The 72,089-nt window shown below is 37.4% G+C and overlaps 2 protein-coding genes and 1 pseudogene across 2 annotated transcripts; 1 reads left to right on the top strand and 2 right to left on the bottom strand.

Moving 5' to 3' along the window:
- Positions 1 to 22,053: 22,053 nt before the first annotated feature.
- Positions 22,054 to 30,423, bottom strand: Aadac (arylacetamide deacetylase). Its single transcript, NM_023383.1, has 5 exons — positions 30,270 to 30,423; positions 26,178 to 26,400; positions 24,875 to 24,944; positions 23,701 to 23,872; positions 22,054 to 22,728 (listed from the first exon to the last, which is right to left on the bottom strand). The coding sequence occupies exons 1-5, from the start codon at positions 30,402 to 30,404 to the stop codon at positions 22,132 to 22,134; spliced, it is 1,197 nt and encodes a 398-aa protein (NP_075872.1). The 5' UTR covers positions 30,405 to 30,423; the 3' UTR covers positions 22,054 to 22,131.
- A 6,367-nt stretch (positions 30,424 to 36,790) lies between these two features.
- Aadacl2 (arylacetamide deacetylase like 2) lies at positions 36,791 to 55,468 on the bottom strand. The gene is made up of 5 exons (NM_001128091.1): positions 55,096 to 55,468; positions 51,519 to 51,741; positions 44,767 to 44,836; positions 42,997 to 43,168; positions 36,791 to 37,542 (listed from the first exon to the last, which is right to left on the bottom strand). Exons 1-5 carry the CDS (start codon positions 55,231 to 55,233, stop codon positions 36,940 to 36,942), a joined length of 1,206 nt encoding a protein of 401 aa, NP_001121563.1. The 5' UTR covers positions 55,234 to 55,468; the 3' UTR covers positions 36,791 to 36,939.
- On the top strand, positions 41,342 to 41,856 carry Gm18427 (predicted gene, 18427; annotated as a pseudogene).
- Positions 55,469 to 72,089: the final 16,621 nt, after the last annotated feature.

Here is a 72,089-nt window from a genome sequence, read left to right as displayed (position 1 = left end):
TTGTGTTTCTGGCCTTCTGTGTGATTTTGTCTGACCAGTGCAACCTCCATAGTGTATTTATTTTAAATCTGGTAGGTCAAAAACCTGAGTTTGGGTTAGTTGTCTTCATTAGCGCCCAGTTTACTTAATTGATTTGTTTCATCATCTCAACATCAACTTTATTTTTTTATGTTTTCTTTTTTAATAAATATTTTTAATTGGATATTTTATTTATTTACATTTCGAGTGTTATCCCCTTTCCCAGTTTTCCCTCTCAAACCCCCTATCCCATCCCCCCTTACCCTGCTTCTATGAGGGTGCTCCCCCACCCACCCACCCACCCACTCCTGCCTCATTGCCCTACCATTCCTCTACACTGAGGCATCAAGCCTTCACAGGACCAAGGGTTTCCCCACCCATTGATGCCAGATAAGATCCCTTCATCTCCTTCAGTCCTTCCCCTAACTCTTCCATTGGGGTCCCTGTGCTCAGTCTGATGATTGTCATCTGTATTGGTCAGGATCTGCCAGAGCCTCTCAGGAGACAGCAGTATCAGGTTCCTGTCAGCAAGCACTTCTTGACATCAGCAATAGTGTCTGAGTTTAGTGTTGGTATATATGATGGATCCCCAAGTGGGGCAGTCTCTGGGTGGCCTTTGCTTCAGTCTCTGCTCCACTCTTTTCCCCTGTATTTCCTTTAGACAGGAGCAATTCTCAGTTAAAATTTTGGAGATGGGTGGGTGACCCCATCCCTCAACTGGGAGCCTTGCCTAACCTCTGGATATGGTCTCTACAGGTTCCCCCTTCCCTTTGTGGGGTTTTTCAGTTAATGTCATCCCTGGGAGGATCCTGTGAGGGTCTTTCTTTTCTGGCATCTGGGACTCTCTGGTTGCTTCCCCCAGTTCTCTACCACCCACACCCCTCATTGCTACACACCTCTGTTCAATTTTCTGACCCTCTGTACACCCCCTCCATCTCCTCCCATACTGAATTCTTCCATCTTTCCCTCCCCTACCTTTTTGTGATTGTCTTGTCACAGCTTTATTGCAACTGGCTTGTACTTAGAAATAAGTCTTGCACCAAGATTCTTTCATGTTGCTGTTTTCCCAAATCTTCTGCCAGAAAATTTTTTATTGGATATTTTCTTTATTTACATTTCAAATGATTTTCCCTTTCCAGGTTTCCCCTTCGGAAGCCCCCATCCTATCCTCCCTCGCCCTGCCTCCATGAGGGTGCTGCTCCACCTACCCACTCACTCCTGTCTTCCCTTTTCCTTGTATTTCCCTACACTGGGGCATCGAACACCCTCCAGCCCAAGAGCCTCTCCTTCCACTAATGTCCAACAAGGCCATCCTCTGCCACATATGAGGCCGGAGCCATGGTCCCTCCATGTGTATTCTTTGGTTGGTGGTCCAGACCCCAGGAGCTTTAGGGGTTTTGGCTGGTTGACACTGTTGCTCCATCCGTAGGGCTGCAAACCCCCTCAGCTCCTTCAGTCTCTTCTCCAACTCTTCCATCGGGAAACCCACACTTAGTCCAATGGTTGTCTGTGAGCATCTGCCTTTGTATTTGTCAGGCTCTGGCAAAGCTTCGCAGGAGACAGCTTTATCAGGCTTCTGTTAGCAAGCACTTCCCGGCATCCACAATAGCGACTGGGTTTGGTGGCTGTATGTAGGATGGATGCCCAGGTGGGGCAGTCTCTGGTTGGCCTTTCCTCCAGTCTCTGCTCCATACTTTGTCTCCATATTTCCTCCTGTGAGTATTTTTTTCACCCTTCTAAGAAACACTGAAACATCCACATTGTGGTCTTCCTTCTTCTTGGGCTTCAAAAGGTCTGTGAATTCCCTCTTTTCCCTGCCCCCGCTTCTCTTCCTTCCAAGTCCCTCCTACCCTCTACTTCCCTTGATTATTTTGTTCCCCCTTCTAAGTAGGACTGATATTTTCTTACAGGACCTTTTGTTTCCATTAAGTCTACTTCCTTAATATTTATTGTTAACATTCCTTGTTTGGCACTGTGAAAGTCATGAGAGCTTGGTATTTTTTACGTTTTGCTTTTTCTAAAGGAGCTGAAGGGGTCTGCAACCCTATAGGTGGAACAACAATATGAACTAACCAGCAACCCCCAGAGCTCATGTCTCTAGCTGCATATGTAGCAGAAGATGGCCTAATCAGCCATCATTGGGAAGAGAGGCCCCTAGGTCTTGTAAACTTTACATGCCCCAGTACAGGGGATCACCAGGGCCAAGAAGTAGGAGTAGGTGGGTAGGGGAGCAGAGCAGGGGGAGGATATAGGGAACTTTCTGGATAGCATTTGAAATGTAATTAAGGAAAATATCTAATAAAATAAAATAAAGGAAATGGAAAACAAAAGTTCACGACATCCCTTCTTCCTGGAGCACTATAGATTGTCATCAGGTGCAAATCCCAGCATCACATGGGTTTTCTGGAGTTTGATATCTTCTCCACCAACGTAGCTGCCGTTTCACTACGTGCACTTTGAGTACCATCTTACTTGGCTCATTTTATGTTTTGAATGGCTGTAATTGCTGATAGCTCAAAACACAGAGGAAAAAAGGAATTTTTTTCTGTTGTGCAATATGGTGCATTCTGCTGGTAACTTTAACTTACCAAGGGAAAATAGTGTGAAATAAATAGCAAATGCTGAAAGTAATTTGAGGTTTCTCAATTTTGAAGCAGCAGGCTATCAAAATACCTTTGAGAACCACAAAGTCCCAGAAATGAGTATTAAGAAACTCCTTGTTAGAACTCAAAATGTCTGCAAGGTCAGTGCAGCGCTTATACGGTGCTCGTCCAAACCATCCCCAATTCAGATGTAACCTTAGAAGGTCACAGTTATGAAAGCAACTGATACAGACACTTAAGTGTGGGAACTGTAGTCATAAAAGAGACCAACACATGTCACTAAGTAATTCACCAGGCCTTTCACTATTATTTTATAGATGAGAAAACTGAGTTCCAACAGTTGATAGGATAATCAAATTGTTTGGGATAACCAAAGCTTTGTAGGCCGAAGCTCCTCCTAAGATGAAAGAAAATGGTGTTTGGGTGTGTGAAGTGGTTCAGGGTGTACCTGCAGGTGCACATCGCATAGTTTGTATCCTTTGGTTTCCCTTGGCTTTTGATTTTGAAGCTACTTACTACCTGTGTGTGTATATATATATATATATATATATATATATATATATATATATATATATTTATAAGGGCTTGTTATTATTGTATACACACACACACACACAATATCTATATTATGGCTTGTTAGTTCAGTAGTTTTATGGGAGACCTAAGAGTGGTCTCTAACCCTTGGGAGTCTTTTCCTCCAGTTAGGTTGCTTTGTCTAGGCTTGTTATGATGGCTTTTGCCTAGTCTTGTATCTTGTTTTGTTCTGTTTGGCTTTTTACTGAAGAGGAAACAGGTTGAGTGGATTTAGTGCAAGGAGAGGGATCAGAGAGAAGCAAGGAGGAATGGAAGGAGGGTAGCCTGTTGGTTGGGATATATTGTATGAGAGAAGATTCTATTTTCAAAAAAAGATTTTAAAGAAAAAAGGCTATTGTTATAGTGAATCTTCTGACATGACTCAATGCTGATGCAAAAAACTCTACTCTCAGCTTTCAGCGCATATGAAACACTTTATGATGGAGCTATGAGTGCCCATGTTCTGGGAACAGGGATCCAGGTTATCTGGAATTCCATGTTCCAAAATAGTAGCAGTTTCATAGTAATAGAAAAAAATGAAATATAAATCAATATACTTTAAAAGCATGTTACAGTAAATGGGGGAAATCTCTAGTATGGGTCTCAAATGTAAGCTAATGGCATTCTTTGCTCTTGGATTTGAAGACACTTGTGATCCATTAACACACTGTAGTTGCTTCACCTGCCAAGCACAGGATGGTAGGTGAAACATGTTAAGTGGGAAGTGAATGACTACTAAGGCTAAAGATATCTCAAGATAATTGGACTCTGTGTCTGAAACCCTCCAACTCCCCACAATCACAGTAGTTCCAATCAGTTAAACCTGTAGACTTTTAATATAGCGGTAGATATATGCCCCCCACGCCACCCCAGCAGCTTCTGTTCACATTGAGAAGATGACACCCTAATTATGTATAATGTTTGTGTTCATTATTTTATTTATCTCATTTAAGAAGTCATTTAACCCACCCAAACTCAGAAGGCTGAAAATCTATGGTACCACTTAAAAGAAAATATTAACAGCATATGCTGTAACTCACAAGAGGAGAGTATATACTGAAGAAGGTAAAATGAAACATGAATAAGAAAAACTAGGTCAAAGATAATATTGACTAATGATAATGTAGCTTAGAGACTGCCTGTTTAAACAGTCAAAGTTTAAAAATCAAAGAACTCTCGTCATAGTTAGCTATTTGTTATCAAAATATGTCACAAGGCAGTTATCACTGTACAGTTTTTACAACCCATAAATATGACCATTTAAAAATAAATCTAGCCAGGTCTGACACTGTCTGCTGGAGCCTAAATCTGTCTTGCAGTATTGATTACAATACACTATGGTGGCTGTATAATTTGCCTCTTGCTCCCTGAGATAAAAATAACTCAGTTGACAGGTATTTTTTCCTCAGAAAATCATAAATCATAAATGTTTTCTAAAACCATTCATGGTACATTAAACAAATGCAAAAGGACACCTGGGAAAGGACACCTGGGACAGGACACCTGGGAAAGAACACCTGCCAGGCTGCACCATGTGGCAGTTCTTGCAAATGCCTCAGTATTCTGATTTCTGTAAATAGACTAAAGGAACAGTTTTAAACTCTACAGAGCATAATTAATGTTGAGGATTTGTGGTCTTTCCTCTATGTTGTTTTATCTACTGTTGTGCTTGTTCAGCTCATGCCTAGGCAGCCATGTTAGTGAGCCTTTAGGCATGTAGCCCTGAAGGTACTAGAGCTACCAGTAACTAAGGAGGGGTGATGGGGATAGAATTAGTTTCCTCCAGGGAAGAGTGAGCTAAAGGTCAGCTTTGAAAACATATGTACAAGTATCATTATACAGATTGAGCAGGCTATATTTTGGGACACCCGCACCCACACACATACACACACATACACAATTTGTAAGAGCTAATGAAAACTTGGCCCCGAATTTGAAAGAGAGAAAGAAATGTATATAAATATGAAAGGACTTGGAAAGAGAAAAGAGAAATGATGTTCTTCTAATCACAAAAAGTAAAAGAAACAATAAAGAGAAAAGAGGAAGACAAAAAGCTACACTCAAGTCTACCTGCCTTTTTTTCTTATTAGGAGCTAAAGAACATTTGTGAATAGAGGAAGTTGTATTGGCACCAGTTTGTGTTCATTATTTTATTTATCTCATTTAAGATAAATCTTACATCTTAAGATGTAAGAATTATATAAATCTCCATGCAGAGGACATTTGGAGATATTTATAATTTGAAATATTTTCTCAAATGAGCAAATGTTTCAATATTCATATTGAAACACACAAACATAGAATTATTAGGTATGTATTCTAAGACTAACTGCATTTCAGCTTACGTTGGGCAACAGCCTTTGGGGACCACAAGGGGGCAGAAGAAGTGAACTAATTCTCTAAATAATATACAGTCTCATAGAATGTCTTTCTTTATATAAATTTATTTACTTTCTAGGAATAGGAAACGTGTTCAAGGCCCTGGTAAAAGTTTTGATTATAATGACATAACAGTATAAAATGTAAAACGCCAGATCTTCTGGTTTCTAATACTTTAATGCAGAGTATATGACTAGATATAGTATATTCCACCAAAAGAAAGTGGAAGAAAACTGTGAATTGAGGTCTAGTGAAAAATAAGCAAATGAACAAATAGGATTAAGACAAATATATAAGTATATTATACCACCAATGCCACATTCAAAATTAAAAAAATAAATAAATCCTCTGTTAAAGTAATTAAGTCTAGATTCTGTACTGTCTTGGGGCTGTGGGAAAATGAAACCCACTGGGCTTCTGTGCTTATAGGGGCTTGGATTAGGTAGGTTTTAGTTTTCTTTTCCTTTTGTTTTGTTTTAAAATCCCCTCCCCAAAAGAAATAAACACCCATTGGAGACTAAGAACTATGCGTATAGGATGCTCACAAAAAGTGGTTTCCTACGCATCGGTCCTCACCTGTCCACAGTCTCGCCTTCTCTGAAAGGAGCACTGGAACTACTCTACAAGATTTCTATAAAGTCTTCCATTAATATGACCTCGGAGGGCGGGGAGCGTGTTGCACTGTGTATAGGCCATATACTTGAGTGTTTTATTTCAAACTCTTGGCAGAAAGCTTTGTCTTTCTTGCTAAAGATTCCCTAGGATAGGGGTGTATCATCAGAGGCTTGGCAAAACTCAGCATCTCAAAACCATTAACTCCCCCTAGAAGCAGGTCATGTTTTGAATTATGACAAGTTAACATGAGGGAAAACAAGTGAAAGCAATCTACTAGTGACTCTTCACATAAAGGACATTTAAGCACATCCCATCTCTGTCCCCTAAAATTACAGCAGTTTTCTTCACTGGAAATTATTCCTTTTTTTTTTTCTTAATGTGAACTTTACAGCATCATTGAGCTCTCTGATGAAATAGCTAGAGTCTTAAATAGTATACACTCTTCTAAAACCTTCAGGGTTCCTGAGATCAGAAAGAAAAGTAAAACAGGAAAAACCATTCTATAAAATCTATTGCAGAAAATGACTTTTGGCAGAGTAGCAGATAGATAAGTTAAAAATAGATGGGCCACTTTGTTGTTTCGGGGTCTTTAATTTTTTCTTAATTCCCACTGTATAGAAATTCATTGAGATGTGTAGAATTTAGGTCTGGTTTCTATTGCTGTAGCTTTTTTTCTTGGATTTTCATTTTCAAGTTCTTTATATAAAAGCCTTATAACCTTTATTATAAAGATCTTGCAAGTAAATAATGACATTAAAACTAACCAGAACCAGTGTGTATAATAAAGTTTTAATACATTTTTTCAAACATAAAAAAATAATAATTGCTTTTCAGATTCTTGTACATGAACCTGTGTTATGTTCCTAAATGGTGGCAGGCAGAGGCACAAGCGCCTAATACTCAAGCTTGTTGGTGGCTGATTTCTTAGTGCTGGAGCAAGACTTAGAGTTGTATGCCCATGAGGATATCCCTCCTCCTATGCCACAATACACTTACTATGTATTTCTGACTTTTCTAGTATGTAAGACCTAAAACTGAAAATTACAGCACTAAAATTTCTGTGAGATCTAAAAGATACCTCTGTATCCAAATCTGGTTACCATTACACAGAGCAAAGGCCAGAGAGGCAACTGAGGGCCCCACACAAATGTACATTTTAGGTTAGGCTTGGCAGTTGGCTATGGTTCAGGTGGGCTAGACCTATGGAAATTCACAAGACTGAACAAGCACACAGGATGTGCAATTAGGCTAATCCTGGAATTTAGATATGCCATGAGTGAGCTAGATACAAGTAATCTCAGTAGGTTGAGCTGGTGCATAAGATAGGTGACTAGGGCCAAGCAGAGTTTGTATTTCAGACTGATATGAAAGATGTACAGTCAGTGCCAATCCTGTATATTGGGAATAGTACATAAAGAGTTTAACAATCTTGGCTGATGTGTAGGATGTGCAGTGTTGGCTGGCTCTGGATGACACATATGGCACAAATAGTCTAGGCTCAGGCAGACTTCTATTTTTATTTGTTTACATTTCACTTGGGATTTAATTACCACACTCTTTACATTGCTGACATTCTTTTTCATGTTCTTTTTAAACTGTTGATTATGTTTATGATTGTACTTTTAAACTCATATCCTGAGGTTTGTCTGGGTAGTTATTCCTGGAGAACATGTCTACAGGACTCAATTGAGGGGCATCATATTGTTTTAGCCATTCACTTTGATTTTGGTTTTGTTGAGTGCTCTGGTCTTGTAGACTTTTTCATTGTGTGTCTGATACAAGATATTATGCCGCTTTGTTGAGTGAAAGTTTGGCTCTGTTTTTGCTATTGCTCAAGCATGGTTGATTTTAGATAAAGTATGAAGAGCTTGTATGTCAGTCCTCCAGAGTTTCCAAATTGAGTTTTTGATTGGAGTGTTGGATGTGATTCTAGCTCAGTGGCAACCAAGAAAGGGCGTGAATGTGAGACTCCTCCCTGGGTCTGCCTGGGCAAGTACACAATACCTGGGTATTGTGTCACAGTTTCTTTAATGAAAACTTTCCATCTCATAGGAAAGCTCATAAAACACAAAATGTTAAAGGGGAGATCAACATTGTATTTTAAGACAGGCTGTTTTCGGGGAGGTAAAACAACAGAATTCCTGAGGTTAAATAAAACATCCCATCCTAAAGAGAAACTCCCTAAGCTTAGGATCTCTCCCTCCCACCCATGAGTAAGCAATAAGGAGTCACTGTGAGAGAAGTCTGAGTTGACTGAGAGCAGTTGAGAGCAGTAGAACAGGTTGGAAGAGGCAAGATTAGCTACTTTTCCTGAAACCCCAGGTCAGCTGAGTTACTTGGAAAGAATGCTTTGCATGCTGGGGTGCCTGTAGGTTTCAGAAAGCTTTAGGTTCCCAACCTTAGTCCACTCACTGTCAACCACACTGGGGTAGGCTCCAGTGATGTAACTGCCCTTGTGGCATTTCTACTTTTGCAAGGAACCTCTCACCTATGTTCCTGTAAGCAGCTCTTAAAAATATTCGTTGGTTCACAAAGGAAGTTGAATTTTATCATGTGTGTACACTGCCTTACCTTTGGTTCCCTATCTGGAGTGAGTAGACATTTGTTTACATCTCCCTAGGAATAGTGTCACATCTGGTCAGAACTAGAAGGGTAAAGAAGTGTTCATCAGGGACCACAGGCAGTCACTTCTCTGGACTACAATCTGCATGGACTACGTTAGGTTTTCTGGGAGTATGAAAACTTTAAAAGAAGATGAGTGTCCAGGTCACTAATTAACCAGGCTGGGGTGGTTAGCATACCCTGAGCTAAGCCTGGGACTATGTATACATTCAATAAATGAAGTAATTTTCTTAGTAGAAAGAATGACAAGATCATCTGAGAGTAGTGGGTAGATAACCAGAGCACATCATAGCTCACCTATATTTGTCTAGTTCTTGTGGTCTTTCTCAAATTAACTGTGATATAAAATATTTCAATTAGTACATTTTTACAGTTTATTACAACAAGCTCTGTTTTAGAAAAACATAATGTGTGTTAGCTCTACCTTTCTTGCAATTCATTTTTCAAGATTTTATTCTAGTACTTATTTTGTATGGAACATAACATAAAGGGTTTTGTTGTTGTTTATTTATTTTAGTTAATATGTTGTTTACTAATATACATGTTTAAAGAATTGATTTGACTAGAATTTCTTCCTATCTTTCCCCTTAAACTTTTGTAATTAAGGAATAGTTAAAATTGGGCGGAAAATTGTTCAGTATAAACCACTTGTTTAGTACTTGCAAGTTCTTGAGTTCAATCTCTAGTACACACACACACACACACACACACACACACACACAGAGAGAGAGAGAGAGAGAGAGAGAGAGAGAGAGAGAGAGAGAGAGAGAGAGAACGCAAATAAACTTCAACATTCCAAGGCAAGTTTTACAGGCAGAGGGATGTAACTAGAAAATATCATCCTGAGTAAAGTAACTCAGACTTGAAAGGACATGCATGGTATATTCTCACTAATAAGTAGATATTAGCCTAAAAACTACAGAACACCTAGACTTTAATCTGCAGAACTCAAGAAGGTTAACAAATAGAAGTGTTCATGTAAGGATGCTTCAGTCCCACTTGGGAGGGGGGAGAAAATAATCATGGGTCCAGAGAGAGGGAGGGACCTAGGTGGGAGTGGTGAGGGGGCAAGAAAAGGAGAGGCGTGATCATGAATGGGGGAGGAATACAGGAGAGAAGCCCTGAGGGCCAGCAGAATGAATGGAAATATGCAACGTGGGGCAGGTGGAGGTGAGGAGACCCTTTAGAAAGTATCAGAGACCAGGGAGGTGAAAGACTCAAAGTACTCAAAGGGAGGGACCTTAGATGCAATGTACAACAATGGAGATAGGGAATTTATAGAGTCCACCTCCAGTTCAAAGACAGGGCTTCAAGTGGAAGGATGGGATTGTCATCCCACAGTCAAAAACTCTGACCCAGAATTGTTCCTGTCTAAGAGACCTTCAGGGACAAAAATGGAGACAAGACTAAGAGAAAGGAGGTCCAGTGAACTGCCCAACTTGGGATCCATCTCCAATGCCCGACACTACTAATGATGCCATGGTGTTCTTATAAACAGAAGCCTAGCATGGCTATCCTCTGAGAGACACAACAAGCATCTGAGACTGATGCAGATACTTACCTCCAACCATTGGGCTGAAGTCAGGACCCCCTGTGGTTGAATTAGGGAAAGGCTGGAAGAAGCTGAGGAGGGACCCTGTAGGAAGACCAGAAGTCTCAAGTAACCTGGGACCGCTGAGATCTTTCAGACACCGAGGCACCAACCAGGCAGCATACAGGAGTTGGTCTGAAGCTCCCAACACATACACAGTATAGGATTGCATGGTCTGGCCTCAGTGGAAGAAGATGCACCTAACCCTCGAGAGACTTGAGGCCCCCAGGAGTGGGGAGGCCTGGTGGTAGGGTTGGGGGGAATGGAGACATCGGGGAGGAAAAATAGGATGAGGAACTGTGGGAGGACAGACCAGGAGCAAGGGCTGGACTGTAACAAAATAAAAGCAATGATAACAACAACAACAACAACAACAGAGTGTAAACTTTAAGACAAAATAATTATTAGAAAAAAAAGGAAAAACTTAAGTTACTAAGTACTCAGAGTTGACAAAATTCTAAACTTACAAAACATTTTGCTGTTTTTGATGCTGTGTTGGTCCACATGACACTCCAAGATTCCCCAGCATTATCAAGGAGAGGTAGGTACACATAGTATGCCTCAAAAACCTCATAGGAGGAACAACAATATGAACTTACAAGTACCCCCAGAGCTCCCTGGAACTAAATCACCAACCAAAGAAAACACATGGTGGGACTCATGGCTCTAGCTGCATATGTAGCAGAGGATGGCCTAGTCGGTCATCAATGGGAGGAGAAGCCCTTGTCCTGTGAAGGTTCTATGTCCCAGTATAGGGGAAAGCCAGGCCCAGGAATCGGGAGAGAGTCGGTTTGTGAGCAGGGGGAGGAGGGAAGGGACAGGGGGTTTTCAGAGGGGAAACTAGGAAAGGGGATAACATTTGAAATGTAAATAAAGAAAATATGTAATAAAAAATAACCAAATACTCTTTCTGTCCTAGATGTTTCCTCGGATCTTTGTATATTGTGAATACAACCAATATACTTTAACACACCAGTGTCCAGTTTTCAGTTTGTTTAAGCGTCTATTACAAACCGTTGCACAATTTCCTCAGTGCACCTTTCCCTGATCACTTTGCATTTCCTTAGGAAAAACCAGGAAAATTATAAATTGTAGGTATACAAGGAAGAACTTTGCAAAGGAAATTGTGCCTGTCTGCAAGCAATAAAATATCCAACATCTATATTATGTTGCTAGGCAGTTAGTAAACAAACTACATATATATGTAGTGTATGTGTGTGCCATTGAAAAGTCAGAAAGACCAGTATTTGCATCTAGTATCAATATGATAAAGATAGTTTATATTTGCATGTGGAATTGGCATTACAGAAACCTATGCACTCTTTATATTGCTTGAGAATTTTTCTGAACAAATAACCATATTCCACTGGAAAAAGTTTAACTTTTCCTTTTTTACTTCAGAGGCTTTTGTATTTTTGTCATCATGTATGTGAAGTATGATCCTTAGTATAATATGAAATGAAATTAGTAACACATACTTTTGTAATTTACTCTTAAAATGGAGTATTCAAATTTTCACTACTTTGCATAATTTCATTTGGTTTTCTCCATAGACATTTTTATCAAGTCTGCATCAAGTTAGGAAAATCCAGGAAATAGTATAATATGTTTTGAATTTGATCACTTTTTATAGTAAAGGAGAAAATTAGCTTTGGGTTTTAGAATTTTTACATGGTTTAGAATTCATTTATTTTTGTATGCATTATCAAAATTTGAATTTCTAGGCTAAGTCCAAATTGCTCAACACATATTTCCAAGTTTTTTTTTAAATTATGAATTGGCCAATCCAATTTTGTTATATATTTTTGGTACTTATATATTACATTATTAAGTTCTAGTTTTCTTTATTTGGTGTTTTTGATTTGGCCATACTGGTGTGATATATTAAATCATAATGATATGTACTCCTAATTGCTGAGCTGCCTCAAAAGAATACTTTAAATACAAATGTAATGAGACAATGATATAAAAATGAATAGAGACACATGAGTTCAATTTCAAAAACCACACAACTGTAAACACAAAACCAAAACAAACCCTAATTCATACATATCATTGTGAGGACCTGTGTCCAGTTCCCAATATCCATGTTGAGTCATTCACAACCTCCTGTAATTCTAGATCCAGAGAATTAGATGAACTTTGTGACCTACGTAGGTACCTACCAATGTGTATACACCCACACAGAAATACCATACCCATATAATTTAAAATAAACTATTTTAAAAATTAAAAATAAATAAAATTATTTCCCCTATATGCAACCTGCAATTTGTCTTGGCTTTCTAAAAAGACAATTTTAAAGTAACCACCTTTTCTCCTTCCTTCCTTCCTTCCTCCCTCCCTCCCTCCCTCCCTCCCTCCCTCCCTCCCTCCCTCCCTTCCTTCCTTCCTTCCTTCCTTCCTTCCTTCCTTCTTTTCATTCTTTCTTTTTTGCTATTTTTCTTGATATGGGGCTTACTGTGTTCATCAGATTGGCCTCACCTATAACTATGTGACTCTGCCTCCCAAAATGATCCTATCACAGTTATGTGCCATCATGTCTGGCCAAAAAAAACTCTTTGAATAAAAATGTTTGCACCATGTATATTTAATCTAATTCTTATGAGTTTAAAAACAATCATCTTGCTATAAATTTCATTTTCTTTAATATTTTTCCCTTAAAATATTTGAGATTGTCCCCTGAGTATTTGTATCTATATTTTATACTGACATATGCTCTTTTACTTAGAATATTTATCTAATTTTTAAAATGACATTCTAGCTTCAAGCAGCCTTATATTTCTTCACATATTGTGAAAAATCTATTCAAGAGACTATTTCTATCTCCTTCCTTCATATTAAATTGCTGTACATATTTTATATTTATTCCATATAGATTATCACTTAGTGAAATATGAATGTGAATACTTTTTATGTGGTCTATTTATTTCTTACTTATACTGATAGTCAATCATTTGTGAAGATGCAATCTCTTATGTTCACATTTCTTCCATCTACTAACATTTTTCTGTGAATGTTCAGCTATAGACATGTTATTCATAACATCCCCACTAGGCTCAGGGAACAGACTGAAACCAAGTATATAAGAGCTGGAAAATGGGAGGAATTTTGTGAAATGTTGTCTTTTGGGCATGACATGACTGTTGTAAACATGAAAGCTTAACGTCTGTGGTTACCAACACAAGACCAGAACAAATCAATGACCTTGTAATTTTCAGCACGGAACCAAAAAGCCCACAGTTGAGGAGCTAAGGGTAAATGATGGCTTCTTTTGGTAGAAGACTCACTTTACTTTGGGGGTGGATGGATACAAGATTGTTAGGCTCTTCGTGTCAAGGAGATGGTTATCCACCCAATCTCCACCAGTGTTCACACAGGCAGCACTAATCAAATTCAATAGGCTATTTAAAAAAACGATATTTGGGAGGGAGATGTGTTTGCAGGTGCCCAGAGAGTGCAAGGGAAGGAGTGATGAGGTAGACTGTGAACAGTGCTAGGAACATGTAAAAGAAAAACAACAAAATAATAAGGAAGAGGAGGAAGAGGAGGAGAGAAGAAATGATGGATGGAAAGAAGGACAGAGGAAGAATGGGTGAAAGGGAGGAAGGACAGAAGAAAGGATGGATGGGAGGGAGGAAGGAAGGAAAGATGGCAGGAAGGATGGAAGGAAGGAAGGAAGGAAGGAAGGAAGGAAGGAAGGAAGGAAGGAAGGAAGAGAAGAAGCAAAGAAACAAAGCAGACAGGCCAAAAGGCTTCAGTTGAATGAATGTCCAGGGTCATACTTGATTTCCATATATTTGTTCAGTTTCCAAACTTTTTACTGTTGCAAAATGTTAATTCCATAGCAATGTAAGCAGAAAAACAAATGTGTCATGAACTTTGCTTGTTAGTTTTCTTTTTTTTTTTAATTTTTTAATTAGATATTTTCTTTATATACATTTCAAATGCTATCCCGAAAGTACCCTATACCCTCCCTCCGCCCTCCTCCCCTACCCACCCACTCCTGATTCTTGGCCCTGACATTCCCCTGTACTGGGGCATATAAAGTTTGCAATACCAAGGGGCCTCTCTTCCCAGTGATGGCCAACTAGGCCATCTTCTGCTACATATGCAGCTAGAGATATGAGCTCTGGGGGTACTGGTTAGTTCAGATTGTTGTTCCACCTATAGGGTTGCAGACCCCTTCAGCTCCTTGGGTGCTTTCTCTAGCTTCTCCATTGGGGGCCCTGTGTTCCATCTTATAGATGACTGTGAGCATCCACTTCTGAATTTGGCAGGCACTAGCACAGCCTCATACGAGACAGCTATAACAGGGTCCCTTCAGCAAAATCTTGCTGGCATATGCAATAGTGTCTGGGTTTGGTGACTGATTATGGGATGGATCCCCAGGTGGGGTATTCTCACCAATAACATTGAAGATTGTTTTGCTGCCTATGAGACACAGCAGCTCCTTGTGCTGATGAGAATGGATCTTTGGCAACAATAGAACACAATGGCCTGAATTTATTTTTAGCTTGCATTTCTGTTTAAATTAGAATACCAGTAACTAGGTTTCATCGTGATATTTAAACAAATACTTTGCTTTAGTTGATCCTCCTCCTAGATTCCTATTCCCATTCCTACTCTCCCCCACTGCTTCCCTTTTCTTCCCTCAGTATTCCTTTTCTGCCTTCAGGTACAAGTATCACATTATCCTGCTCATTTGGCTAGGTACAGCCTTGACACAGGATCTGAGTTCTCAACTCGAAGCAGGGATATCTGGAAGGTGCATAATAAATATACACAGATTACTTTTGGTGTAAAAGCTGACAGGCAATTTTTCCAAGGCTTAAAGTTTCTCTCTCTTCTCTCTCATTCTCTGCTGTCTTTCTCTCTCGTCCATTCTCTTGCAGCTTGAGGCTGCACACTGCATTCTCTTGTGCTCTCTCCTTTTCTCCTGTGTGCTTTTCTTTTCTTGAACTCTCACGCTCATACACACCTCTTTGTGTTCCCCTTTCACTCTCACACACACTCTTCACACACACACCACATGCAATCTCCTTTCACACACACACACACTCTCCATACTCACCTAACATTCTCTCTTCACTAACACTTCATGTGCTCTTCTCATGCTCTCTCACCTTTTTCGCTCCCCAGTCTTTCATAGAGTCCCCAAAAGCAGATAAAAAAGACATAGTATAATCATTCCCAAATCAAGTTCAAGAATTACAATTGCTCCCCAAAGTTTCAAGCTTCCCTATTTCCAGGTCTATAGCCAAAATACTAATAATTGCAAACTTTAAACTTAATTTATTATACTTCAGAGCTCAGAGCTCTGAGGCCCGCTACTTGCATTTAACTGTGAAAGTCTAATGATAAATGACATGAGCTAACCTGCCAAGAAGTGGCCAGAAAGAGTAAAGTTAACCATTAACTCAATAGTTCTGCTAACTTTCTGATTCTGCACATTGCACAAAATAACTCTCCTAAGATTCCTAGTGTTTTGATTTAGTTTTACTAATATTTTACATATTCTACACTTGCTTATCCAGGAACCACTCTGAAATGTGCAAAATTTATTTCATAACTTTAATAGTTCTTTTCTTTCTTGTGATCCCAATGTTGGCTCTATTTCATTTTCTAATAATTTCTTTAAACTTTCTTTGCAAGTCAAGCATTAATCTGGAACTATCATTGTATTTATTGCATTGTTTCCAAGATGAGAACACACAGCATGCACCTGGGCCATTAGGACTGTGCTGTGCTGTGCTGTGCTGTGTGTGCTGTGCTGTGTTGTGCTGTGCTGTGTGTGCTGTGCTGTGTGTGCTGTGTGTGCTGTGATGTGCTGTGTGTGCTGTGCTGTGCTGTGTGTGCTGTGCTGTGCTGTGTGTGCTGTGCTGTGCTGTGTGTGCTGTGCTGTGTGTGCTGTGTGTGCTGTCTGTGTGTGCTGTGCTGTGCTGTGCTGTGCTGTGCTGTGTGTGCTGTGCTGTGTGTGCTGTGCTGTGCTGTGTGTGCTGTGCTGTGCTGTGTGTGCTGTGCTGTGCTGTGTGTGCTGTGCTGTGCTGTGCTGTGTGTGCTGTGCTGTGCTGTGCTGTCTGTGCTGTGCTGTCTGTGCTGTGCTGTGTGTGCTGTGCTGTGTGTGCTGTGCTGTGTGTGCTGTGCTGTGCTGTGCTGTGCTGTGTGTGCTGTGCTGTGCTGTGCTGTGCTGTGTGTGCTGTGTGTGCTGTGCTGTGCTGTGCTGTGTGTGCTGTGCTGTGCTGTGCTGTGTGTGCTGTGCTGTGTGTGCTGTGCTGTGCTGTGCTGTGCTGTGTGTGCTGTGCTGTGCTGTATGTGCTGTGTGTGCTGTGCTGTGCTGTGCTGTGCTGTGTGTGCTGTGCTGTGCTGTGCTGTGCTGTGTGTGCTGTGCTGTGCTGTGCTGTGCTGTGCTGTGCTGTGTGTGCTGTGCTGTGCTGTGCTGTGCTGTGCTGTATGTGCTGTGTGTGCTGTGCTGTGTGTGCTGTGCTGTGTGTGCTGTGCTGTGCTGTGTGTGCTGTGCTGTGCTGTGTGTGCTGTGCTGTGCTGTGCTGTGTGTGCTGTGCTGTGCTGTGCTGTCTGTGCTGTGCTGTCTGTGCTGTGCTGTGTGTGCTGTGCTGTGTGTGCTGTGCTGTGCTGTGCTGTGCTGTGTGTGCTGTGCTGTGTGTGCTGTGCTGTGCTGTGTGTGCTGTGTGTTCTGTGTGTGCTGTGCTGTGTGTGCTGTGCTGTGCTGTGCTGTGCTGTGCTGTGCTGTGCTGTGCCCCATGCCTCAATTTTAATTGTTTAAGAATCATTATATCAGGGAACATCTAGTACAGAATTCACCAGAGCAGAAAGAGAAAGAAGTAAGAAAGTCTGATATAATAGAATAATTATGCACACCAAGGCCAACTGAAAAGCAGTAATATACAAATGAAATCTATACAGCCGTTGTCTAGGGCTAAGGTTAGGAGAAATGGGAACAACTGTCTTTTACAAAGAGCTGCTATGGGCTACTGAGATGTCTCCATCCCTGCCTACTGCAGGCAGTCCATGACTGCATCACCCACTCCTTCTGGAAAGCTGTTTCCCCTTCTTGTCATCCCTCATCCCTTCTTATTTTCATGTCTTATATTCTCTCTCTCTCTCTTCTCTCTCTCTCTCTCTCTCTCTCTCTCTCTCTCTCTCTCTCTCTTTCTCTCTCTCTCTCTCTCTTTCTCACACACACACACACACACACACACACACACACACACACACACACACACACACATGTGCATTTGTACCCTTGTAACGACATGAATTTAAATCTAGACTCATTTATTTACCCATAAGTAAGACTTTGGCATTTTGTAAAAGCACAGTTGAAGGTGAGAATTGTTCAGTGAAGCAAACTAAGACAGACATAAGAAGATGAATATTGAGTGTCATCTTTCATATGCTTGGTTTATTTCAAACCCTGGTCACATTCATACATGTCTCTAATAATCCAGTGTATTGATCTGGGTGCCCACACTGATATATATCTACCAGTTCCCAATAGGTTGTCCTCTTGGCTGCTGCTGTATATGCTCAGTAGATATGATTTGACTCATACACTGGTATAATCTATATAAAAGTCTGGACTAAGATATTTTTAAATATTACTAATTATTTTGTTTCTAGTATTTTAGATAGCTTGATTTTCCATCCCAAGCTAATCATTTAAGTCAATATAGTCTTTGTTTTTTTTTCCTTGGAAGGTAATTATCTTATTACTGCTAACATGAGACACTACTCTCCTGGAGCTGGGAGAGTTTGTGCATGGCCAGAGTTTGGTTTCACACCCTTGTATCAGTCACTTTCAATAGCCAGTAACTCCAGCTTGAGACCAGTGAATGCGTCTGGCCCCCATGAGGGCTGGCACAGACATGCAGACATCTTTACACAGATACAGATAGACATAATTAAACATTAAAATAAGTCTTTAAAAGAAACCAGCATGATGCCCTTTATGTTTGCCAAGTCAAAGTTACCCTTACTATGATAGCAACAATGTTCTACCAGGCTTCTGTGTCCCTGAGGTCTTCTCTGACGGCATTTTTTAGAGACTTTATTGGGCTCCTATATCTGTACCTCCATTCTAACCCTTATCCCACCCTAATCCCCTTCTAACCCTTAACACTAGATAGGAGATGAAAAAGGTTAGAGGGATAAAGGGACATAAACTTCTTTAGACTACTTCTTGATGATTAGGATTGTCAGGTTCCTTGAGTCAAGTCCAGTCTTCCAGTGAGGATATTGACAGTTTCTTCTCCTTGTCTCTTTGTTCACAACCACTTGACAAAACACAGCATTAGTGGGAGCAACAGCCTTCTCAGAGTGCCCCCTTCATATTTGGATCCACTCCACAGCCCCTGCTGTGAAGCAGCTGCTTATCCCACACCTGGGATTAAAACAAAAATATATTCATATACCATAACTAGGCATTTTTTAAATCAAAATTTTTACTACATTCCTTTAATCAGAAAGTTGGCTAAATTAGAATGGAAACCTGCAATAATTTTAAGATAGGGGAAGAAAAACTACGGTTCCCCACAAAAGTTATAAAGATTAGATCTGACAAGGGAAGACATTTCATCTGAGACATGGAAGTCTTCAAAAGAAAATAGCCAAAGTGATTCATATCTCAGTTACCAATATCCCCAAAATATGCATGTAAATCAATTTCAAAGGGACAGCCCAAATGATTGATCAAACAGAGACTGGACAGCACAGAAACTGGGCAGAAAAAAATATAGCTAGCTTTCTTGGGATTTGGCCAATATCCCACTTTTCATAGGCTACCCAAAAGATATCATTTCTTCCAGACAGGTAGAATAACTCCCTTATTGCCAAAAGGTGGGATGGATGTTTTTGCTTGACGATGTGTTATGGTTTTTATCATATAGATTGATTGGTTGTTATTGGTTGTGGTCAGAGAGGGAACAAAATAAAATCCGGGGTCTCTCTCCTCTAAGTAATAATGGGGAAAAGAGGAAAACTGGGAATAATAACAAAAATAAATAAACACATACATACATACACACATACATACATATATAAATAGAAATTTAAGGTTATTTTGCTTGACTATTGTGTAGTTATAGATATTTAAGACTGATTTATTTGACCATTATTTGATATGTTGTACATAATCAGCTTATTTAAAACATATCAAATTTTAGTTTTGTGGTTCTCATAATTATTTCTATTGTGTGTAGATTGTTAATGTTAGAGAAAAAGACATTTGAAAAAGGAAAAACTGGAAGAAGAATATGAAGTGGAAATTTCTTGGTTTTTTTTGTTTGTTTGTTTGTTTTTGTTTTGTTTTGTTTTGTTTTACCAACTCAGTTGTATCATTTGATGTTTTTCTGGAAGCTGTCTCATGAGAGGGCATGTGATTTTTGCTGAAAACAAAATTTTCAGAGGAAAATTGCATGATGTTTGGAAAGAATATAAATAGAACCCCACAAACAGTAAAAGGGGAATCTTGAATTGCTATGCCATGCAACACTTTTCTCATCTTCACTGGTCTTCACTCCATAGAAACTTATCAAAGAACTTCTGGTGGTATTCTGGCTGCTTCTGCTGACGGGATTGTGTTACTAATGAGTAGTACTTGGTGTTAGCTATTGAAGTTGACTGCTGGTATCCTGACAACCAAGGGTGGAATAGCCCCAAGGCTACAGATTCACACCTTTTTCCTATTAATCTTCTTTTGCCCTTACCTCTGGTCATTGGGCTAGAAGGGAGGTTGAAGTTTTGAAGAACGCTAAATAAAGTAGGTTTTAAAATATTTAAGGCTACAGGCATATTCAAACCGTACTTGAGCTGTTTGAACATAGTTACAATTATTTTTTTTCAATTGTCTGATTGTTTTTCCAGGTCCTACTCATCAGGTCCCTTAGTGTGAAATTAGTAATTTTTGGAAGAGAGATGGTACCTTGAATCTTCTTGTTTTAGTGCTGAAACTGCACGTCTGAAGTGATCTGGTTGAGTAAAAGTGTTGATCAGGAGTTAGAGGTCTGTAGACTTGAGGCCTGTCAACCTCAGAGTTAAGGGAGCTGAGAAATGTGGATGGGGGTCATAAGGTCTGGGGACCTCCTTACCTGTAAAATATACTTTTACAGTTCTTAATATGTTATGCAATGATGTCTTATTTAAAACTTTCCTTAACTGTTTTGCTATTTAAGAGCCTTACTGAGGCATCATTACATATACTATACTGGTGTGAGAAGTAGATGTGGATATAAGCTCACACAACCAGTATAGAAGAAAGCCAGAAGTATAACAGATTAGTACAATGTCTTAAACTTTAGCCAACTATGCAGAACATTTTCACTGGGTCAGTGGGAATAGAAACTAGATAGTTCAGAAAGCAACACTTCGCTACTTTCTAGATCTACTTCCAAGGTTCGGAAAAAGGAAGGTTGAATGCAAAACCTTATTCTTTAGGAAGTATGAAAGTAGAGCAGCCTAAATTCATTTGCTGTGAACACATGGATTTTGAACAAGTAAGATGACATCCTCTTCAGTGTTAGCGAATGAGTAAAAATGTTATCTAAATTAAAGTAACTTAAAGTAAGCACTACATAGTATGATACTCCAAAAACTATGTAAATTATGCTATACTTGTGTTTTCTTTCTAAATAGAGCTTAAAGTATATATCAACAGCAAAGGGATCGTAGAACCAAATTTAATTTTTACAATGAAGTATAAAATGGAATTGAGTTTCTCAAATGTAAAGCCATTGATGTTGACATATCGTGTATATCAGTATCATTCTTACAGTTGTTATTTTGTTGAGGTTTGGTCTGTTGCTATGTATTGTAATACTAAATTCTGTAAACTAAAGTCTAGTTGCCACAGGACTAGTGAATTCTCACATAGCCCAGCTTTTATTGTGCAAATCTTGTTCTTTAATTTAAAACTATTTGTTGATTAAAGGTGGCTACATCTTTTAACTGGGCAAAAGAGAGGTAGGCAGAGCTTCATTTCCCCTGCTTGTGGTCTGAGGCAAAGACCACAGGGAAGAGAGAAGAAGGAAGAAGATGCCATGGGCTAGGTGGATTAGGTGAGCATAGCCAATGAGGCATGGCCAGTTGGAGTAGGAGCAGCCCAGGTAGAACATGGCAAGATATATCTCAGGATTATTGACAGGGAAGTTAACAAAATAGCATAGAGGGTTGATATCTGCCCAGCTCTAATGATTTAAAAATAATATAAATATAAAGATTTTGTGCCTTTTATTTGAAAACTACATGATCTAAGTTTGGTAGAAACAATCAATGAATGTTTATTCCAACAGTATCTAGATTTAGAATGTATCTTATTACTTCATTCCTTTAAGCTTAAATTTTCTTATGTGTAACATAATAATGAGTAGTAAAAGTGCACTATAGAATTGTTATGGAATTTGTGCCTGTTGACAGTTGGTTAAGTACCAGTTTCATAAGCATGTGGACATGAATTTGGATTGTCAGTAACCACATAAAACTCTGGCTTGGAGGTATGTGTCCATAGATAAATTTGGGATGAGGAATGAAAATAACAAAACAAAACAAAACAAAACAAAACCATTTGCTAATAATAAAAATAACAAAACATGGAAGCTATAAGCTTGGTAGAAACAACAAAGGTTTTGAACAGTATATGAAACCTCAAAGCCATGTTTAATAGTTTATTTCTTATTTTGTTGCTTATATCTTCAATAAATCATTTTGCAGGTTTTGTTACAGATTTTTGATAAGCCAACTCAAGTACTGATTTTTCATCCTCTCTGAAAGTTTTAAACCAGGAAAGGAAAACGTTCCATGGAATCCATCTTCCACATGGTGATGAGTCACATGAACTCCAACATTCTGAAGCCGCTTGACATACATGAGTCCATCATCTCTTAGGACATCATACTGGCAAGTGATGATATAGGTCTTAGGTAAATGATGCAATATATTGTCATTGGCCAACAGAGGGCATGCCTTCACATCTATGAACCCTGGATACTTTTGAGCCAGCTCAGAACTACCAGGAGTGGGATTTTTGTAAACGGGACTTTTCTTGTATCTCTCAGGGAGCAAGGAACTCCAATTCACAAACTGTAACAAGTGGCTAGATTCCATGGGTACATGTTGGTTGAGAAGCATGGCTTTTTCCAGGCCTCGGTCTGTAGTAAAGTATTCACTCCAGAACCTGACCATTAATGACCTGGTTAAAACTGGAAAATGGGAACCTTCTTGTTGTGATGGTACATTCGTATCAAGAGCCTGAAGGGCAGGATATATTAAGGCTTGGACCTTGAGTTTGATCTTGACATCTGGATCTTGTATAAGCTGAAAAGGATTTAAAATTGCATTTGAATGACTACTTTAATAATAGGTATACTTTCATCTAAAAAAGCAATATGAAGAAATAAGCTAAATTCAGATAATCAGATTCAACAGAAATTTCTCAAAATTTTTCCCAGTTCTTTATATTGTCTATACGTACTAATAAGCATTAATTTCAGTCAAATACCAAGGAAGATTAGAAGCAGAGCTTTAACTTAATGAATATTGTTTTACTTTAACACTGAGAGTTTATCTTTTCAACATATAAAGTGTAGGGTGGTTTATGCATGTACCATTCAGGAGAATAAATAAGGGGAGGTTCTGCAATTTAACCTCATAGCTGTAACCCTGAGAAGGTTCCAATACTTACGTCAGACAAAAGTGCTCCTTTTAGTAGTAAATGTGTTATGGAAGACAAGACACCGAATTCTAGAGTTAACTGTGTGGGACTTCTTTGTCTTGAAAATGTTTTAGATCTAGAAATTTTCTCCATCTATTTAGTCAATGATGGTCTACAGCATATTGTATGATATTTTATACAGATATTCAATAATTATGAATCAGATTGGGTTAAAACTTATAGAAGTGTGAATATATAAAAGGATCACTAGCAGTTCAACAGGAAAAATAAATATATGTTTAAAGATGTTAGAAATTGTAGCATGTAATCTCTGAAAATGAAAATGTTACCAAAGAAGACATTCCCTGATAACTTTGGCAGGGAGAATGTTTCCTAAAGGAGGAACATGAAGTAAAAAATATGTATTTATTTATACAAACAAACATCATGCCAAACAGCTGTCAACATTCATGGAGGCCTTGTCCTGATGGCTTTGCTCCAGGTATGGGAAACCATGTCACACTGTTCCTTCCATGACCATACAGGACTCAGTACTCACTAACCTTTAGAATGTCTGAGGAAATATGTTTATATATAGGGCATTTTAAAATATCAAACAGACCCTAGAAGCCTACCTGTTGGGTCACAGCTGCGGCTAAGTTTCCACCAGCACTGTCTCCAGACACACCGACTCTCCTAGGATCTACACCATATTTTTCAAGGACGTCCTCTTGTAAGAACCATCGTAAACTACGATACACATCTTCAAACTGTCTTGGAAAATGGTGTTTTGGGGCTAAGCCATAGCTGTGTGAGGAATAACAGTTTCAAATTAATGCAATTTACTTAAAGATATGTTTTGTGTCTCTAAGCTAATAGCCCAAGTTTTCATTAATAAACAAAATATTATTGCTAGCTTTATACCCACAGAGTCTCCATCATAAAGCCTTCTCTGATTTAATTTTTAAACTAGTAAAACCTTGAGTAAAAAAGTGAATTAGCCTTGTTGAATCAAAAGAAAAAGAGTGAAAAAAAGTGGGTAAAACTTTCCCTTAATAATGTCTCCAGTACATTCTTTTTACAATTATTATACTGTACTAAAAATTAATCAATGAAAAATATCAATAACAAAAACTACCTACGTGATCATTGCATTTTATTAGTAACTTCATTGTTATATCAATTTCCATCAAATTGATTTCTTATCAGCTATTGTTCTAGTATGCTATGTTTGAGACTATGTCTTTGTTTTCACGTGTAGCTTGAGGACAAATTATTTTCAGGGATCATTGTGCCGTGATAAATGGTGAACTTAACCTTTTAAATATAGTTTATCATGTCATTCTCAGAAAGACCATAGTGTACAAAAATTATGATTGTTAGTTCACTTGTGGATAAACTACACTTAGTTAATAATATGTGACATAAAAAAGTCTTCAGGCAAAACTTTAAATCTTATTTTCCTGTGATTCTCTGACTCGAAGCACTCACTCTGCTGAAGTAAATTGGGCTAGAATTCCCATGCAGGTCCTTTGTGCACATTATACACCACTGTTACTGTGTTCTGATGATTTCTGCACTTTCTCTTTGGATTCCTGGTTGATTTGAGTATTTCATGTTGCTTTTTTGTTCTGGTATCTCTGACTCTATTCTAGTCAACTTAAGTTCATTTTCTTTGCACACTCTCTTAATTTCATTTGAAGCATTCCAATAATAAATGAATGAATGAATGAATAAGCAACCAAGATATTGGTTTCTTGCTACAGAAAACACATGGCAAAGCACTGAAGAAGCAAACCGTGGTCTTACTCAGTTGACACAACAACAGCATCAAGTTTATGGGCTGTCCATCTCGATAGAGTGTCATAGGAGAAGTGAGCTGAAATCAAGAAAACTGAGTGAGAGTCTGGCAAGAAAATGGATGGAGAGAAAATCAGCAAAACCACATCAGTGTCTGCTGCTCCTCACAGACAGTCTACAAATGAGTGGAGGTACTTACTCTGTCCATTTCACAGTGCTTACTGTAAAGTTCTGTCATTCTGATCAAGCTTCATGCCTCTCCCTCTCATTTAGCAGATTTTGGGAATATTGTTGGAAGTACAAGTGACTGTACCAGACTTTAAGGAGTGTACTGTCTACTAGAGACAGTGGTTATCACAAAGCATGGATACATAATAATACTTGCTCCAATGGAGTTGTATCGAGAGCAGTGCCTTGAAACAGTGTTAGACTTCAATAAAACTGACAGAAAAAGAAAGAGAAAACCTAAGTCCTTATTTACACATCCATCTATAACTAGACAGGCAGGGGAAAAATGAGATTTTATTGCCCCCACCCTCCCCCCCTTAGCAATGCAATGGGTTAGGGACAGACTATGTATATGCACCTGGGTTTGGGAAAGTGTTCCAAGTATAGATAACCTAGGTGAAAAATAAACCAAAGCCTGCAAAGTTACCTCGAAGTTCTCAAGGTTGAAAGAACCTCTTCCTTAAGTCTCACATTCCAGCACACCTCATATCTTACCATCTTAAAATCAGCTTACGAAGCTGTCATAGGCTCCTCAAGTTATTAAAAATGCATACATTATAAAATAGATTAGATATATCGATTATATGTTATTTATATTTATACACTTATATTGAATAAAGTCAAATTATAATACAAAACTGTAATAGTAATATACTATATTGTACAATCCATATGGAACAAGTGAAATATGTAATGTCAAATAAGTAAGTATATCATATTCAGCTCTATGCTTTTGCATCTAACATCTTTGTCTCATTTCCTTCATCTTAGGGCTTTATAAAAGACCACACTCACCATCTCTATTGGCTGCTATTTCACCCACTGTTCAGTTCACCTTACTTTTGCTCTCAATACAGCATTCCAACAATTATACAATAATAAAGTTCCATGTTCAAGAAGCCATTTCTCTTCTTAAGTGAGATTTTTCTATAGCTTTGTGTAACAATTAATTCACCTTTCACAAAAGAGTACATTAAACAATTGAAGAATTATCTAACTTACATATGACTTTATAGGTCTTTATATGCTCAGTCAATATCACATTTTATGGGATAAACAAGAGTGCTCAGCCACTGTGACATACCAGCACTCCCCAAACACCAGCCACCACCATGAATATAAAACAAGCCCCGCCTGAGAGCCATTGACTTTCTTTTGGGTATGTATATGCGGACGGGAACACTGTCGAAAGCTGTCTCCATCACAGTGACATGCTCATCAGACGTGGGTGGGACTTCTTGAAAACTCATAAGTAACTGTATCGTTTCCATGAAATGACTGATTCCCAAAAGTTCACCAAATGAAGCCTGAGTAGACAGAAAAAACAAAAACAAAAACACAACAATAATTAAAAGTTGTGTGTGTGTGTGTGTGTGTGTGTGTGTGTGTGTGTGTGTGTGTGTGTGAATGCAGCCTGCTGAATCTCTCTAGTTTTGCTCATATGAATGTATATTTACAGCTGACTGCTTGGGATTGGATAACCTGTCAGGGTCTTTTCCCTATACAAGATTGATTCTCCAATTTTTGCCAGTAATCTATCACCTGTATCTCTTCATTTATGGATGGATAGGGTCTCATGATATTTCTGCCACCCACATTGGGAAAATCAACTGGAGTTGCTAGTACCCTTATCCTGCTTAGGTCACCAATTTCTGAGATTTCTTGGGTACTGTTTCCCTGATCTGAGATGACATAGTGTCACACACACACACACACACACACACACACACACACACACACACACACACACACACGACACTATGTCATCTCGGATATCTGGCTCTTAAACTTTTTCTGTCTCTTGTGTATCATGTTCCCTGAACTTTAGGTATAGGGACTGTAGATGTATCACTTGGTGCTGAGAATCCATAGTCAGTTCCTTTTTTTTTTTTTTTTTGTAATTTTACTAATTGTGGATTTTTGTTATATTCTCTGCACGTGTGTCTGTGGTAGGAGGATGAATATTTAGAAGGCAATGAGAAATTATACTGGTTTAGTAAAATAGTAGGGGTAAGTTTTCTCAAGATCAGTGACTTCACCAGCCATAGTTCATTGACTGTGTTTATGATACCAGATTGAATTTTCATCCTATTGAGCAGGCTTTAAATCCAAAAAGAGTTGGCTACCCACCCACCAAGATTGCCACTGTTGCACCCTGTGGACCATCTTGCAATGCTGGCCATTATCTTACTTTCTAGGTGTCACAGCTGGGTGGGACTATTTATTGATCCACTCCCTCAATAGCTTGCACAGCTCCTATGAGAGCTAGTTGTCAAGGAGGAAGCTTTCAGGTTCCAGCTTGATTCCTTCAATTCTTGTGTTGGAAGTGTGTTGTGTGTTCAGCAATGAGGTCTTACTTGCAACATCTTGACAGCCACAAGTGGCAGAGGCAGTCTTTTGCAACTGGATTTTTTATAGATATAGCTGCTGTGGCTCTTGGTGGGAAGATTTTTTACTCTCAGGAGAAACTTTTTGAGTTAACATAAAACAAAGTTTCCCTGTGATATTTTTCAGACAGTCATAGAGTTCTCTATCTCTCCTCTTCTACCTCTGTATTGTCTTTTAATCCTAGTTTCCAGTTAATCCCTAGGTCCTGATTTACTATTCCTGCTGTGTCCTCCTAGCCTCTCTATTTCTCTTCCTCCCCCATGGCCTCTTCTAATTTCTCTGGTTTCTATAGTGGCTCTAGGTTATATACTGACATCTAAATATTGAGAACTATATATAATCACATATAGAGAACATGTGCCAATTGTCTTCTTGGATGTGGGCTACCTCACTCAGTAGATTTTCTTCTGTAATGTATTCCTCCCTTATACATTACATCTCAACGGCAGCTTCTAGCTCTATGATTTCAGTTTTCTTCAGAGATGAATAATATACCATAGTGTATATGTAGCACATTTTCTTTATTCATTCATGAGTTGAGGGACACTTTGGTTGTTTCTACTCTCTAGCTATTGTGCCTAGAGTAACAACGTACATAGCTGAACAACTATTTGTAGAATAGGATGTTGAGTTCTTTAGGCATATGCCAATGAGTGGGATAGATGGGTCTTAGGGCTGATCTACTTTTTGCTTTTTGAGAATTTGTCAAGCTGATCTTCATAATGCTTGCACTAGTTTGCAATCCCAGCAATTGTAAATGAGATGGAAAGATGGTGAGAGGCAAGTGCAAAACCATAAGCCACAGAAGCCAACATACGTTGGCACAATCAGAACACAGTTCTCCAACCACAGCAAGCCCTGGATACCCCAACACACCTGAAAAACAGAATGCTGACCTAAAACTCCTATTTCATGAAGATAATAGAGTCCTTTAAGGAGGATATAAATAACCCACTGAAAGAAATACAGGAAAACACAGGTAAATAGGTAGAAGCCCTTAAAAAGGTAACAAATCCCTTAAAGAAATTCATTTTAAAATTTTAAAATAATTTTAACTTTGATATTTTTCTTGACTCTTTCATTTTGACTTATTTTATATTCTAGATATTAACCTTCTATCAAATATATAGTTGGCAAAGATTCTCTCCCTCTGAGAAATTCCTCTTTACCAAACTGATAGTTTTCTTTGCTGTTCAGAAGCTTTTTAATTATCTTAGCTCTCATTTTTCAATGGGTGACTTAATTCCTGGGTAAAAGTACCCTATTTAGAAAACTTTCCCACACCTATATTGTGTAGGGTACTGACTATATTCTCTTCTAGCATTTCAGGTTTCAGTGTTGACCTCATTTTTTTTTCTATCTATTTGGAGTTGATTTTCATGCAGTATGATAGATAAAGATTTGACTTTATTCTTCTACATGTGCACATGCAGCTATCCTGCTAAAACATGTTGAAGATACTGTCTTTTCTCCAGTGTGTATTTTGGCACCTTTGTCAAATATCAAAAGCATTTTAAATGTGAATATATATTTGGGTCTTCTCTTTTACTAATCTACAAATCTTTATTTCTATTGATGTCATTATCATGTAATACATTTCATGTTCTTTTATAATTTTGTCATCAAAACATGTCATTAATTCTTTTATGTTTTTCACCTATAGAATTTTATGTTAGGTAGAATGTTTTACTTTTAGTAATCATATTGCATTTTTTATTTAAAAATTTTCATACAATATATTTTAGTTATGTTTCCCTACCTCCCTGCATACCCAACTGTTTTTCACTTTTTCTCTGTCTCTCAAAAACCCACTAAAATGAAAACTAAAGCAAATAAGCAAAACACCTATCATAATAGAAAAAGAACAAAACAAAACAATCATATTTTTAGCAAAGGCACACAAATAAGGCAATATTAAATTGTCCCCTACATGGTGCAATCTAAACATGTTTATAATGGTCTCTGATATGTATGTGGAAATTTAAAATTTTATTTATGGTATAATGAAACATATTCATAGCTGACTGAATATCCCACAAAGATGCCAAAGCCATGTACTAGAAGAAACTAGCGAATTGTGCTGCCACAGTGGGATGTCCACTTGTAGAATAACGAAAGTACACAGTTACCTCTTACTTTGCACAAAATAAGACGTAAATTGATGAAAAACTTCAATAGTAAACCCCAAACTCTGAAGCTTCTAGAAAATATTTTAGATTGCACTTTAAATTTATAGGCACAGGAAAGGACTCTATAAATATAACTTCATGTTTTTCACAAGTTAAGAGCAACAACAGACAAATGGCACATTCCAGAACTGAAGTTTCTATACAGCAATGGAAACATAGAATGAAGTAGAACCTACACAAAATGCCCAGAGTTACAATAGTGGCTCCAATTAGAAATTAAATGGTCTTGTTTCCTGTGTTTCTGGATTGTTTGTTTTGTTTTGTTTTTAACCAATCAGCCTTACTAATTGTCCCACATGGATTTCCATGCATGAATCTAAATCTACTGCATAGACTTTTATAATTAAACAATACTACTATTCCATTCTTTTTTTACTGAAGTTGATTCTTCTAAAAACCTTCACTTGGCAGTACTGCAAAACACACACTCTCTTTCTATCCTCTATTCTTCTTTCTTCTCCTTTCCCTCTGTCTGGTTGCTGACTGTAACTGGAATCAGATCTAGAGAAGGATCATGCTAAGAAACATCTTTCATAGATCCTACTTTGTCCTTTTTAAGTTATTCAGCATTCATAAGGTTGGTAAAATTCAGAACTTACCAAATCTGTTCCTATCTTTACAAAGGCAGTTTCCCATACTACCTTCCAAGGCTCTTCAATAGCATCTGGAAGCGGTATATAAAGATAATAAGCTACAAGCACCACAGAGATGAGAAGAGAAATGGTTTTCCCCATGTTTCCTTCTGCTCTTTCTGCTTTTGGCAGTTAGGAAATACAACTCATTTCAAATCATTGGATGTTGAATTTTAACCAGTCACCAAGTGTTACCTAACTTATTCAGTCCAAATTCCACGACGCAATCTCTTAAAGCACAGGCACTCCAAATCTACAAAGAATTTCAAAGCAGAGCTTTAATCTCGAAGGTACTTCCCATCTGTTTCTGAACAGTTTTCAAGAAAAACATATCACAACAAAGGTGTTATTATTCAGACTCTCTTACCTGTAAGTAATAGGTATTGCAACATATGAGAAAGACATATGTAAAGTAGAAACTAAAAGAAGATCAACAACACCTTTAAAGCTATGTGAAATTTTTAAAAAAATTCAATTTTCCTTAATTGCCTCTGGGCCCTACTTTCCTTCCCGTTGGGAAACTCCAGGCGTTTTTAATGACTGTTCAATGGCTCGGCTTATGAAGTAGCTTTGTTCTGTTTATATGATTTCTTTTGAGAACACAGAATAATTATATCATGTTCCTTTCTGTTCACAGCTCAGCTGAATCCATTCTGTACATTCTCAACTTGAAAAACCCATTCCTCTTCATTTTATTTTTGGCTACATTGATAATTAGACAATTCTCACCTTTTAGTCCAATATTCTAACTTAAAACATTTCTTTGGCTGTTAAGTTTATAATTGCCACCAGAAAATCTGCACAAAAGTCACTTATCTGTCCAAATCCCCACCTAATTAGATAATGAATGAGTCAAGGGTTGAATGACTCAAGTATTCAATTCTGTTTCAATGAGCTTCAAGCATATTCCATGCCAAGTTCAACCTAACTTTCACAATAAGTAGATTGCATCAAATAATCTTCATATCAATATGGGAGTGGAAGGGTGACTATTACCAGACTACTTTTTAAAGAGTAAACTACATATTTCTAAAGCTAATATTTTATATTGGATCCCCTGTTTCACAAAGGCTATATTCTATAGCACTATGAAAGAAAATGAGAGTCAAAACCTTGGTCTACTTTTGTCTAATTGTTACACATGACTATCTGTGTTATGCATGGAGGGAGTAGTTTTATTCACATGTTATGAGATTGTGTTAGGTGGACAGATGGTCTGGTGGCAGAGATCAATGAAGGCAAAGTGAAGAAAAAGGAAGCCATGAAATTGAAAGAACCGAGAAGGGTCTGGAGGAAAAAAAAAGTGAGAAATCTTGTAGCTATATTATAACACCCCCCTCCCAATTAAAAAGAATTCTGCATCAGGAACTTCATCCAATTGTTTGTATGAGTGGGTTGTTAGAATTGATTTGGTGATTTGGGGAAACTAGTTATCTTTATTTTTTCAAGCCACTTTGTTTCTTTGTTTGTTTTCATGGATATCTGACCATTTGGGTTTTGATCATTGACTCAGACTTTATTTTTTCTTTTATTCTTTTAATTCAACTTGACTTTGTTCTTTCAGTTAAAATCTTGGCAATGTTCAGGAAAGACTAGGTTATAGTAAAGTCGTAGCAATGATTTTGTCTGTTGGAAATGTGTTCTGGACCCCTGGATCTATCTCCAGTCTACCATTCTGGGCTGACCCTATTACTGAAAACACCAGAATTTTAGCTATAGAACATAAAGAACTCAATACCAAATTGATCAGGAAGTTTTCTTCCTTCCTCTGGCTTCCTTTTCTGTCATGCTGAGCTCTCTAGGAGAGAGATGATATCAGCGGTTTAAAGCAGCATTGGAATGAATCATACACAGTGCCAATCTCCCCAACGAGATGTGTTTACTGGTATAATAGTTGCTTAAGTTTTGTGGGTGGGTAACCCATCTCTGGTCAGATTCGAGGCCTTCTCTATAGGAGTGGATTTCATATACAATACTGTTAAACATATAGTCAAAAGCTTAGGATGTCAGAGGCATTAGGATAGAATGTATTACTTTCCTCAGTAGTCATGCTGTCAAATTGGTCCTACAATTAGGTTGTCAACTGTCCTAATGCTGCAACACTTTAATATAGTCCCTTATGTTGTGGTGACCCCAACTATAAAATTATTTTCATTGCTACTTCATAACTGTAATTTTTAGTGTGATGAATTGTACTATAAATATCCATGTTTTCCTGTGGTCTTAGGTGACCCTAGTTTAAGGGTCACTTGACCTCCAAAGGGTAGCTGCTACCCACAAGTTGAGAACTACTGCACCACTTACTGCTCCACATGTATGTGATTCTACCGTCCTTTTTCTTTTCTTTCCTTCTCTTCTCTTCTCTTCTCTTCTCTTCTCTTCTCTTCTCTTCTCTTCTCTTCTCTCCTCTCCTCTCCTCTCCTCTCCTCTCCTCTCCTCTCTTCTCTTTCCTTCCTTCCTTCCTTCCTTCCTTCCTTTCTTTCTTTCTTTCTTTCTTTTTTTCTTTCTTTCTTTCTTTCTTTCTTTCTTTCTTTCTTTCTTTCTTTCTTTCTTTCTACATTATAAAGCAGTCAATGGAAAAGTCCATAACTGGTTAGAGTAATGAGAATAAGAGACTTGGTTTGAAGCCTTAAATAGGACATGTCTGTTGCTCGCACCACACTGAGACACTGAAAACATCAGAAATAAAAAGCAAGAAAGAATTTAATAGAAAGAGAGTGGGGAGGGGAGCTATGAAATGTGAAATGGTAGACTCATGGCATGGCTATCTCACACATGGTCTCACAGCAGTCATGGTTACTTACACAAGACTTAGAAAATGTCAAGCCAGGCAAAGTCCAAGGGTAAGTGACATAGACTATTGTGAGGCTTTGCCCTCACTGAGGAACTATGTAGTAGATAGTTGCTGTAATGTGGAGAATCATACTTTATTGAACATGTGGCCTATAGTATAGTTAAGTTTCCTATGCTGAACTGGGGGAATCCACACCCATCCACTTCCTGGCAACTCTAACTGGACTAAGTGGAATATCACACATACGGGGGGGGGGGGGGGAGGGAGAGAAAGAGGGGGGAGGAGGAGGGAGATGGAGAGATAAAGAAACATATACACAAAACACACACAAACTCATACAGTAACACACACACAGAGACAAACACATACACACACACAAAAGAAAACAAAACAAATATAAAAACTAAAATGATATGAACTTGGGAAGAGTTGGCAGTTTTTTTGGAGGCAGATGTGAAAGTGGGGACTTCATATGGTCATCATTAAGGATAAATATGTATGAAATTTTCTAAAAGAAAACCAGGTTTATTATGGGAATCATCTCATCTCACATTAATATGAATTTCAAAGAATTCCACTGTCATCTGCAAGCTTGTAAAACAGGAAAATTCTTGCTGAAGTTCATTCTATATTCAAAGGCTTTCATACCAAGGGGCACATTTTCATTTCCAATCTCCATTTGAAGGCCTGAGAAATAGATAAATTATGCTAAAGAGTGCCCCAAAGCGGTTGTTCTGGAAACCTGGGTCTTTTATATCCAAGTCAGAAGAAATTGGATGTGCTTGCTTAAAGAGAATACCTTCAGCAGCCAACACAAGATCCAACCCTGGCTGCTTCTAGAACTCTGTAGTATCTGAGTCACACATGTGGTTCTAGTTTTGAAGGCATGAAGGGATCATGAAGAGCAGCTGAGGCTTGGCACACTGTAAGAGGCCAGGGATGGCCATTGGTGAAGGCACAGCATCAGTGGCAGTTGAAGCCCCAGGACTGAAGGGGATCATCATATGAAGAAGTTGAGGCTTGGCATTGTGAAGAGAGACTATGAGAGGGTATTAGTGAGAGCACAGCCTAATTGTAGCAGAAGATCCCAGAATTTTGGAGATGTCAGTAACTTGGACTTACCATCAAAAGCAGGTGTAGTATTTGAATAGAGCCCACTGGGGCCTAGAAGGCAAGCTGTGTGTGCTGCAGAGGCAGAGGTAAAGAAGTGAATCAAGATCGTTGGATGAGGCTAGAAGACTCATCCCAGACTGCATCCCAGATAATTGGACACTGAGTTGCATATACCATTGGGGTTTGGCTTTGCTCAGTTCAGATTGTTACTGTTCCTTGTTTCTTCCATCTTGAAGACGGTTTTTAATTTAATTTTGACGTTTATAGTAGCCCACAGATGAAAGAGTTTGGATTTTAAAGGAGATTTTGAATGTTAGAGAGATTGAAGAGTTTGGATTTTAAAGGAGATTTTGAATGTTAGAGAGATTGAAATTTCAAAGAGACAGAAATTTTAATGTGTTTGAGTTTGGAAAGACTGTGGGACTATTTTTGTGATTTTTTTTTGTAATTTTTTTATTAGGTATTTTCCTCATTTACATTTTCAATGCTATCCCAAAAGTCCCCCATACCCATCCCCTCACTCCCCTACCCACCCACTCCCCATTTTTGGCCCTGGAAAGTTTGCAAGTGACTGTGGAACTTTTAAAGTTATGTTTTTAACGTGAGATACTGAGAATGAATAAGAAAGGATAGGTGTGGGTTAATAATGAGTTTACATTTTGTCAATGTGGCACACAAACTAGTTATCTGAAAGGAGGGAACCTAAATTGAAAAAAAATAACGCCTCTGTGACATCCAGGTATAAGTCTTTTTGTAAATTAGTGATCAATAGGGGAGGGCCCAGGCCAATGTGGGTGACGCAATGCCTGGGCTGGTGGTCCTGGGTTCATTAAGAAGCAGATTGAGCAAGCAAGGAGCAATATGGAAGTATAAGCCAAATCAATCCTTTCCTCTCCAACCTGCTTTCTGGTTTTGGTCATGGTGTTTCCTTGCAGCAACAGAAACCTCAAGACAGCATTAAAATAAATACATACATACTAGATTGTCAATGCATGTGAACATCATGAAGTGTACTGAATGAGTCCTATATGCTAAAAACTATTTTGGCGTTGATAGTGAGTAGTGATTTAAACAACAAAATATTATTTGTACAACCAAATACTTTATATATCCATCTTGTCTGTAAGAAATTGACTGCTCAGTTTTAAAGCAATGACTTATTTCCAATTGCATCTCACTCCTAAGATGCTCTTTTATTCCAAGTTGTAAATCTTGTGGCGATTTTTAGCTTTTAAAATTCCTATAGTAAGAAATCTACACATCAACATCTATACAACTTTCAATTTTTAAACTAAAATCTTTATCAGATGATTGTCTTTTTGAAAATACTATTATTTACACTAAGGAACATTTTTACAATTTGAATAAATGAGTACTGGAACCTCACTCTAACATGTGCATTACACAGACACACATGAAACTCCCACTTTAACTTCTGGTTAATTAAAAATTGGCAAACACACAAAGGAAGTGATCATTTTGTAGATCCAGAAGAAATACCCTTGCAAGAGGCCTCTCATAAAAAATACAGAGAACCACTTACCAACTAATCACTACACAAATAAAAAGTTTCTATGATGACCCTATATGAAACATTTCCGTAGAGATTTCCAAATATATTAACAATTATAAGTTACTCCTACATCAGAAATATAAATTTATTTATTTTATTATCTTCTTTTATTGTGAAGAAAGTAATCATTTCAATCACTAAAGAGGGCTCTGACACTGCTGTGTAAATGTAATAGACAATAGATATTTAATTAAATCATATACCTGTTGGTTTCCTAGATGAAGGGCAAGTGATAAGTCTCTCCTTTAACTTCTCTTCCTTCTGCAAATTGGAAGAGCAATTGGTCTTTTGAGGCCGGATTAAAAAGTGGAAACATCTGACCGAGAGAGAGAGAGAGAGAGAGAGAGAGAGAGAGAGAGAGAGAGAGAGAGAGAGAGAGAGAGAGAGATTGGAGTTCTGTGATTGAGTTACATAGACACACAGCAAGATGGTCTCATGGAAATGGGACCAGGTAACTAGCCATGTGGTAGGATCTAGAATAGAATAAACAGGATAATTAAGTGTTGCGGTAAATCTCCAATCCAAATATGCCCCAGCAATAAAAATACAACTCAGTTAATATGAATACATGCTGTGTGCCTAAATTGGGCAGATCTACCACTACCCTACCATCTTCCACATCTATGAGACCCCTTAGAACTTACAGTTTCTCCAGGCCATGTGCTTCTGCTCTGCTTTTTTCTTCTTCCTCCTCTGCATCCTCTCCCTCTTCCCTCTCCCCACCTTCCACTCCACCTTTCTCTTTTATCTGCCCAATCATCAGCTCTCCTTTATTTTACAAATTAAGGTGGGAAGTAGGTTTACAAAAAATAAATAAAATCACCTGAGTGCTGACTCATTCCTTATTCAAAACCCCTCACAGGAGAATGGAATTAACATCAAATGCAATTAGCTCCAGGACTATCCACAAAAATTAGGTTATGAGACAGTTGGGGAACAGGTCCAAGCTTATGGCCTAAACATATATTTATAAATATGATTAAGTCTCACAGTCGTTATTTCAGGAACACTGAGGCCAGGTTGAAAAGCCCTCAGTTAGCATAATTAGTTCAAGAACACGTAGTAACTTATAATTGATTCAAATCAATTTTGAATTATATTGTTCTTTTCACAACTAAAATACTTCCAAAATTAAACTTCATTGAGGAAAACTGTAATTATAAATTATTATCCAGCCAACTAACATACATATCTTTTATCCTCAGCCCTAGATCTAAGTGAAGTGGCGATGTCATATATGATAAGGCTCCGTGGATTCCATCCTCAACATGGTCATGGAAAACTTGGACTCCAACCTTTTGAAGTCTTGAAACATACATGATCCCATCATCTCTCAGGACATCATGTTGACAGGTAAGAATGTATGTTTGTGGCAAGTGCTGTAAGTGGTCATCACTGGCTAACAAGGGCAATGCTCTGTGGTCCATCAGCGCTGGCAGGGAGAAAGCCGATCTTCCAAGCACAGGCTCAGTGTATACATGGTCCTTTCTAAACTTGTCAGGGAGAAGAGTACTCCAGTTGACAAACCTGAAGAGATGTCTGGACTCTGGAGGCATGTGCTGGTTTTTTCTCATTGCCTGTGGAAGTGCCTCATCCTTGGTGAAAAACAAACTCACAAGTTTTATGGCTATGTCCCTTGTCAGAACTATGCCATGTTCGTTTTCTCGATGAGATGGCAAGTGAGTGTCAATCACCTGCAAGCCAGGATAAAGCAGGGCTTGCAGCTTGAGTTTATGCTTTACTTCAGGATCAATCTGCACCTGAAAAATATGATGTCCAGTGAGGCAAAGGCTCCAACATTCCAACAGACAAAACCATGAAACAGAAATGGTAACAAACCTACAGAGTGCTGTCATAAAGCATGGTTATGTCCAAAATGCCTGTAATAACCTTAATCACCATTAAATGCCCTAGTACTGAAATATCATTTTTTAAATATTGCTTAAGTATATTAGAAAATATGATAGAAAGGATACAGTGACAAAAGGTAAAAGAAGGGGAGATATACAAATATATTTTATCAAAAGTAAATAATGGAAATAACATAGTCTGAAAGGTAACAGAGGATTTTACATAAATAAATGTGTAGAAATTATTCTTGATAACTGGCCAAGGTGCAGCTAATAATGCTCAACCCTATATAGAACATCTGTAAAATCTACATCCTCCCGAGCCTCAGACACAGAAATATTCTAAGAGCCAGAGGTGGTAGGTGACTCTAATGAAACTGTTTGTCTTGATACTGCAGAATAGTTGCACATACCAGATTTGTGCAAGACCAAACCAGAATAAGTCCCTGCTTGGAGAAGAGAAGTAATCAAGAATTTTCACCCCTAGCTGAGGACCTGTTGACATTGGATAGCTGCTGGGATAAAGAGAGTCTGTTTCCTCTAAGAGTGTAGCCCCTGATACTTGAACATGCTGCAGTAGAAAATCCTACATCTAAGACTATGTGTGTAGGGCAACTTAGACACAATGTTCTTTTTTGTTTTTTTTGAAGAGGACTTAAACTCAGGTGATTAGGAAAGATTGGGTGTGTCTGAGAGGAGTTGGGGAAGTAGGTGAATTTGATCAAAACACATGGCATAAAAATCTTTTTAGACAACTTATTTTTTCCTGTTTTATTGAAAACAAATTCTCTTGTACAATATATCTCAACCATAGTTTTCCTTCCCTCCACTCCTCCCATTCTTTCTCACTACCTCCCATCTTCCCCAGATACACTAACCTTCAATTTCCCTTCAGAAAAGATCAGGCCTCCAAGAAAGAACAACCAAAAGGGACAAAACTAGATACACCAAGACAAGGCAAAAGTCTGTATAATAAGGCTGGACCAGGCAGCCCAATAGCCCCATAACAGTACTGAGATCAGACAAAAGAGTCAGAGACACATCTGCTCCCACTGTTGGGAGCACCACAAAAACATCAATTTAACAGTCATGGCACACACACAAAGAACTTGCTACAGACACTTGCAGGCCTCATGTTTGCCTCTACAGTACAGAGTTAATTTTTTAAGAAGATGAAATGAGGTACACTAGTATCTAATGTGATCAATAATGGAGAGACTCCTTCTCTGCAGGACATAGATAAGAGAAAAGGAAGCTTCAATGAGTTCTGCAAGCATCCATTCTGATAAAGGATGCAATATGAATTGTATAAGGAGCTACATAGATCTAACAGAATAGAGGCAGATGTGCTAGTGGCTAACTTGTCAGGAAGATATTAAGGAAGGAGATAAAAGATTTAAGGAGCTGTAATCATAGGAAATACCACCACCCAAGTTTTTTGTTTATGCTTACAAGGAGAATCAGATTTCTGAGTTCAGGTTTGGCCTGGGATAGAGCAAGGTTAGGCCCAGGCATGGTATAAATAGTAATTTCAGGCAGAATCCTACCCAGCTAGATTATCTTCTGTGCTTAACAAAGGCAGGCAGATGTCTGAATTTTTTTTCAGTGTTAGAAAAAAAAAAAAAGTCCCTGTTGTCTCCTAAGAATCAAGGGCGTTGGTTCATGGGACTCTAATTCATAGAATAATCAAAAGGGAACCTAGAATTAAAAAAAATGAGGTGGTATATAAATGAAAGACTGGACTTTTTCATCTGCAAGGGTTGATTTTTCTAGAGAAAGTTTAGAATAGCAAGAGAGAACTGCTTGAAGATCTATCTTCTTTATGCAGAACACAGAACATTCTGGAAAGCTATCTTGAAGAGAACACATGCCACCAGCTTGGACTAGACTTCAAGTCATTTGTTTCACTACTCTCAAACACTCCTTCCTCACAACCCCTCTTCAAGCTGAGGTTGGTCCTTGGCAATTCTATAATGTCAGTAGGGTCCTGATATCAAAGGTAGATAAGGTCAGAAGAAGAACAAAGATGTTATAGTCCAGTTTCCAAGATAAACACAAACTTAAACATCCCCAACAACTAAATCAAAGTCAACAATACTTGAAAAGATATTATAATAGGATCAGCTTTACCTTATTCCAACAGTGCAACAATGGTTCAACATATTCAAATTTATAAATAAAGTTCTATATACAAATACAATGAAGGACCAAAAAAAAAAAAATCGCAATTGTTATAAAAGACTCAGAACATACTCTTCCAAATCCACCATCCCTTTATGATGAAGAAACAAAAGTTTAAAAACAATAGGTAAGACAGAATGCATTTGGAAATAAATACAAAGACTATAAGAAAACAGAATCCAACAATAAACCACATGGAAATCACACTGAAAACATGTTTTTCTAAAATTCTGGGGCAGAGGTATCTGATCTCTCCATGCTTCTTCAAATAATAGTGGAAACCTAAACTGATGAAATAAAAAAAAATGACAAGGTAAAAACTGGAACGGAAAAATTGACTTCTTCATGCTTATGGACGATATAGTTAAATGTATAGGATTAGTATGTAAAAATCTATGTATGCTCCACCAGAAGGCTCTTAAATCTCATAAATATTTTCATCAGAACAAGATGAAATAACGTTAACCATAGCTATCATAACTTTGAGGCAATCTTCACTAATCTGTCAGTCCTGTATCCCTCATATCTATACAACTAGAACTATATGGACCAAAACACTCTACTTCCAGTACACGTTATGTCTTTGATCCTTTGCACCATGGTGGCAGTAGCCTCTGTGTTCCTCCATGGTTTAGCTGGGAAAAATTTCCCTCAGACATTCCTTAAAATTAAATTTGTTTAGAACACTTTCTCTTTTTGTTGTAACCATCAAACATGGAGTAGAAGCAGTTAACTGTCTTTAGAGGTCGTGATTTGTAGAGTTCATGTGATTTTAAGACATAAAAATTTATTTGCAAATGTTATTTCTGCATTTTTGTGTATGTAAAATTTTCTGATTAGAAAAATTTAATAAAATTGTAGCTAACTGTTTTATTCAATCTTAAGGTAATGTAAAAGTATAAAATAAATAAGCCAATTATATTATCAATAAAAGAGAACTGAAAATATTTTCTTTAAAAAGTATGAAATTTATATGATGAATTCAAAGCTCTTGATCATGGTTCTTGCTCTCACAGTGTCTTTCCTATTGTTTTAAGAGAGTTCAAAAATTCTCCTTAAGGACTCCATTCTCTTTAAGCAACCATAGTTGCTTTGTCTGAATTCTTCCTGTCCTCAACTTCACTAGGTGTGAGCTCTTTTACTTGGGTATTTTTCATATTTTCTGTCTTGCTTCATGTTCTCTTTCACTATAAATATGATAAAGGTAGTAAGCAATAACTATGCCAAAGTCTAGCTGCTACACTGTCTTAAAATTAACTTTTCCAAAATCTTAATCCATTTTAAATCCAGCCTCACTCAAATTCCAACACACAGAAGGAAGGCAGCTAGATACTTTGAGATAAACTGACACAAATTGTTTCTAATCTGACTCCCATAAATTATGTGTTCCTTATGCAAACCTCATGAGCACAGTCTTCTTGGTCCTCCTTTCAGTTAGCACTTGCATCTTCCAAACTCTCATTATTGTCCGCCAACACGTCATATGTCTACTAAGCTTTACTAAGGCCACATTCCTTCTCCATGGCAGCTCTGTCCTCAAGAGTATTCTGGTGTGAACTGTGAGTGTGAAATTGGTGCATGTGGATCCCACCTGTGTCTACATGGCTCTTACATCTGTGACTGTGCACTTGGATCCCTTGGAGACCACTGTGATTTCAACTTTGATGAATGTTCCAGCCAGCTATGTCTCCATGGAGGCCTATGTGTGGAAGGAGGGAACAATAACCACTGTGGTTGCACAAATAGTGGACTTAGGGGACACAGTGTAAGAACTTGATGTCGCTTTGTTGGTTGAAGCCTTGTGATAATGATAGAACATGTGAAGACACTGTTGACAGATGTATTCACCATTCCTGGACTACATACACGGGTGCCCTGTATGAGATGGACATAAATGAATGTAGTATCAACCTCTGCTGATTTTGAGGGGAATATGACAAACTGTCCTCAGAAAATCTATATGAACACATTGCAGGCCTGCCTTCCTCCTTCAGCTATCTTGGTGCCTCAAGTCCTGTTTGTATCTGTCAGCCTGGATTCTCAGACAGGATCCTATCATAACTGTCCTCTGAGATGCTCTACCAAGCAGCTGGCCAAATCAGATGCAGAGACCCTAGTTGGAGCTCCAGAAGTCTTGTGAAAGAGTAGGTGGAAGTATTGAGGACCATGGAGGGATAAAGACTCCACAAGAAAACCAATAGAGTCAACTAACTTGGATCCCCAGGATTCCCAGAGACCAAACCGCTAACCGAAGAGCATACTAGGGTTGGATCTAGATCCCCCACACATATGTAGCAGGTATGTATGTGTGTGTGTGTGTGTGTGTGTGTGTGTGTGCACATTGGTGTTGATGAAGGTCCTCCCAAAGTTTAGAATGGGGGCTTACCCTGACTCTGTTGTCTGTCTGTGGATCCTGCTTCTCTAACTGGGCTATCTTGTCTATCCTTAGTGGGAGAGGATGTACCTAGTACTGGAGTAACTTGAAGTAGGCTGGTTCCCTGAGAGAGATTTCCCCGATCTCAGAGGTAAAGGGACAAGAGGGATAGAGAGAGAAACCACGTGTGAGGGGGGACTAGGAGGAGATGGGAGGACTGTGATCAGGATGTAAAGTGAATGAATGAATGAATGAATGAATGAATGAATAAATAAATAAATAAATAATAAATAATAATTGTAAACTAAATTCAAAGGGAGGTTTGGATCATTTGTATACTCTACCATTTTAATACTGTTGAGAAACTGAGGATACCCTACTAAAACATGAGGCCTAGTGTAGTTTAGCTGGATGTTTCAACATCAACATGGTGGTAATCACCAGAGTCCATAGATCCAGTGCAAGCATTCTTAAAATACTATTTTGCTTTCGTTGTTAGAGATTAATTAACAAGATTCTTTATAATGTTTTAATGCTTGAGCAATATAACACCAAAACCAACTTTTTCAAAGAAAATGAAGGTTAAAATAAAATAATACTGACATGAAAATAGACATATAGATAAATATAATAACAGCTAATGTATAAACCAAATTAGCCCTGTTAGGTTCCCTTGAAGTTTCATTCAAGGCCATTGTAATTCTATGGGAATGAATGCTCCTTTTCAAGGAATGACACCAGAGGAGCAGACCTGGCAGAACTAAGAACTGCAACAGCTACTCCTCACCACAGAGCCAACCATGCTGTACCTGTTGTGTCACCGCTGCAGCCAGAGTTCCTCCAGAACTGTCTCCTGACACAGCAATTCGGGTAGGATCTACTCCATACTTTGTTAGAATTTTATCCTGAAGAAAAAACTTGACTGCTGTGATACCATCTTCAAATTGTGCAGGGAAGTGATGTTGAGGCGCTAGCCTGTAGCTTTAACACAGACCAGGAAAGCACACAGAGCATAAGTGTACAACAACCAACAACATCTCAAACATCTAACACATGCACCATGACACCAAGTCCTATTGTTCAACTTTTAAAACTCGATCTAGGGTTTTTTCTAAGGATTAATTAGAATAAAAGTTAATATAAAATTATTTAAAACATGTAATTAAGATAGTGGACGGTCTTGTGACTGAAGATAATGGATTGCTGCAAAACCCTTACTTTTGTAAGGAAAATTTTTATTTCAAGTGTATTTTATACTGGAGATATTCTGTATCTTTCTTTTTGTTATTAACAGAACTGTCTATACAAACATCATGTTCTCTTTTTGTTCTTCAGAATGACAAAATTCACAAATATCTATATTTAGTGTTGAACGTTCATGGTAGGAATCCTAGAATATAATGTGAACTGCCCTAAAAAAACCTAAAGAATAATTTAGATATTGCTATGTACACAAGTGATCTTTATATCTATTATGTTAAACATAGTAAATTTAGAAAAATGCAAATCATAATGATTATACTAAATATGGGTCGGGTTTTGTATCCTTGTAATAAAATATGATTCAAATTTCCCCAAATAATTAGACTCTTCCAGTACTGAAATCAAGTCATCAATATACAAAGTTTTTCTGGGTATTATAAGCATAATAAACATTTTAGAAAGTACTTTCTTTAGATGGTTATTCAGTTTTATCCAAATTCATATACTTTAAAAATGTCATCATTGAAGATTAAAAATATTGGATTAGAAATTTTGAGTTATGATTTTGTAACTATAAACTGAGGAGAAGGTGGACAGAAAAAAAATCCTCTTAAGAATTATAAATTTTGGAATCAAACTCAGATTCAGAAATCTAGAATATACTAATATGAGCAAGAATATATTGGGCTATCCTAAGATACTCCAGTACACATGCTGCAAATGCCTTAAGAGTGTACTCACTTTTTGGGAGTATGTGTTCAACAATTCAACTGACCCCAAACTTTATTACCTACAACACTCTAAACCACTGATTTTAAACCTGTGAGTCACTCCCCCAGAGATGTTGAGAAAATAGAGATATTTGCATTGTTATTCATAATAGTAGCAAAATTACAATTATGAAGTAGCAATAAAAATATTTTTATGGCAGGGGTTCACCACATAAGAAACTGTATTAAAGGGTCACAACATTAGGAAGTTAAGAATATTTTAAATAATAATTATTCTGAACATAAACATTTTATCACAAGTATAAATACGATCAAATATTTCAATTGTGCAATGATTAATTCCCTCCTTCCTGTCTGACTATGTAATAAGAAACATAACTGGACCATATAGGACCTAAACGATAAGGTTTCACAAAGTAGTCAACTTAGGGTCTAATCCAAAAGTTTTTTTTTTTTGTTTCACTGTATTTTTTAAGAGACAATATTTAGGATATTGGACTCCTTTAAAGGGTAGTCTATGCAACAATTGTGACAGATAATATATAGTAAAATTTAAAATTCAAATTTCGGATATAGATGTGCTATTTGGAAATTGAATCTATAGACAGGCAAAAGTCATACTAGTCAAAGAAAAATTACTCTTACTCTATTCCTACAACAACAGCGTCAAGTTTGTTTGCAGTCCATCTATTCAGGAAATCAAAAGCCCTCTGCTCTAAAATGAAAAGAGAAAGGTCAAAGTACTCCTTGTAATTAAGAAAGTATCATAAATAATGACAGATATCTATATGATAAATAAGATTTCAGGTTATCAGAGAGGAATCTTTCCTACCCCTATTTCAATGCAGAGGACACTGAACCAATGTAACATTCTTGAATCTCTCTCCAGAGATGAAGAGATAACTTTGTATATTGGTATTTTGAAGATGTAAATTAGAGTTGGCATATTTTAATTTTAACTTATCATTTACTATTCACCACACAATAGAGTTGGCATATTTTAATTTTAACTTGTCATTTACTATTCACCACACAATGACCCTTCTTATATCCCTTTGTGAACCAGTGCACTGTGCTATCCTCTCCTTCTTCAATCTGGAAGTTTTAGACAGTAGAGGAAGTTAATTGGTCTTCCTATAGTCACCACAGCCAGGTCTATAATCCAAGACTCTACCATTAACTGATAAACATTAACACTCAATGTCTTCATTAGAAATAACCATTTTTGCCATTCAACTACATCAGCAGTTCTCAAACTGTGGGTCACAATTCGTTTGGCAAACATCTATCTTCAAAAATATTTACATTAGAAATTAAATTCTAATTATTATTAGAAAATTATAGTTATGAAATAGCAAAAAATAGTTTTATGATTGTGGATCACAACAAAATAAGGAAATGTAGTTAAGAGTTGCAACATTAGAAAGATTGATAGCTATTGGTCTATATAAACTCTTGACATATTCTTTCAGTTGACTCATGAATTCAGGAAGAAGGAATGCAGTAGATCTCTCTATTTACATACATACATATATGTGTGTGTATGTGTGTGTGTGTGTTGTAGATATGTAAGTAGATGATATCTAGATAGACAGATACTGTTTATGTAAGATAAAAACTTAATTGTTTAAAAGCTCTGCATTTATGAATATGTTAATTATATGATGCTGCAATGATTAGGACATTAACCCAAATTCTAAGGAATAGCAACTGAGTTTTTAAAAATCTCTTAATAAGTTAATGTAAGGCTTTGATGTACATCTGGCACACAAGCCACTGACTCTCTGCAACACACATAGATGCCCATTTGTCACTACATACAGACAACAACTTTCCCAAGTATCCACCTGTGCTGGTTACTTATTTTTTATCAACTTAACACAAGCTAGGCACATCTGCGATGAGGGAACCTCACTTGAGAAAATGGCTCATAAGATAGCTTACACTCTAAGATCAAGAATCGACAAATGGAACCTGAAAAAAATTGCAAAGCTTCTGTAAGGCAAAGGACACTGTCAATAGGACAAAATAGCCACCTACAGATTAAGAAAAGATGTTTAGCAACCCTACATCCAATAGAGGGCTAATATCCAATATATTTGAAGAACTCAAGAAATTAGACTTTAGAGAACCAAATAACCCTATTAAAAAGGGGGTACTCACTGATAAGTGGATATTAGCCCCAAACCTAGGATTCCCAAGATATAAGGTACAATTTGCTAAACACATGAAACTCAAGAAGAATGAAGACTGAAGTATGGACACTATGCCCCTCCTTAGAATTGGGAACAAAACACCCATGGAAGGAGTTACAGAGACAAAGTTTGGAGCTGAGATGAAAGGATGGACCATGTAGAGACTGCCATATCCAGGGATCCACCCCATAATCAGCATCCAAACGCTGACACCATTGCATACCCTAGCAAGATTTTATTGAAAGGACCCAGATGTAGCTATCTCTTCTGAGACTATGCCGGGGCCTAGCAAACACAGAAGTGGATGCTCACAGTCAGCTAATGGATGGATCACAGGGCTCCCAATGGAGGAGCTAGAGAAAGAACCCAAGGAGCTAAAGGGATCTGCAACCCTATAGGTGGAACAACATTATGAACTAACCAGTACCCCGGAGCTCTTGACTCTAGCTGCATATGTATCAAAAGATGGCCTAATCGGCCATCACTGGAAAGAGAGGCCCACTAGACATGTAAACTTTGTATTCCCCAGTACAGGGGAACGCCAGGGCCAAAAAGGGGGAGTGGGTGTGTAGGGGAGTGGGGGTGGGTGGGTATGGGGGACTTTTGGCATAGCATTGGAAATGTAAATGAGCTAAATACCTAATAAAAAATGGAAAAAAAAATTAAAAAAAAAAGAATTAAAGATAAAAAAAAAAGGGGGGGTACTGAGCTAAACAAAGACTTCTCAACTGAGGAAACTCAAATGGTCTAGAAGCACCTAAATAAATGTCCAACATCCTGAGTCATCAGGGAAATGCAAATCAAAACAACCCTGAGATTCCACCTCATATCAGTCAGAATGGCTAAGTTCAAAAACTCAGGTGACAGCAGATGTTGGCAAGGATGTGGAGAAAGAGAAACACTCCTCCATTGCTGATGGAATTACAAGCTGGTACAACTACTCTGGAAATCAGTCTGGTGGTTCCTCACAAAACTGCATAGAGTACTACCTGAGAACCCAGCTATACCTCTCCTGGGCATATACCCAGAAGATCCTCTAACATATAACAAGGACACATGCTCCACTATGTTCACAGCAGCCTTATTTATAATAGCCAAAAGCTGGAAAGGACCCAGATGTTGTTCAATAGAAGAATGGATAAAGAAAATGTGGTGTATTTACACAATGAAGTACAACGTAGCTATTAAAAACAACGAATTCGTGAAATTCTTAGGCAAATGGTTGAAACAAGAAAATATCATCATGAATGAGGTAATCACAAAAGAACACACATGGTATGAACTCACTGATAAGTGGATATATAAGGGGATTGGATGGTTGGGTGGTGGGGACACACCCTCATAGAAGTGGGGGGTGGGGGGCTTCTTGGGTGAGGGACCGGGAATGGGTATAATATTTGAAGTGTAAATAAATAAAATATCAAATAAAAATGACTAGGCATAAAAATTTAAAACAAAACAAAATAAAAGATAGATTGCTTCTGATTAATAATTGGTGTAGAGTGGACCAGTCTACTATGAATGATGCTATCCCTGGGTAGGTGATTCTTGGTTGCATAAAAAGGCTGAGAAAGCTATGCAGAACAAACCAGCAAAGCAGCACCCCTCCATAGCCCCTGCTTCCATATCTGCCACCATGGCTCCTGCCTTGACCTCTCTTTATGATAGACTGTAGGATGTAACATGAAACAGACCTTTCTGCCTCTGGTTTGTTTTTGTTATAGTGTTTATCACAGCAATAAGAGGCAAACTAACAATCCACCAATTCCGTTTTCCACCTCCCTAAATGCAATGTCTATAAGTTCTGTGATGTCTATTAACATTATAGTCACTACAAAATCTTGGAAAGTTGCCAAATTTTAAAATTATGATCAAAATCAAGACTTTAAAAAAGGTATCTATCTCTTACACATTAATAAAAATTTAAACTGAAAGGTACTTAGTTCCTGGGTATATAACAGTTTGGAAAACAAAGAAGTTAAGTCATTCAGTCTTTTAGGAAGAATGATACCATTTATGATTTAGTTATTCAGTTTTAAGAAAAGGAAAGGCCTTGCTGAAGACAAAATATGCAAGATATTAAGCCTACATTTTTCACATTTTACATTTCATATTCCTTTGCTATTATATTTTAGACTTGGATGTGTATTTACCACCCAATCAATTTCAATTGTCTTATAGTCAAAGTCAAAATAAAGGGTTTTTCTCATTCCTAGAAATTGTTTCAAGTACAAAATATTCATTGGTATGATCTATCTGGTCATGATTCTCAGTGATCAGTGCCCAGTAACAGAAGGTATAGCACTTATGGGAGTCAAGCCCAAACAGGAAGGCATGCAGGTATTGATGGGAAAACAAGAACAACAAATGTTTATAAAGTATCTACTGGAAAATAAAGTGGGGATGATTTTACTTTTCTCCACATTAACATTGATCATTTTTTTAGTTTAAAATTTTTCTTCACTATTCCTTTTTCTTCCCCAACACTTCCCAGATCCTCCATCTCTCTCTCTCTCTCTCTCTCTCTCTCTCTCTCTCTCTCTCTCTCTCTCTCTCTCTCTTAAAAAATAAAAGCAGAAACGAACATCAAAACGAACAAGCAAAACAACAACAAAATCAAAAACAAAATTCTTGTTTATCAAAGCAGTCTTGGCATTTTCCAGGAAAGAAGTAATCTGAGAAAAAGAAATAAAATCAATTGAAGTTCGCAAACACAGGAAAACATAGCCAAGAAGACAATATATGCTCAAATGAGAGTGTGCACTTCACCCCACCCCCAATACACACCAAACAAGCATAAACAAACAAAGTTGTTATTTTATCTCAACATGAAAGTATGGGCAACATTTGGGAGCACAGTATAATATGAAAAAAATTTTTTTTCAGAAACAGACTTGAGGTCATACGAGGTCTATGGAAAACCAAAAGTGCAGCTCACTGTGCAGCTGAAACAAATCGTGGAAAGAAGCACTGACTGAAGGTAAGAACATTAAATGTAAGGCCAGGTGATTGACTGCTAAGGAATTTCAGTCTGGTAGTGCATCATTGAGAACAAAGAAATCATGTGCGTAAAAAGAGACTTTAAGATAAGATATATTGATAAAATCAAATATAGGTCAAGAGCCATGTAATACCTATCAAAGGAACCAATGTCAAGGGAAAAGTATTTCCTCTTCTGGGAGTATTGGAAAGAAGGGAGCACTGCTATGTTGGAAATACAACTGACATAAAGAGATTCAGGTAAGAATGGAATATTCAGAATGGGAGAACATACAATTCCCATGTCCTCCATTTTCTCTGCAATAGTGTAAAGTCTGATCTCTAGAAGACAAGGAGAGTTCCTGTGGCCTTAGTGGCAAAGAGAGCTACACACTGACAGGGTCTCTGGCCCACAGATGGGTATTAAGCAGCAATAGCAAAACGGCGCTGAGAAGCCAGCCAGTCAGCATCAACATCAACCAGAGACTAATCTGAGGTGCTTCCTACCAAGTTAACAAACCTGAAAGCAGGAGCCCATAATCTGTTTAGCCTAAACTCTACGCCACTAGATTTTTGAGACCCACTGTCCTCAAAAGGGAAATCACTCTTCTTAGTCACACTGTGTGCTCTGGAATTAATCTTTAAAGCATCTTTTAAAGCCTTCGGAAGAGAAAACAAAGCTTGTGTGGCTTTCCTACATCTAGCAGATATACTGGTTTCCCTAGGTACTATACAACTCACTGAGCCACTTTCTTCAAGTTTCTTAGTTCTTGTTCGTTGATTTCCTATTCTTGAGTGTCTTGTCATACCACCACTGTACATAGAGAAAAATGATCATTAACATCAACAGCATACTGTGGCTGTGGCGTTGACTTTTAAGACATTGGCTGTGGCCATAAAACAGAATAGTTTTTTTCTAAGAACATGGGCCTGGATTTCTCTCATCATCATGGGAAACTATCTAACTTTGTATTTTGCTTTTTACTTTAAATTTTGCAAGGAATAAAATAAACACAATAAAGGGTTCTTCTTTCCCCACAGCCATTGTATCAGTCTTACAATTTATCTTGAGTCACTACCTACCTTCTATGAACACTCTATTAACTTTGAATAACTGAAAAAAAAAACACAGAATTCAAAAGTAGTACTGTTCTTTAAGATTTATGCCAAGCATGGGGCAGGGACTGATCCAAGCCTTCATTTTCAATATACTGAATTCTATTGCCATTCTTGAACTGCAAGGGAGCATACTCAATTTTCTCTACCATATTAAAAATCTCATACTCTTTTTTAAATTGAAAAATCAATTGACTATTCAGATATTACCTGAGTTTGATATTCATATATTATTTAATTTTTTTTTACAATTTCATTAACTTGCTTGTTTTTATAGTTTACTTACAATGACTTTCCATATATTGTTAACAGTCTATTATAGAATTTTTCAAAGTCTTTTCAAAGGTTTATTTTTTTGTTTTTTACATTTATCAGCTTTATATGTCCCTTATAATTATTACAGAAGACAAGTACAGAATCTCAACTTTATGAGTGGGGCTTGATTTATAAAAAGTTTTATTTTGTGTTTTCCTCTTAGAGTCAAGTTGAACAACTTCCTTATACACTTTACCACTTTAGTAATAAATTACAAACTACCTCTTGAGTCAAGAGCATAGAATTCTTCTTATAGGCGTCCTTTCAACATTACAGCTGCTGAAAAAAATCCTGACTCCAAGGAGAAAATGTTGTAGCAATTGACTTATCCCTGTCATTTTTTTACTTTATTGCATATGAAAGATAAATAAAATGTCACCTGACAAAAGGGGCTTTCACTGGGATTCACTTGCTAGTACATTATCCCAGCCTGCAGGAAGCCCCGAGTTTGAACCCTAATACTACATGGACCAGGCTGGAGACAAATGCATTTCATCATGGCACTCAAGAGGTAGAAGATCATGAGTAAAATCTTATTACCAACTAAGTAGTACTTTCCAGGGAAGACTAAGATAGATGAGTTCCTATCTTAAAAACAAAAGTAAACAAATGTGGATCAGTGAAAAACAAACTCTGCAGTGGAAACCTCTATCAGAGAATTCCTCAAACATATCTGTATTGGATATCGAGCATGTATATCTCTATTATGTCCATATGTGTGTGTGTATACACAATACTTGTGTACTACAAACATGCAACTACTCAATCTATTTCCTTGTATGATAAACTTACTAAAACTCCCGAAACAAAAACCTCCTCCATGAAAATAGATCACAGCTCGTCTTGGGGCTTCTGACTTTCTCTTGGGAAGGTACAAACGCACAGGAATGTCAACAAAGGCAGTATCGGTTACTGTGATGTGTTCATCAGAAAGCGGTTGTGTGTAATCCAGATTGATTATCATGGAGATAAATTCTTCATATCTCATGACACCTAAGTTTTCAAGACACAAAGCCTATAATAAAACAAATTTAAAAATAATTCAACATTAGATCTGTAATATCAAATAAATGTGAAGATAAAGTTTAGAAGAATAAAACAGGGAAAAAAACAACAAAGAAGCCAAACAGAAATAAAGAATTTGTAAAATTAAATCCAAATAATATTATGACCATTTTTTTTTCAAAGACCCTTTGCCTTTGAAAATCTCAGGTGTTTTAGATTAAATGTTATTTAGAAAATCATCTTTACTTACATTTTTAAAGACTTTTTGTATTTATTGCTTAATTATAAATCTTTCAAAAATTCAATGTCTTATGATCCCTCTATGTATGTTGTCATAAGTTCCTTCTAAAATTACATTATTTAATCTCAATTTTAAATATTATGATATGACCATATTATACGTAATGTGAACTTGGTTTTGTTTATTTGTTTGTTTTTTATTTTGATTTTTTTTACTCTACCCTTTTCTATAAAACCTTCTTTGATTTTACTGCAGAAATATGATCAGCCTATCTAGAAAATAGACAATTTATTCAAGAAATATATCTTTAAACTTCCAGAGCCAATAGTACTTGAATAGCTTTTATAACTGCATGTATTACAAGGTAAGGTATGTACAACTATTCTCCATATTTTGATGAGAGAAATGCACTGAGAAATTGCAGCCATACCTGTCAAATTTATTCACACACATAAGCACTGTCTGCAGAGTCTGAAGCAGCATGCTTGTACCATATCCTCTGGGCTTATATAACAGCTTGTAGTTTAGTTTTATTTTAAGGGATTTAAGACTGTGCAACTGGCCAGATCTCTGACTCTTGTTTCTTCTCATTGGTTCTTTTTCCTCTGTTGATTTGTCTTATCCAACTTTGATGTGATTTTTTTTATCTTATTATATTTATTTTGTTATATATATATTTAAATGAATGAATTAATTAATTAATTAAAGCCTACCAACTATGGTAAAGGTTAATGACTGAACTACCACTTAAGCCTACAGGCATAAAGAATAAGTTTTCTCCATATATCAACTACCCCAGAGCAAGGCTCAAACTGAGGAGTAGTTGACGACCACATAATGAATTCTGTCCATTTAGTGTGCTTTTATATGGTTACACTTTAGTGGTGTTTTTGTTCTGTCTTATTTTTACTTTTTGGTTGTTATTAAATTTTTTCAAGGTTTTTAGGGGGTTTGTTGTTGTATTCAGTTTTGAGTTTGTTTCATAAAAAGAAATTATTCTGTGTGTAGGGAGGAGGAGAAAATATAGAAGGAGTTGAGGGAAGGGAATATGTTATCAAAATATGTTTGAATTTAAAAATTGTCTTACATAATAAAGTATAATAAAAATTAGAAAGCTACTGATCAATGTACACTGACATTATTGTGTACAAACCCATGCAAAGATAATACCAGGAATAAAGTTATTGCTGAGTTCTAGTACAGTATAAATAAATGAATATTTTTGGTGTATATAGAAGAGTGAAGTTCATTCCAACAATCAATAAATATTGCCTAATTATTTAAACTCTTTAATTACACATTCTAGAGGTGCAAGTAAGATGTCTCAATAGGTAGAGGTACCTGTCTCCAACCAGGAGCATTTCTAAGATCCACCTTCTAGAAGAGAAGAACTGCCCCTTGTATGATGTCCTTTGACCACTACACATGTTTTGGCATGAACCTTCCCTCCAAAACACACACACACACACACACACACACACACACACACACACACACACACACACAGACACACACACACACACACACAAACTAGTTAATTGATTAATTTTGAAATGTAACAAAAGTTCTTAAGTATTTTCTAACTAATTAAATATAAAAAGATATGACCTGTTAATATGAGTGCATGAGATATCAATATATTCAGATAATTTTCATTTAATGAATTTGCTCTTGAAAATTTTATTTTTAGGAAATGGTCTTATTTAGTTTATGTCAATGTTTTCTGGATTTAAAATGATACTTAAGCATTTTAAGACTATATTGAAAACTATCTATGTAGCAATTATCACATGTTCTTCTTAAATGCCTGACCATTATTACACAGAACAATTCACACAAATGTTAAATTAGTACCCTCACTTTTATGTTAATGGGTACAATGCAGAGTCAAGGAAGATTCTCATGGTTATGTGTGGATATTTTACAACTCTTTCAAAACAACATATGATTACAAAATAATGTACTGATTTTATAAAAGGCTATATAATAAAGAACTTTATTATTTTTACTTTAATACAATAAAAAGCAAGAATATTTATTGTCTTTGCAATCTAAATTGTAGGACTCAGTGCTAAAATTATCAAAGATTTTCAAATTTCCTGGGATAAACTCTTAATTACATTTTCCTTTTGACTATTATAGTTGCAGAAGTACAGGATAATAATTCATAATTTCAAATACATAAGGTGTGTATGTTAATGATATATACATGATTATTAGAAATATGTGAAGCTGACAAAGTAACAGCATCATATTAGAGTGAGATGTTCTGATAGGTGATATTGTGATATTGATGAAAGCATGGCTATTTCTCATTAAATACATATGAAATAATCACAAGAGAATTGACATGGGCTGGTTCCTGTATTCATTCCCTTGATCAAGTAATCAGAACATTTGAAAAAGAGAACTGTGGGTGAAAGACACAGATACTCAGAAATTTATAAAGAACTTTAGTTTTAGTTGTCATGGAACTGTGCATCTTTTAAACCTTGGACTGCTGTAACTTCTGATCATCTATTAATTCTGCTAGCTTAGCTTTTCAGGCTCCAACTGTTAGAACTGTCAAAATGTACCCACTTTCTGCAAGGTACCCACTTTGCACATAAAGAACACAGATAAATAATGCAGCCTGGGGCTCAAATTTAAGCTGCTACTCTCTCTGTATGCACTCTTATGAATATATATTTCCTCTCATATAAACTATACATTTAGAAAAGAGTGGATAGCGAGAGGAGATCCATGTATATGCAAAGAAAGCATATATATTACAGCATCAAAAGTGTCAGTTTCTAACTATTCTGGAACAATTACAGCAGTATATCCACTCTGTATATTCTAAGATAACCTTAGAATTCCAGCAATTTAGAATTGGAGGCAGACAACAGAAGCCAAGGAAATAACAAAATTTCTAATTTGTTACCAAGCAAGTACTGTTATAATAATTGATATCTTTATAGAAGATAAAAACATGGTTATGAAACCAGTGTTTTCTTAGAACTTGAGTGAAAATCATATTAACATTATTTTAAAAATGTTTTCTTTCAGAAATATATCAATAGTATTATAAAAATATTCAAAAACATTCGTTCTTACTAATAGAAAAAAATATATTCTTCTTACCATAAGGGAACAAGTTTTAGCAACTGTATCCAAAGCCATTACTTTCCAGGTTTCTTCAATGTTGTCAGGCACGGGTGTATAAATACAAGATAAAAAGCTAACACAAAGCAGTCCAAAACAGAGAGCTTTGAATCCCATAGTATCCTAAACTCTTCCCAGTGCAGACATTAAAATATTTCCATAAACAACTGAATAAAAAGCCACAGAATGAGTACAGACTGGGAACCGTCTCAGGTAAATACAACTATTCCACAATGGGAATCTGATTCTTATTTCAAACAGTCATTTTGAATTAAGCAATATCATTTCTAACTTGTTCTGCAAATGGACAGACTGGGAAGTAGATGTTGAAATTCATCAGGTGTGGTACCCACTAAATTAACATGTAATTTAAATTTCCTGCAGTGTTTCTTCATTCTGTGATATTAATGTCAGCATAAAATAGCTTTAGGAAATCAGAATCCAAATGTAAGCACTGGATAATTTTTGAAGTAATTTTTTTGTAGTTTCAATATTTTCTAACAGATTTATAGTAAGTTATTTGATATCCAGTTAAAATATATGCTAATATCATCGCTATAATTACCTATGTTAACAAATCATGCCTAGAGTAGACTAAGCTTTAAAATGAAAGATAGGGTGTGTGGAGACTTGTTCAATTTCTATCATGCAGCAAGCTGTAATTTTAAGCCTAGACCAGAATTACCAGAAAGTTCAGAACAAGTATTTTAGCAGTCTGACTTTTAGAAAGCTGCATTATACGATGATTGAAATTCATGAGTCACCACAGTTTAGTTTAGCTGCTTGGTGTTAGTGAAATATTGTTTCTGGGTGTGCCTGCAAGGGTGTTTCCTGAAGGGAATGATGTTTGAGTTGGTAGCGAGGCTCACAGATGTGACTGGATATCATCAGATGCACTCATAGTATGAGTAGAAGACACACTTTTTCTCTCTTCTTGAGCAAACCTTGTTGTAGGTCTAATCATATAAATGTTAATCTGCTTCCATCTTCTGTCCTTGTCCTGGGCTTGTCATACATGTATTTGAAAATATGTCCACTCAGTTCTTGTTTTTAACTGCAGTTGCTCTTGAGCCTGGTAAAACCCCTAATAATTCTTAGGACCCTATGATTAATTTTAAATTCTACTTGAATCTCACCCAATCTCAAAAAAACCCTGCATAGGTACTCCCTTAAACTTCAAGTATTTCTTCCATATTTTCTTCCTTCCCTCTCCTTTCCTACCCATTGGCTAATTGAAAGACAATGTACCTGATGATACTTTATTACTGTTGCCCCTGTGAAGTATATTGTTCCTCTTTTCCTAGAATCCTTGAATAAATTACCTTGGCTTACTTATCCTTCATTTGGCAAATTTCATAAGAACTCTATTTTTTCTACCATTGGATTTCGTGCTTCTGTGTTTTGGTCTCTAACTTGTAACAAAGACACATGATCCACTATGTTCATAGCAGCCTTATTTATAATAGCCAGAAGCTGGAAAGAATGCAGATGTCCCTCAATAGAAGAATGGATACAGAAAATGGGGTACATTTACACAATGGAGTACTACTCAGCTATTAAAAACAATGAATTTGTGAAATTTGTAGGCAAATGGATGTATCTGGAGGATATCATCCTAAGTGAGTTAACCCAATCACAAAAGAACACACATGATGTACATTCACTGATAAGTGGATATTAGCCCAGAAACTTAGAATACCCAAGATACAATTTACAAAACACATGAAACTCAAGAAGAAGGAAGACCAAATTATGGGTACTTTGATCCTTCTTAGAAGGGGGAACAAAATACCCATGGAAGGAGTTACAAAGACAGTTCAGAGCAGAGCCTGAAGGAATGAGCATCCAGAGACTACCCCACTTGGAGATACACCTCATAAACAACCATCAAATCCAGACACTAGGCAGATTCCAACAAGAGCCTGCTGACAGGAGCCTGATTGGGTTACCTCACTCAGGATGATATCCTCCAGATCCATCCATTTGCCTAAGAATTTCATAAATTCATTGTTTTTAATAACTGAGCAGTACTCCATTGTGTAAATGTACCACATTTTCTGTATCCATTCCTCTGTTGAGGGGCATCTGAGTTCTTTCCACTTCTGGCTATTATAAATAAGCCTGCAGATACACTGAAACTTATAGAGGAGAAAGTGTGGAAGAGCCTCAAACATATGGGCTCAAGGGAAAAATTCCTGAACAGAACACCAATGGCTTCTACTGTAAGAACAAGAATCAACAAATGGGACCTCATCGAAGCTTCTGTAAGGCTAAGAACACTATCAATAAGACAAAAAGGCAACCAACAGATTTGGGAAAAGATCTTTATCAATCCTACATCTGATAGAGGGCTAATATCCAATATATACAAAGAACTCAAGAAGTTAGACTCCAGACAAACAAGTAACCCTATTACAAATGGGGTACATAGCTAAACAAAGAATTCTCAACTGAGGAATACAGAATGGCTGAGAAGCCCCTAAAAAAATGTTCAACATCCTTTGTAATTAGGGAATTGCAAATCAAAACAACCCTGAGATTCTACCTCACACCAGTCAGAAGGACTAAGAAAAGAATCTCAGGTGACAGCAGAAGCTGGCAAGGATGTGGAGAAAGAGGAATGAAGCCCTTTCATTGCTGGTGGGATTGTAAGCTGGTACAACCACTATGAAGATTAGTTTGGCAGTTCTTCACAGGATTGGACATAATACTACCTGAGCTATACCACTCCTGGACATATACCCAGAAGATGCTTCAATATGTAATAAGGATACCTGGCCACTGTGTTCATAGTAGCCTTATATACCTTTTTGTTATTATGCAATATTTAATCTCTCTTCTCTAAATTCTATGTTGATACTTTATTTTGAATTAACCCATTTTTTAAACTAGGATTTATTTTTTTGAAGAGATGATTTGCTCAATAAGATCCACTAAGTCAAAATAGTAGACATCAAGGCCCACATTACTTGAATTACCAATATGCTCACTTTATTATATATCTTGCAATCTTTTTTCGTGAATTGCCAAAGCATAACTTAAGATAATCTACCATTTAAAGAAAGCTACTAAAAGCAATAATCAATACTATATTACACACATAAGAGTAACTGTTCTGTAAGAACTTATGTCCATCTTTTCAAATAAGTTATAAAAAGGTGAACTATGTCCTTGTAACACCTGAGGATTTAGTGCTTTTCACATATACAACTTCAATAAAATTTTTCTGTAAGTTAATGAACAACCTCTATAGTTGGTCAATAAATGCCTAATGGAATGAGTAGGGAGTCACTCACATCAAAAAGTAATAATGGAATTCAGATTCTAAGATAAAGGGCAGTCTTTGATACAAAGCAAAAGAGAACACATCTAAGGTCAAAGAAATGTTACTGCTTTCACCTGATAGTGCAAATTTATGCACACAAATGATAAGAGAGAAGCTGTGGGAGAAAAGATGGATAATGTTTGAAAACAGGTGACTTTGGAGAGGTTATAAAACATATTAAAAACACATTGTAACAGTTCTGGACACAGAGTGTTTATTTTTGTTTTCTCTTCATATTTATCAGTGTTGGGCTAATTGGTTGATACCTCCTCCTCTCTTTTCTAACCAGGATAATTTCATACATGTTCTGTTAAATAAGACTTTCTCAGTTTTCTCTGTGATAAACCCATGTTTCTCAGGAGAATAGAACAGTATAGGTTTCTCCTTTTATGATATATATTTCTCATGTATATGTATAATATGTATATATACACATATGTGCATGTGTATATGTATATATAACATGTATATATATGTGTGTGTGTATATATATTCATATGTAGATATAGTATATATCCTTTTTTGTAAAATTTAGTTTAGCCTCAACCCAGCTGAAAGAACACAATGGCCTTCTGGGATTTATAGGCCATTCTTCTCAGGATGAGTTACTTTAATCTTTCTCTACTCACACATTCCTTCCATGTGCAATTTGTAGCTCAATCCCTCTGTTGTAGCATGCAGTGATCCTTCCAATGAAGTTTATGGGTTACCTCTTCAGTCTACTGAAGTGCCAATTTATACCACTGTCTCAATAACAAGGAGCTGAATGTACTCAGTACTTTACTTTGTTTTCACAAGAGGCACGTACAGAAAGACAACCTTCTATGGTCTGTACATGTCTGTGCTCTGAAGGCTTCTTGTGCTTAAATTTGTGGTTGCTAAGTTGTTCAGTCATAGTGGAACTTTTTAAAAATAGATTTTTAAAATTTCTTTCTTTTTTTTTAATTAGGTATTTTCCTCATTTACATTTCCCAGTGCTATCCCAAAAGTCCCCAATACCCACCCCCCCACTCCTCTACCCACCCACTCCCCCTTTTTGGCCCTGGCGTTCCCCTGTACTGGAGCATATAAAGTTTGCAAGTCCAATGGGCCTCTTTTTCCAGTGATGGCCAACTAGGCCATCTTTTGATACATATGCAGCTAGAGACAAGAGCTCCGGGGTACTGGTTAGTTCATATTTTTGTTCCACCTATAGGGTTGCAGTTCCCTTTAGCTCCTTGTATACTTTCTCTAGCTCCTCCATTGGGGGCCCTGTGATCCATCCAATAGCTGACTGTGAGCATCCACTTCTGTGTTTGCTAGGCCCTGGCATAGTCTCACAAGAGACAGCTATATCTGGGTCCTTTAAGCAAAATCTTGCTAGTGTATGCAATGGTGTCAGCGTTTGGATGCTGATTATGGGATGGATCCCTGGATATGGCAATCACTAGATGGTCCACCCTTTCGTCACAGCTCCAAATTTTGTCTCTGTAACTCCTTCCATGGGTGTTTTGTTCCCAATTCTAAGAAGGGGCAAAGTGTCCACACTTTGGTCTTTGTTCTTCTTGAGTTTCATGCGTTTAGCAAATTGTATCCTATATCTTGGGTATCCTAAGTTTCTGGGCTAATATCCACTTATCAGTGAGTACATGTTGTGTGAGTTCCTTTGTGATTGGGTTACCTCACTCAGGATGATGCCCTTCAGGTCCATCCATTTGCCTAGGAATTTCATAAATTCATTCTTTTTAATAGCTGTGTAGTACTCCATTGTGTAAATGTACCACATTTTCTGTATCCATCCCTCTGTTGAGGGGCATCTGGGTTCTTTCCACCTTCTGGCTATTATAAATAAGGCTGCTATGAACATAGTGAAGCATGTGTCCTTCTTACCGGTTGGGACCTCTTCTGGATATATGCCCAGGAGAGGTAATGTGGGATCCTCTGGTAGTACTATGTCCAATTTTCTGAGGAACTGCCAGACTGATTTCCAGAGTGGTTGTACAAGCTTGTAATCCCACCAAAAATGGAGGAGTGTTCCTCTTTTTCCACATCCTCGCCAGCATCTGCTGTCACCAGAATTTTTGATCTTGGCCATTCTGACTGGTGTGAGGTGGAATCTCAGGGTTGTTTTGATTTGCATTTTCCTGATGATTAAGGATGTTGAAGATTTTTTTTCAGGTGCTTTTCTGCCATCCTCAGGTGAGAATTCTTTGTTCAGTTCTGAGCCCCATTTTTAATGGGGTTATTTGATTTTATGGAGTCCACCTTCTTGAGTTCTTTATATATATTGGATATTATTCCCCTATCCGATTTATTATATCATTCCCTCCTCTTTCTTCCCTCCAAAATTTATTGATTCTTTTCTCCCTCTCTAGTTGTGAGAAATAAAACTTTGTGGTTTATTGTATATGTCTTGTATGTTTTTCATAATGCTTTGACATAGTACTGCAGTAGAAATAAGCAAAGACAATCCCAAACCACAATGGTGTTTTTATTATTATTATTATTCCATCTAAGAGTAAATATTAAATGACAAGGAAGGACAGAAAACAGATAATCGCCCAGGGCTGTGAAAACAAGTTGCAAAGCTAGTTGTGTTTTCTAGTTTAACTCTGTCATGGACTTTTTTTTTTTCAGTTTTGCTTGGTAGATCACTGCATAAAAACATATTTGATAGTGAACCATAAAATGCAATATGAAGATCCGTAGCATCAGACAGCTAGAAGAACATATCCCACATAACTGCAATAGCTTTCAAAAGAGTTCATGTGACCTTGGGCCCAAATTTGTGGGCAGTCCCATGGTCTCCAGAGGACTCTCCAATCCCAGATGCCGTAGCATGCCCAGGATCTTAGTATCACTGGTAAGTGGAACACAGTATCTGTTCCAACAGAACTGGGGATGCCTGAGGCCATCTGGAACACAGACACAGGAACCCCACCTGACCAGTGGCTCAGGTTCCTTCCAGTTGGTGCTGGTCTACTTTGGTTTTGAACTCAGCAGATAGCCTCATAGTCTCTAGAGGAGGTACCACTTCCAGGCACTCTAACACACACAGGATCTCAGGATCTCAGGATCTCAGGATCCCAGGATCCCAGGAGCTTGGTCACACCAGGATCTAAGGGTCAAGGAGGAAGATTGACTGCCAAGAACTCTGACACACCCAGAATCTCAGCATCACAGCATCTCAGAATCACAGGAGCACAAAGAAATATGGACTCTGAGAAGTTCTGACCCAACTGGGATTACAGGAGGGACAATCTCCAGTCAGATATATCGAGAACACAGAGAACTTGAGATACTCAGATGGCAGGAGGCAAGCACAAGAACAGAAGCAATAAAAACCAAGGTTACTTGGCATCATCAGAACCCAACTCTAGCACCATAGCAAGTCCTAGATACACCATCACACCAGAAAAGCAAAATATGGATCTAAAGGCACTTCTCAGGATGATGATAGAAGACTATGAGAAGGACATAAATAACTCCCTTAAAGAAGTATAGGAGAACACATCCAAACAGGTGAAAGAATTGAACAAAACCATCCAGGATCTAAAAATGGAAGTAGAAACAATAAAGAAATCACAAAGGGAGACCAATTTGGGAATAGAAAACCTAGGAAAGAAGTCAGGGACCATAGATGCAAGCATAACAAACAGAATACAAGAGATGGAAGAGCGAATCTCAGGTGCAGAAGATTCCATAAAAAAACATTGACAAAACAATCAAAGAAAATGTGAAATGCAAAAAGATCCTAACCCAAAACATCCAGGAAATCCAAGACACGATGAGAAGACCAAACCTAAGAATATTAGGTATAGACAAGAAGGAAGATTTCCAACCGAAAAGTCTAGTGAATATCTTCAACAAAATTATAGAAGAAAACATCCCTAACCTAAAGAAAGAGATGTCTATGAATATACAAGAAGCCTACAGAACTCCACATAGTTTGGACCAGAAAAGAAAATCTTCCTATCACATAATAATCAAAACAACAAATGCACAAAACAAAGAAAGAATATTAAAAGCAGTAAGGGAAAAAGTTCAAATAACATATAAAAAGGTAAACCTATCAGAATAATACCGGAGTTCTCACCAGAGACTGTGAAATCCAGAAGATCCTGAACAGATGCCATACAGACTCCAAGAGAACACAAATGACAGCCCAAGCTACTATACCCAGCAAACTCTCAATTACAATAGATGGAGAAATCAAGGTATTCCATGACAAAACCAAATTTACACAATATCTTTCAACAAATCCAGCCCTTCAAGGGATAATAAAGGGAAAACTCCAACACAAGGAGGAAAACTACACCCTAGAAAACTGAAAAAAGTAATCGTTCAACATATCTAAAAGAAGATATCCACATGAACAAAATTCCACTTCTAACAACAAAAATAACGAGAAGCAACAATTACTTTTCATTAATATCTCTTAATATCAATGGATTCAATTCCCCAATAAAAAGACATAGACTAAGACACTGGTTACATAATTGGAACCCAACATTTTGCAGCATACAGGAAACCCACCTCAGGGACAAAGACACTACCTCAGAGTAAATGGCTGGAAAACATATTTCCAAGCAAATGGACCCAAGAAACAAGCTGGACTAGCCATTCTAATATCGAATAAAACTGACTGTCAACCTAAAGTTATCAAAAAAGATAGGGAGGGACACTTCATACTCATCAAAGGTAAAAATTAACAAGATGAACTCTCAATTCTGAACATCTATGCTCCAAATGCAAGGGCAACCAAATTCAATAAAGAAACTTTAGTAAATTCAAACCACACATTAGACCACAATAATAGTGGGAGTCTTCAACACCCCAGTCACATTAAAGGACATATCCTGGAAACAGAACTAAACAAATACACAGTGAAACTAACAAAAGTCATGAAACAAATGGATTTAACTAATATCTATAGAACATTTTATTCTAAAACAAAAAGATATACATTTTTCTCAGCACCTCATGGTACCTTCTCCAAAACTGACCACATAATTGGTCACAAAACAGGTCTCAAGAGATACAAAAATATTGAAATAGTCTCATGCATACCATCAGATCACCACAGACTAAGGCTGATCTTCAATAACAACAGAAATAATAGAAAGCCAAAGTTGACGTGGAAGCTGAACAACACTCTACTCAATTACTTGGTCAAGGAAGAAATAAAGAAAGAAATTAAAGACTTTTTTAGAGTTTAGTGAAAATGAAGCCACAACATATCCAAACTTATGGGACACAATGAAAGCAGTCCTAAGAGAAAAACTCATAGCTCTGAGAGCCTCCAAAAAGAATCTGGAGAGAGCATACACTAGCAGCCTGACATCACACCTAAAAGCTCTAGAACAAAAGGAAACAAATTCACCCAAGAGGAGTAAACAGCACAAAATAATCAAACTCAGGGCTGAAATCAACCAAGTGGAAACAAAAAAACTATACAAAGAATCAACCAAACCAGGAGCTGGTTCTTTGAGAAAATCAAAAAGATAGATAAATCCTTAGCCAGACTAACTAGAGGGCACAGTGAAATTTTCTAAATTAACAAAGTCAGAAATGAAAAGGAATACATGACAACAGAATCTGAGAAAATCAAAAAATCATCAGATCCGACTACAGTAGCCTATATTCAACACAACTGGAAAATCTGAATGAAATGGATAATTTTTTTGACATATACCTGGTACCAAAGTTATATCAAGATCATATGAACAATCTAAACGGTCTCATACCCCTACAGAAATAGAAGCAGTCATTAATAGTCTCCCAACCAAAAAAAAAAAAAAAAAAAAAAAAAAGGCCAGGACCTGATGGCTTTAGTGCAGAGTTCTATCAGACCTTCAAAGAGGACCTAATTCCAACTTTCCTCAAACTATTCCAAAAATAGAAACAGAAGGTATTCTACCCAATTCGATTTATGAAGCCACATTTACTCTGTTACCTAAACCACACAAAGACACAAAAAGAAAGAGAACTTCAGACCAATTTCCCTTATGAATATCAATGCAAAAATACTCAACAAAATTCTCTCAAAATGAATCTAAGAACACAGCAAACCATCATCCATGATGATCAATTAGGTTTCATATCAGGGATGCAAGGATGGTTTAATATATGGAAATCCATCAATGTAATCCACTATATAAACAAATTCAAAGACAAAAACCACATAATCATCTCATTAGATTCGGAGAAAGCATTTGACAAAATCCAACACCTGCTCATGATAAAAGATGTGGAAAGATCTGGAATGCAAGCCCCATACCTAAACATAATAAAAGCAATCTACAGCAAACCAGTAGCCAACATCAAACTAAATGGAGAGAAACTTGAAGCAATCCCTCTAAAATCAAAGACTAGACAAGGCTGACCACTCTCTCCCTACTTATTCAATATGGTACTTGAAGTCCTAGCCAGAGCAACTAGAAAACAAAAGTAGATCAAAGGAATGTCAATTGGAAAGGAAGAAGTCAAAATATCATTATTTGCAGATAATATGATAGTATATATAAGTGACCCTAAAAATTCCAACAGAGAATTCCTAAACCTGATAAACAACTTCAGCAAATCGGATGGATATAAAATTAACTCAAACAAATCAATGGTCTTTCTATACACAAATGATAAACAGGATGAGAAAGAAATTAGGGAAACAACACCCTTCAAAATAATCACAAATAATATGAAATACCTTTGTGTTTCTAACTAAGGAACTGAAAAATCTGTCCCATCCAGCAGGACACAGTTATTCGTGGGTGGGGGGGACCGCAAACGTGAAGAGAAATGAGCGAGAAAGAGAAAAAAGACCAAGAAAAGAGTTGTCAAGGTCTCAGTTTATTAAGCTGAAACGCCAGGTTATAAGCAGACAGCAAGGGGAAATAGGGAGGGTCTGAGGGGGAATTAACAAGGAAGAAAGAAGTGGGCATCTGGGGACATGAAGACCGAATTCAGACTGCAGGCAGGAAGCACTCTGAGTCTTATCTCCGGAATGAAGATTCCTCCTTAACAGTCCGGGATGTCAGGCTGGGCTCAGCCCATAACTCATGTCCTTAGTAGTCTTGGGAGTCAGGAAGAGATAAGGAAGAGAGGACTATAATTCAAACTTTTAGGGTCTTTGGTGTCAGCAAGAGATAGGGAGGAGGAGGTGACCAGCTCCTTAACACAAGGCCATTTGGCTTATTAGGGTGAGAAGCTGTGAAAGGCTTACTTTCTCACCGTATGGTCTCCAACATCTCCCCCTTTGAATTAATTCAATGAGGCCACACTTAACTGAGGTGACTAAATGATCTTCTCATCCTTGGATGAGTGGGCATTAACCATGACTGGGGGAGCATTGACCCGATTCTTCCGGTGGGTGCTGTCACGACCCACACTCATGGCTCTTGGTATCTTTTGGGGAGGGGAGGCAGAGCCTTAGAAAGATTTATCGGTTGTTACTGGAACTAGATACCAACCTCCGTGCAAACCGGTTGTCTCTCAGGGAACTGAGAAATGGTCAAGTTGGACCTTCCCCTGCAGTGTTTAGCCTCGTACCCACGCTGGTACCCATACTGAATTCATATTATCACGAACCAGTATGCACAGTTCTGAGTCCTGTGCAGCTCCCAAAGGAGGATTGTCAACCTCAGATTCAGCAAGGTCTCTGTGGGCTGTACCCATAAGAATTATACCAATTGTAACACCACAATTTGTGGCTCTTAGGCTATATTAGGAGCTGGAGGTCACCTTCCTCATCTCTATTGTCTCCATGGCTTGAGGAACCAAGAGGACTCTGAATTTGCAGCAAGGGCAGAAAACTGGAGGCCAGCAGCTGCTCTTTCTCTATCTGTGGAAGGGAGATCTTCATCTGAGTCTAGAATATCCAGTTGATGGTAGTGAATTGCAACTGGCTTGCTTAAAGCAGCTTCAATCTGTGATTTAACAAAACTTGTTAATCTATTAAAGGCCCAAGGGACAAAAGACAAAAGCAGTAAAATACCCATGAAAGGTCCCAAAAGGCTGGGAAGTAGGGTAGTGAGCCAAGTAGAAGTAGAAAACCAATTTTGATACCAATATTCTTGTTTCTCTCTGTTGCGTTTTCTCTCTTCTAAACTAATTCTAACGTTGTCTGTGCTATCTTAAACTAAGCCAGTATTATCAGAATAAAAACAACATTCTTCTAATATCTGAAATTTCTGTCTTTGTAGCCTTAATATTTGTTATACCCTGCCTTATTTTTGAGACCACTACTTCTAAGACATTAACCTTTGCTTCCAAATTTATCTATAATAAATTGCTCTGACAAAGTCATGGAAATATTCTTATGCATATCATTAACAAAATGAGCAGTATGTAGCTGCTGATCTAAAGCTGTGGTAGATATTGAAGTTAAAATTGCAATTAAAGCAGTAAATCTTAAAATGAGACCTTTTCCAAGTATGCATTCCCGGATTTTTAAACCAAGGATCATTTCCTAACTCTAACAGGCAGCAAAACATAAGCAGGTCTCTTTAACAAAATCATAACATCAGATTCCTTATCTAAATTAGGATCTACACAATTAATTAATTGACAAGAATTACAATGAATATAAAAAGACTTGTCAAGATTGGTGATCTTAACTCTTAAAATTATCTAACAACATAGCATATAGGCAAGGTACAAAAACTTTAACAGCTATAAGGGAGTTGGTCTGAATGGCCAAAACCAGTGTCTCTGATGAAATCATGCTAAACACACTGTAGCAGTTCCTCTGGCTAACGAGTCATCATTTTTAGTTGTCCCCAAGTTGACACCAGGTCAGCTCTCCCTGATGTAGCTCATGACAGAGATATGAAGCCTCTCCATCCGGTCTGCAAGGGGCTGCTCTCCCTGACTCCTCCCTCCCTGTGCGCTCAACACAGCTCTTCCGTCACCACCATCAGTGCACTCAGGAACCCACAGGTCAGTCCATCACACAAAACATTCTGGAAGCTAGCATGCTTCTACAGCATTCTGTGGAAAAAACAGAGACACCTCCTCTCTCCCCCATATTACCTTTCTGTTCAGACTCATGTCATGTGTCAATAAGTGGATCCTTTTCATTTCACCTAGACATAATTATGCCTAGTTTTAGGATACTATGAGGCATTTATTAAGTTCTTTGACATCCAAATTTCAAAATCTTTAAAAATAAAAGAATAATTTAAATAATGTGCATGGGGGTATAATTTCTCCCCTTCTTTGTTTTTAAGAAGATAGAGTTTTTAAAGTTCTACAATACCTTGTCTTTGAGAATTATTAAATTGTTGACAAAACATCTTAAGTACTTGACTGTTATAGTCAGTTTTTATATAACATGGGTAGTGACTAATTACACTTTCAATTGTTTCTCTTGAAGAGTGGTTGTAACTAGAATGCTTGAAAAGTTATTATAGTCACATGTGTATAATTTATTTATTTATTAATCAGAAATACGAGCATTCATTTGTAGCAATTGATTAAGTATAGGTCCTCAAGAATTAATACCATTGTGTGGAAACAGGTAGGAACTGAGGACACCAATATCAAATTTTTTACAATTTGACATGCACATTCTTTAAAAATACCAAAATATTATCTTAAACCATTATTATTTTGAATATATGAAGAACGGGATTATATAGCCAATTTTTAAAAGTATGATGAGCAGATTCAACTATTCCTTGTCCCATGGGGTGACAAGGAATTTCAGTTTTATGTTTGATGCCAAATTCTTTACAAAATGAAGCAAAATTCTTGCTAGAATAGGATGTCCTGTTATCTGTCTTAATAAGTTTAGGCAATCCCATGGCATGAAAGGCTTGTAGGTGGCCAGCACCGGGGCACCTTTGGCATGGAGACAGTGGACACCCCCAAGGTCCTCAGGGGACTCTCCATGAAATCTTAGGACCTCTGGTGAATGGAACACAACTTCTGCTACAATCCAATTGCACTGGACCTGAGACAGCATTAATTAGGGAAGGAGAAAACCTGGCCTGACCAGGGTCAAAAGACACTTCTGGTCGGCACCAGCACTGGCACACCTTGGGCACAGAGTCTGCAAACACCCCCAAGGTCCCTAGAGGAGTCTCCAAGCGATCTTAGGAACTCTGGTGAGTGGAACACAACTTCTGCCAGGAGGCAGGTTCGAATGCCAGATATCTGGGCACCGTCCCTGCAAGAGGAGAGCTTACATGCAGAGAATACTCTGAACACTGAAACTCAGGAATAAACTAGTCTCCCAGGTCTGCTGAGAGAGGCAAACATAATCACGGGAGGAACAAGCTCTAACCAGAGACAACTATAACAACTAACTCCAGAGATTACCAGATGGTGAAAGGCAAATGTAAGAATCTTACTAACAGAAACAAAGACCACTCACCACCATCAGAAAGCAGCACTCCCACCCCACCCAGTCCTGGGCATCCCAAAACACCCGAAAAACTAACCCAGATTTAAAAGCTTATCTCATGATGATGGTAGAGGATATTTACAAGGACTTTAATAACTCACTTGAGAAATACAGGAGAACACTGCTAAAGAGTTACAAGTCCTTAAAGAAAAACATAAAAACAGATCCAAACAGGTGATGGAAATGAACAAAACCATACTAGACCTAAAAAGGGAAGTAGACACAATAAAGAAAACCCAAAGTGAGGCAACACTGGAGATAGAAACCCTAGGAAAGAAATCGGGAACCATAGATGTGAGCATCAGCAAAAGAATACAAGAGATGGAAGAGAGAATCTCAGGTGCAGAAGATTCCATAGAGAACATTGGCACAATAATCAAAGAAAATGCAAAATACAAAAAGATCCTAACTCAAATAATCCAGGAAATCCAGGACACAATGAGAAGACCAAACCTACAGATAATAGGAGTAGATGAGAATGAAGATATTCAACTCAAAAGGCCAGCAAATATGTTCAACAAAATTATAGAAGAAAACTTCCCAAACCTAACGAAAGAGATGCCTATGAACATACAAGAAGCCCACAGAGCTCCAAATAGACTGGACCAAAAAGAAATTCCTCCCGACACATAATAATCAGAACAACAAATGCACTAAATAAAGATAGAATATTAAAAGCAGCAAGGGAAAATATCAAGTAACATATAAAGGCAGACCTATCAGAATTACACCATACTTTTCACCAGAGATAATGAAAACCAGAAGATCCTGGACAGGTGTTACAGACACACTAAGAGAACACAAATGCCAGCCCAGGCTACTATACCCAGCCAAACTCTCAATTACCATAGATGGAGAAACCAAAGCATTCAATGACAAAACGAAATTCACACAGTATCTTTCCATGAATCCAGACCTTCAAAGAATAATAACAGAAAAAATCCAATACAAGGACAGAAAACATGCCCTAGAAAAAGCAAGAAGGTAATCCTTCAACAAACCAAAAAGAAGACAGCCAAAAGAACAGAATGCCAACTCTAACAAAAAAAAAATAGGAAGCAACAATTACTTTTCCTTAATATCTCTTAATATCAATGGACTCAACTCCTCAATAAAAAGACATAGACTAACAGACTGGCTACACAAACAGGACCCAATATTTTGCTGCTTACAGGAAACCCATCTCAGGGAAAAGACAGACACTACCTCAGAGTGAAAGGCTGGAAAACAATGTTCCAAGCAATGGTCTGAAGAAACAAACTGGAGTAGCCATTCTAATATGGAATAAAATCGACTTCCAACACGAAGTTATCAAAAAAGACAAGGAGGGACACTCCATACTCATCGAAGGTAAAATCCTCCAAGAGGAACTCTCAATTCTGAATATCTATGCTCCAAATGCAAGGGAAGCCACATTCATTAAAGAAACTTTAGTGAAGCTCAAAGCACACAATGTACCTCACACAATAATAGTGGGAGACTTCAACACACCACTTTCATCAATGGACAGATCATGGAAACAAAAATAACCAGGGACACAGTGAAACTAACAGAAGTGATGAAACAAATGGACTTAACTGATATCTACAGAACATTTTATCACAAAACAAAAGGATATACCTTCTTCTCAGCACCTCATGGTACCTTCTCCAAAATTGACCATATAATTGGTCACAAAACAGGCCTCAACAGATACAAAAATATTGAAATTGTCCCACTCATCCTATCAGATCACCATGGACTAATTCACGTGGAAATTGAACAACACTCTTCTCAATGATACCTTCGTCAAGGAAGCCTAAAGAAAGAAATTAAAGACATTTTAGAGTTTAATGAAAATGAAACCACAACATATCCAAACTTATGGGACACAATGAAAGCATTTCTAAGAGGGAAACTCATAGCTCTGAGTGCCTCCAAAAAGAAACTAAAGAGAGTGCACACTGGCAGCTTGACAACACACTTAAAAGCTCTAGAAAAAAAGGAAGCAAATTCACCCAAGAGGAGTAGACAGCAGGAAATAATCAAACTCAGGGGCAAAATCAACCAAGTGGAAACAAGAAGAACTATTCAAAGAATCAACCAAAGGAGGAGCTGGTTCTTTGAGAAAATCAACAAGATAGATAAACCCTTAGCCAGACTCACTAGAAGGCACAGGGACAGCATCCTAATTAACAAAATCAGAAATGTAAAGGGAGACATAACAAGAGATCCTGAAGAAATCCAAAGCATCATCAGATCCTTCTACAAAAGGCTATACTCAACAAAACTGGAAAACCTGGATGAAATGGACAAATTTCTAGACAGATACCATGTACCAAAGTTAAATCAGGATCAAGTTAACGATCTAAACAGTCCAATATCCCCTAAAGAAATAGAAGCAGTCATTAATAGTCTCTCAACCAAAAAAACGCCCAGGACCAGATGGGTTCAGTGCAGAGTTCTATCAGACCTTCAAAGAAGATCTAATTCCAGTTCTGCACAAACTATTCCACAAAATAGAAGCAGAAGGTACTCTACCCAACTCATTCTATGAAGCCACAATTACTCTGATACTTCAACCACAGAAAGATCCAACAAAGATAGATAACTTCAGACCAATTTCCCGTATGAATATAGATGCAAAATTACACAATAAAATTCTCCCTAACCGAATCCAAGAACACATTAAAACAATCATCCATCCTAACCAAGTAGGTTTTATTGCAAGGATGCAGGGATGGTTTAATATATTGAAATCCATCATTGTAATTCATTATATAAACAAACTCAAAGACAAAACCCACATGATCATCTCATTAGACGAGGAGAAAGCATTTGACAAAATCCAGTACCTGTTCATGATAAAAGTCTTGGAAAGATCAGGAATTCAAGGCCCATACATAAACATGATAAAAGCAATCTACAGCAAACCATTAGCCAACATCAAATTAAATGGAGAGAAGCTGGAAGCAATCCCACTAAAATCAGGGACTAGACTAGGCTGCCCACTTTCTCCCTACCTATTCAATATTGTACTTGAAGTCCTAGCCAGAGCAATTCGACAACAAAAAGAGATCAAGGGGATACAAATTGGAAAGGAAGAAGTCAAAATATCACTTTTTGCAGATGATATGATAGTATATATAAGAAATCCTAAAGATTCCACCAGAGAACTCCTAAACCTGATGAACAGCTTCGGTGCAGTAGATGGATATAAAATTAACTCAAACAAGTCAATGGCCTTTCTCTACACAAAGGATAAACAGGCTGAGAAAGAAATTA

This window comes from Mus musculus, chromosome 3 (genome assembly GCF_000001635.26).
Source record: "Mus musculus strain C57BL/6J chromosome 3, GRCm38.p6 C57BL/6J".
Classification (NCBI taxonomy): Eukaryota; Metazoa; Chordata; class Mammalia; order Rodentia; family Muridae; genus Mus; species Mus musculus.
Note: the sequence above shows the minus strand (reverse complement) of the source record. Positions and strands in the feature narration are given on the sequence as shown.

Excerpts from the sequence above, each read along its gene's own strand:
- Aadacl2 (NM_001128091.1), bottom strand. The coding sequence starts at position 55,233 with ATGGGATTCAAAGCTCTCTGTTTTGGACTGCTTTGTGTTAGCTTTTTA. Across the intron at positions 51,742-55,095 it reads CTAAAACTTGTTCCCTTATG|GCTTTGTGTCTTGAAAACTT; the intron begins GTAAGAAGAATA and ends GTTTTATTATAG. Across the intron at positions 43,169-44,766 it reads GCTGTTGTTGTAGGAATAGA|CTACAGGCTAGCGCCTCAAC; the intron begins GTAAGAGTAATT and ends TCTGTGTTAAAG.
- Aadac (NM_023383.1), bottom strand. The coding sequence starts at position 30,404 with ATGGGGAAAACCATTTCTCTTCTCATCTCTGTGGTGCTTGTAGCTTAT. Across the intron at positions 26,401-30,269 it reads TAAAGATAGGAACAGATTTG|GCTTCATTTGGTGAACTTTT; the intron begins GTAAGTTCTGAA and ends CTGTCTACTCAG. Across the intron at positions 22,729-23,700 it reads CCGCAGCTGTGACCCAACAG|CTTATACAAGATCCAGATGT; the intron begins GTAGGCTTCTAG and ends AATCCTTTTCAG.